The following is a 58,890-nucleotide window of genomic DNA, read 5'->3' as shown; positions in this document are numbered from 1 at the left end:
GGGGGGGGGGGGGGGGGGGGGGGGGGGGGGGGGGGGGGGGGGGGGGGAGGCCCACCAGCGGGATAGTTAGCTCTGGACAATAAAAGCTGTCCCAGGTAGGAGCCGAGCTAGAGAGCGGTCCCCGGCTAGACTGTTAAGTGTTTGTACTTTACTTTGGCAATAAATCATCCATTTTAACTCTCCTTCCCGGATTCCTCTGTAAGGTTCACCTTTTCTATAAAGAACAGAAGAAAAATTTGAATTTCACCCGCCCCCCACCACCACACCATGCATCGCACAGTGGTTAGCACTGTTACTTCACAGGGTCCCAGGTTTGATTCCCTACTTCGATCACTGTCTGTGGGGAGTCTGCTCGTTCTCCCCGTGTCTGCATGGGTTTCCTCCGGGTGCTCCAGTTTCCTCCCACAAGACGTGCTGTTCGGTAATTTGAACATTCTGCATCCTCCCTCAGTAACTTCATTGCAGTGTTAATGTACGCCTACTTGTGACAATAAAGATTATTATATTATGCTACTTTTGCCACAACAGGAAGGATTTAGAATCCTTTGAGAATCCCCCTCCATCCCGCAAAGTGTGTTCCTGAAGCTTGGGGGAGAACCTGTTCAGCAGTACGGAACCATTTAACAGTTAAGTTTAGAAGCTTTTTCCAATGACTCCCATAACACCATGCCCTTCCCAGGCTTAACTTTAACAATTCAACAGGCTTCTCACAACTCCATCGGCTGATCAATCGAAAAGTGAAGTGAAAATCTCAACTACTTTGATTGAACCGAATAAACTAAATTCAATAAACTGAGGGACAAATTAAAATGACCAGCACTTAAAGAGATAGTGTCTTATACAAAAAAAAATCACAAATGAAATTTAAAACACTGAACTGAAATGCGATGAAAAGGATCAATAAGGCACCCCAGACCGTACGGTGCCCAGCGGGCATGAAAGGCCTTGATGGTGCCCGTGAATACCGCATGCTCCTCTCCAGGTACACCCGGCCGTGAATGTAGCAGAGAGGTCAGGCTGGATGACCCCCTGTCGCCTGCAGCAAGGACCTGTTCATGGTGAGTTTGGCCAGACCCAGGAGTAGGTCCTCCTCCCTCCCCACCCCTCTCCACACTGGGTGGCAGTACATCAGGAGCTGAATTGATAATCCCAAAATGGCAACAATTTTATACCTTAAAGATCTTGTAAGCTCACCTTAGCCAGGTTTTATTTTAAAGATGTTTATTGAAATGTTTTTCATTCTAAACAAAATAATATAAAACAATTCATTCAAGTTACAATGGAAAAGAACACAACAAACAATCAAAAGCACAAATTAACTTAACCCCCCCCCCCCCCCAACATTAAACTAAACCCCTTAACAACTGACAGTGACAAACACTTTAAAAAAGAAAATGAATTGCTGCCATCTTGGGTAGAATCTACTAACGGCCTAATGCTGTACTTCACAGGGCGTCATGGTGGCACAGTGGTTAGCACTGCTGCCTTACAGCACCAGGGACCCAGGTTCAATTCTGGCCTTGGTTGACTGGACTTTGTACGTTCTCCCCGTGTCTGCGTGGGTTTCCTCCGGGTGCTCCGATTTCCTACCACAGTCCAACGATGTATGGGTTAGGTGGATTGGCCATGAGAAATTCCCCCTCGGTGTGAAGGTTGGGTTATGGGATTACGGGGATAGGACGGGATGGATGGGTGAGTGGACACAGAGGGTTAACAGCTGGCTTGTAATGCAGAACAAGGCCAGCAGCGCGGGTTCAATTCCCGTACCGGCCTCCCCAAACAGGTGCAGGAATGTGGCGACTAGGGTCTTTTCATTGAAGCCTACTTGTGACAATAAGCGATTATTATATGGGTAGAGTGCTCTTTCAAATGGTCATGCAGATTCGATGGGATGAATAGCCTCCTTCCGCATTCTAAAAATTCTATATCTATTCCATATGTTTTTTTTGTATCTATTCCATATCTTATCGAATGTAAGAACGACATGAGATCACCCAACCAAGCCAAGGCAGTGGGTGGAATAGGAGGTCTCCACCCAAACAGAACTCGTCTCCGAACTATTAATGAGGCAAAGACGAGGACATCTGCCTTCACCCCCGTCTGCAGAACCGGCGAGTCTGACACCCCGAAAATGGCCACCAGTGGACATGGCTGCAGGTCAACATTGAGTATCTATTTTTTTATAAATTCAGAGTACCCAATTCATTATTTCCAATTCAGGGGCAATTTAGCGTGGCCAATCCACCTAGCCTGCATATCTTTGGGTTGTGGGGGTGAAACCCATGCAAACATGGGGAGAATGTGCAACCTCCACATGGACAGTGACCCAGAACCGGGATCCACATTGAGTATCTTTGACATGGTGCTAAACAAAGAAATCCAAAAGCTTACTAACTTGGGACAAGACCAGCACATATGAGTGTGGTTAGCCGGTCCCCGAAAACAACACTCACACCTGTCCTCCACCTCTGAGAAAAAAATGAAAGCTAGGTCTGACAAGGCGAAAATGTAGCATTCCCAGATCGGCTCCACTCCCCCCAGGAAGTTGGGGTGGGGGGGGGGGGGGGGGGGTGGGGGGGGGGGGGGGGGGGGCGGGGGAGAGGGGGATTAACTGGGAAGTATTCACTCTTATCCAGATTCAACCTATACCCAGTGAAGGAGCCAAAGCTCCCAAGAATCGTCATTATCGCACCCATAGTTGATACCGTGTCCGTAATATAAAGAGTAAGAAGTCTTACAACACCAGGTTAAAGTCCAACAGGTTTGTTTCAAACACGAGCTTTCGGAGCACAGCTCCTTCCTCAGGTGAATGGAGAGGTATGTTTCAGAAACATACCTCTCCATTCACCTGAGGAAGGAGCTGCTTCTTACTGTGCTCACCCCAGTCCAACGCTGGCATCTCCACATCGTAATATAAAGAAGCAGTAAGTCGTCTTACAACACCAGGTTATGATGTGGAGATGCCAGCGTTGGACTGGGGTGAGCACAGTAAGAAGTCTTACAACACCAGGTTAAAGTCCAACAGGTTTGATTCAAACACGAGCTTTCGGAGCGCAGCTCCTTCCTCAGGTGAATGGCGAGGTATGTTCCAGAAACATTTATATAGACAAAGTCAGAGATGCTGGACAATGCTTGGAATGCAGGCATTTGCAGGTAATCAAATCATTACAGGTCCAGGGAGAGGGATAATCGCAGGTTAAAGAGGTGTAAATTGTCTCAAGCCAGAACAGTTGGTGGGATTTTGCAAGTCCAGGCCTGATGGTGGGGGGTGGATGTAATGCGACATGAATCCAAGATCCCTGTTGAGGCCGCAGTCATGCGTGCGGAACTTAGCTATAGGTTTTTGCTTGGCAATTCTGCATTGTCGCGCGTCCTGAAGGCCGCCTTGGAGAACGCTTACCCAGAGATCAGAGGCTGAATGCCCTTGACTGCTGAAGTGTTCCCCGACTGGAAGGGAACATTGGTGCCAGATGAACCAGATGAAGGGAACACCAGGTTAAAGTACAAAAGGTTTGTTTTGAATCACTAGCTTTTGGGGCACTGCTCCTTCCTCAGGTGAATGAGGAAGGAGCAGCGCTCCGAAACCATAGTGATTTAAAACAAACCTGTTGGACTTTAACCTGGTGCTGTAAGACTTCTTACCGTGCTCACCCCAGTCCAACGCCGGCATCTCCACATCATAAAGAAGCAGGTCATCCGTGTACAAGGACACCCTTTGCTCCACCCCTCCCCGATTTATCACCCTTCACTTCCTGGAAGATCTAAGCCTGATGGCAAATAGTGGCATCGACAGCCTGCTTCATTACAACCTTACTTAAAACACTATACGTATTTATTCCATGTTATGAACAATATTGCGGCATCTGAACCCCTGAGAAATACAGGCACAATTTGTATACGCATCTGCTGTCTGTCCCCGAATGTAATGCATTAAAATAAGTTCTATCATTGTTCCAGTCACTGGCTGATGGGATGCATATCCCGTCAGTAAAATTATGTAAAGCCCCATAATTCTGTAGCTACGTTCATCCCGTGTTAGTTGTGAAATAAGTGTTGTTCCTGTGCTCTTATGTGCTTGTCGTTGTTCTGAGATCTCAGGAGCCATCACGAGTCCCCACAGCTAAAGTAGCCGCTGTCGTTCCATCCTTTTGAATGTTTAATCTGAAAATTTAAAGGAAAGGGTCCTGGTCGTCACCAGGTGTTCGGTGTTGTCCGTATAAAGCTTTTCCTGTCTGGGCCGAACACGTCTGTTATTCAGGGGTTAATAGTTCTCATATTTTACAATCTTTTCATACCTCTTTTCCTTGTGGCACCTGATTCTGTTGCGCTAGAACCCGATCCTGACGTGCTTGTGCCCATTTAGTTAGTCACCTTAATATAACCCGTATCCTCTCCCCAACTATCTCAAATTACTGAAGCTACTGCAAATCTCGTTCCACTTGCAGTTACTTGCAAAGCAAAAGACAATAGATCCATTCTGCTTAGGACAGAGTGAGTTAATTAATCTGAATATATCAAACAATTCAAAAGTTAAGGTTTGTCATTCCCAATTAAAAATACACCTTCAGCTGTTAACAAGCAAGGTTCAATTCTCTGCTGGTTTGAAAAGGGGTGAGAGTTCTCCACCAGACGTCATTTTGTCACCATCCTTCTTTTGTTTAAACAAGAAACATGATCATGGACCTACTTTATTTACCCATCTGTCCTTTACACTTCTTTCTGCAATCTCAGAATTATTCCTTCTGCATTGTGTCAGGGAAGTTTTAACCCTGGACTAATCCAACACTGGATTGGTAATCTGCATTTCAACTATCTCAACTTCCAATAAACCCTACCAAACTAATATTTTCTTATTCTTACATATGTGAATTTGTATCTTGATTAAAATGCCTCATGTGTATCAAAAATACCCTGGAATCGTCAGTAAACATAGATTTAGATTGATAACTTTTGAAAAGAATGATTTGTTAATTACATTTCAGTTTGTTATCGGTTTGACTCAAACTATTCAAACCATGATCTCAAAATCACAATGTCAGACGACACACAAATATCACCACTCATACTTCAGTGCTTTGACCAACATTAATTAGGTAAACGTCCTTGTGGTTCCTGTTCTAAACTTCCAAATTATAAACTCAAGGTTACTTCCCAGAAGATAAACCTTAGCAGAGATGTATGAACATCCACAAATCAAACACACACATTCTCGCAGCTCGCACATATCACAGTTAACTGTTAGCCTTCTCTCACGGCTACAGATTCTTAAGGAGACAGAAATTTCACAATCGCTTAATTAAAATACTAAACAAGAGCCTCCATTTGCCTTATCATAAAACTTTTATTTATTTTATTCCATTTCAGTCAATTTCCAATGATTGATTTTATAGGCATTAGCTCTGTTAAGAGATTTCTTTTGAACAATTTAGAACAGATCAACAGGCTGCGGAAATAGTTAATTTTCCTACAGAACCTAAAGGGGCGGAGAAACTTGGAATGCCATTGCATCCCTTCACATAACCTAAAAATTTATTTTGTTCTTTCCTTTAATTTTACTCAAATTTTTTTCTTGTTCTTTGAACTGATTTCAATTTCCAATGTTCGCTACTTAACCAGTGTTTGAAAGAAATCTTACTCGTTTTTTTTTAACTCAAATGAATTGAATTACTGCCGAGTTTATGAGTTTATCTCGGAGGCACTTGCCTGGACGACTTGAATGGCTTAATCTCAAACTCAAATCCGATCTTCCAAATTTGAAACACTCTGAATTTCATTTAGACAGGAAGCCATTTGTTACGTTTCTAACCTTAATCTTCCATTTACTTTACTCCCTTCTTTTTTGTTTTGGGAGGGGCTCAGCTGCGGTGTCCGGCAGGCGGCTAAGGGGGATCTGTCATCCCTTGATATTTCTGAAAAAAGCTTATTGAGCTTTCCAGCCCTTTTTACTGTGCAGTGTCCATTGAAATCCACCCGGCTTCCATATTTTATCGATTGGGTTACAATGCTTCTCGGTGAGGAAAAGGGGCTTTGCACCTTCCCCTCCTCATTCCATAATGAGTCTGAGGTCTGTATTTTGGATTTAGCTTTATTTGATTTTTCTTCTTTTTCTTTTTGACATGCTTTTTTAATCTAAATGGTGATTGAAGATCTAAACTTTGTGCAAATTCGGGGCATCCCCGTTGCCGGAAACCTCACCACTCAATAAAGTTCAAATTAGATTTAACCAACTTATTGGTAAACTTTTGTTCTAGCTGCCAAATGGCACATCGGGGACCACTTCTGTCCCCACTCGAGCTCTATCTTTTTACTTGTCATGACTGGGTGGGACTAGAACTGTCAGGAATCTACTCTCAGAGGTCTTCTTTTACTCCACGCAACTTGTCGTAGACATGTATCCTGGCTCCTTGTCGGATCACAAGTCAGTCACTTACTTACCACACACCTATAAGCACTTTCAGACAATACCCGACAACGCCTACGTTCCTTAACGAACTACCCACCCGACCGTTTGAGTGCTGGCCAGACTCTGTTCACAGGTTTAGAATTCGTCAGCCGCTGAATACCGTCCGGTCCCCCGGATATGTTTATACTTATAATGAGTAACTGTGCTCACCCAGGTCTCTGACGATATCGGGCGACTGAAGAATCCGTGTCACGGCACCAAACTGTTAGCGGGACAGGATTTCAAAGAAATCACTCAACGCCCAGGGCTACTGGTCCTCGCATCAAATGGTTTATTTCGCCGGTGGGGAGATGCCGTCTGTTAAAGTCCCTGACCGTCTCTCCACCGAACAAAGGAAAACATCCATTCTTATACATTTTCTAAACAAAGCCTATTTCAGCTGGACCTTGTCCAATAATACTGATTATAAATTAGTTATACCTCCAATTAAATTTGACATTACATAAAGTGGGTTGGTACCTGACCAGCCCCTGGCTTCATGAAGACGTCACTCATACTGTGGTGAATGGAACTTGGTAATTCACACTGTATCTTTGTAAGCGCAGTAGCGCTATCCGACCACTACGTGGAGTAGCTCTGGGAATGCTCAGGAGTTTGTACGGGTCTCCACCCTTAGCTCCGCCCACGACTCCTCCCCCTTGTGCTGCTGTATAAATACCCTTGTCCAGAGTCAGTCTGCAGTTCACCGAGAGTTCATCAACGGGTAACAGGCTGGCTCTGTAGTAAGTAGGTTAAAACCACTGTTCATATCGGAAAGCACGTGTCTGGTGAATTGATGGTTCCATCAATTTAATCTACGTAAGAACAGTCAAGATCGATCATGGAAGCGGCCCTCAAGCCTGGACGCCTGGAACTCGACCCACAGGATCCGGAGGCAAAATAAATCTTCTCCCACTGGCTGCGGTGCTTCAAGGCCTACCTGGCAGAAGCAGGCACAGCCGAAACAACAGAGGAACAGAAGTTAAGTCTACTGCACGCGAGGGTGAGCCACAGAATCTCTACGCAACTAAACTCGGCCGGTTCATATACTGCAGCGCTAGTGATACTCGATAAGATATATGTAAAGCCCATTAACGAAGGTCACGCACGCCATGTGTTCACGACTCGCCGCCAGCGGCCCACAGATTCACTCGCTGAATTTTTAAGGGAACTCAATAATTTGTTAAATGACTGTAACTATCAAGCGGTTACCGCGGCTGAACACAGAGAACTTGCTGTACGCGATGTTTTTGTAGCGGGCCTCAGGTCTAATTATGTGCGCCAACGACTGCTGGAAAAGGGGGCCCAAGACTTAGAAACAACTGTGGAAGCTGCTACCATGATGGAGCTCTCCTTCCGCAGCCTTAACTCGTTCCCCGCGGACCCCGCGACCCAATCATGGGCCCTCGACCAGCGACTCCCCCAGGCCTGTGCTACGCGGCCGCCCAGCCACTATGCTGCTCCAGCCAGCCACTACGCTGCTCCAGCCTGCCATTTCTGCGGCCAGAACCAGCACCCGCGGCAGCACTGCCCGGCCCGCAACGTGACCTGTAGCAGCTGTGGGCGGAAAGGCCACTTTGCAAGAGTGTGCCTCGCTAAAAGGGCCCCAGCTTCCAACTCCCCAGCGGCACGAAGTAATCGCTCCCCTCACCCTCCGGCCCGTGGGGCCCGAAACGCTGCGGCCTATGCCCCGACTCCGCCCCTCACGCCACGTGCGATCCATGGGGGCCACCATCTTGGCAAACCTCCACCACGCGGCCGGCCACGTGCGACTCATGGGGGCCGCCATCTTGGACGCCATTTTCCTCGCCGCCCGCCACGTGCGATCCACGGGCCCGACCTGCATCTTCACACTCAGACAACTCATCGGAAGATTACGACTACGAACTCAGAGGGCAGTCATCACGGGGCCACTCCAGCACAGCTGATCGAGCCGCCGACTACCCGCAACTCAGCGCAGTCACTCTGGACCAATCACGCCCGAAGCATCTAGGAAATTCGATGGCAGAGGTCCAAATCAACGGGTACAAAACGCCATGCCTCTTCGATTCCGGGAGCACTGAGGGCTTCATACATCCAGACCTGGTAAGACGCTGTTCGCTCCCCGTTTTCCCCGTGCAGCAAACTATCGCGCTCGCTTCAGGCTCCCATTCGGTCCAGATCCAGGGGCGCACCGCCGCGACACTCACAATCCGAGGCGCTAGCTACTCAAAATTCCAACTCTACGTTTTGCCCGAACTCTGCGCGCCTCTCTTATTAGGACAGACTTTCAATGTAACCCTCAGCTTCGGAGGGCCCCTGCCCCCACTCACGATCTGCAGCCTCACTACGCTGCGAATCCCCCCTCCTCCCTTCTCCAATCTCACAAAGGACTGTAAACCCGTAGCCACTCGTAGCAGGCGGTATAGCCTGCAGGATAGGGTATTTATCAGAACAGAGGTCCGAAGGCTTCTCAGTGAGGGGGTTATAGAGGCCAGCAATAGTCACTGGAGAGCTCAGGTGGTGGTCGTTAAGACCGGAGAAAAATTCTGCATGGTTGTCGACTATAGTCAGACCTTAAATAGATTTACGCTCCTTGACGCGTATCCCCTCCCCAGGATCGCAGACATGGTAAACCAGATCGCCCAGTATCGGCTCTTTTCCACAGTGGATCTGAAGTCTGCATACCACCAGCTCCCAATCCGCCCGGAGGACCGCCACTACACGGCATTCGAGGCCGATGGCCGCCTCTTCCATTTCCTCCGGGTCCCTTTCGGCGTCACTAATGGGGTCTCGGTGTTCCAACGAGCAATGGACCAGTACGGGCTGCAGGCCACATTTCCGTACTTGGACAATGTCACCATCTGCGGCTACGACCAGCAGGACCACGACGCCAACCTCCACCGTTTTCTCCAGACGGCACAGAAACTGAATCTCACGTATAACAAGGAGAAATGCGTTTTCCACACAACCAGACTAGCCATCCTCGGCTATGTCGTGGAAAATGGAGTCCTGGGCCCAGACACGGACCGTATGCGCCCCCTCTTAGAACTCCCTCTCCCCCATTGCCCCAAGGCCCTCAAACGGTGCTTGGGCTTCTTCTCCTACTACGCCCAGTGGGTCCCTCAATATGCGGACAAAGCCCGCCCACTCTTTAGGGCCACACGATTTCCCCTGTCAGCCGAGGCACGCCAGGCCTTCGACTGCATCAAGGAGGACATCGCCAAAGCGGCCATGCGGGCGGTGGATGAACCCACTCCATTCCAGGTTGAGAGCGACGCCTCTAGCAGCCACACTAAATCAGGCAGGAAGATCAGTCGCATTTTTCTCCCGTACCCTCTCCGCTTCAGAACTCTGACACTCCTCAGTCGAGAAGGAAGCACAAGCCATCGTGGAGGCTGTTCGTCACTGGAGGCACTACCTCACAGGTAGGAGGTTCACCCTCATCACCGACCAAAGATCGGTTGCCTTCATGTTTGACAACTCGCAAAGGGGCAAAATTAAAAATGACAAAATTCTGAGGTGGAGGATCGAACACCACCTACAATTACGATATTAAGTATCAGCCCGGGACGCTCAACGAGCCTCCGGATGCCCTATCCCGCAGGACATGCGCCAGCGCGCAGATTGACCGATTGAAAGTCATCCACAATAACCTCTGCCACCCGGGGGTCACCCGGCTCGCCCACTACATCAGAGCCCGAAACCTGCCTTTCTCCAACAAGGAGGTAAAAGCGGTCACCAGGGACTGCCCGATCTGTGCGGAGTGCAAACCGCACTTCTATCGACCAGACAGGGCCCACCTGGTCAAGGCTTCTAGGCCCTTTGAACGCCTCGCGATTGATTTCAAAGGGCCACTCCCCTCAACTAACAAGAACGTTTACTTTCTAAATGTCGTAGATGAGTTCTCCCGTTTCCCATTTGCTATCCCATGCCCCGACATGACCTCCCAAACAGTCATTAGGGCCCTGCATAGCATCTTCACGCTGTTTGGTTTCCCCAGCTACGTGCACAGCGACCGGGGTTCGTCCTTCATGAGCGACGAGCTGCGTCAGTACCTGTTCGACAAGGGCATTGCCTCGAGCAGGACTACCAGCTACAACCCCACGGGGAACGGGCAGGTGGAGAGGGAGAACGCGACAGTCTGGAAGACCGTCCTACTGACCCTCCAGTCTAGAAAGCTCCAAGTCTCCCAGTGGCAGGAAGTCCTCCCAGATGCGCTCCACGCTATTGGGTCCCTTTTGTGCACAGCGACCAATTAGACCCCTCACGAGAGGCTCTTCATTTTTTCCAGGTGCACTACCACGGGGGTCTCACTTCCGGCATGGCTGAGGACACCGGGCCCCGTACTCCTGAGGAAACACGTCAGGGAACACAAAACCAACCCCCTTGTTGAGAAGGTGCGCCTGCTCCACTCCAACCCCAGTACGCATTCGTCGAATTCCCTGACGGCCGTCAGGACACTGTATCCCTCCGGGATCTGGCACCCGCCGGATCCAGCGCCCCCTCTACCCCCACAGAAGGACCGCTCACCCTACACAGAAGGACCGCCCCCTCGCGCTCCCGAGCCCACAAGTTCGCTCCACCAGTTCCGCGCACCCGCGCCGGCCAGTCCCCAGCGCCCCCAGTCCCCGGTCGAACCAGGAGAGTATGAAGCTCAGATACAACGCTCCCTGGAGTCCGCCATCGTACCCCAGCACACAACACCCATCCAGCCACCGCAAGAGGCTGCAACCCCGGTGCTCTGCAGATCACAGCGGACAGTTCGACCACCGGACAGACTGACTTTGTAGACCACCACCCCCGCCGGACTTGATTTTTTTGCAGGGCGTGAATGTGGTGAATGTAACTTGGTAATTCACACTGTATCTTTGTAGCGCAGTAGCGCTATCCGACCACTAGGGGGAGTAGCCCTGGGAATGCTCAGGAGTTTGTACGCGGCTCCACCCTTGGCTCCGCCCACGACTCCTCCCCCTTGTGCTGCTGTATAAATACCCTTGTCCAGAGTCAGCCTGCAGTTCACTGAGAGTTCATCAACGGGTAACAGGCTGGCTCTGTAGTAAGTAGATTAAAACCACTGTTCATATCGGAAAGCACGTGTCTGGTGAATTGATGGTTCCATCACATACTAACTGTTAAAGTTATCTTTCTTGTCTGCATCGGCGACCTTGGGCTGGCGAGGATGAACAATGCCTTCTCCTGTGGATGTTGTTTATCACTTTTCTGTACATGCCTCGCTTAACTCCCTAGAATCTCCCCTCTCTGTTTCCCATTCAATGCCTTAATATCAATCATCCTTGTCTCCCTGACTATCTCTGCTGTCTGTAATTAACTGATGTTATTTATATCAGTTTGCAACTTAACCCAGCTAATGCTTGTTCAGGAATGTGGCTAACTCAGCTGAAAGCCATTTTGTGTAACTTCTTATTTTTATGTCAGTCCTTTCTGATATTAGTAATTCTTAGGTTCTAAAATCACAAGCATTGTTTCTACACTATCTATTCCTACAAATTTCCTCTTATACTAGCATCTCAGCCAGTGGGTACCTTTTGTCTAAAAACCGTCTTTCTAAATCTGACTTCAACAGAGCCTGAATTCAAAGCATTTGTGCAAACACTAGCAGTGGAGACTCTATACAATACACAAAGCCAGATATAAACTTTTGTCCATACCAAACCTCCCATGAATCGCAAAGAGATATCCCTACAACAAGACATATCCCTATCAAACGTCTTTTCAACATCTAAGGAAGCAATCACCTGTGGATCACGCACTGTAGAGGGGGAGAGGGCATTAAGATGACGTACATTGGCCGACAATTGCTGACCCTTGATGAAGCCGGCCTGATGTTCTGAGATCACCTCTGGGAGGCAGGACTTTAACTGCAGTGTCAACACCTTTCCAAGTCACTTAGCATTTAAAAGCGAAATAGGTCGGTATGACCCACATTCTGGAGAGTCTTTGGCTGGGATTTTCCGAGCCCACGCCCGGTTGGAGAATCGCCGGGGGGCGGGGACGCGTGAATCCTGCCACGCCGCTCCAACGCGGGGTGGGGATTCTCCGCGCTAGAGGGGCCGAGTGCCTGCCGAGTTCTGCCAAGTCCCGCCAGCGTGGTTCACTTATGGTCCCACCCGGCGGGACCTCGGCGTTCTGGCTGCGGTGGCCGTCCTGGTGGGGGGGTCCGACTCTGGGGGGCGGCCCTCCACGGTGGCCAGGCTCGCGATTGGAGGCTACAGATTGGCAGGCGTGCTCATTCTGCGGAGGGGGGCCTATGTTCCTCCGCGCCAGGCCCCTGTAGGGCTCTGCCATGTTGCGCGGGGGCAGGGGTGGAGATGGCAACACGCGCTGGTGCGGAGACGGCCATTGTGCGCATGCATGGACCTGCATCATCTGGATTTCAGTGCTGGAGCAGCACACTGCATTCCAGCGCCATTCTAGCCCCCTGAAATCTGGAGAATAACTGGGACAGGTTCACATATGATGTGAACGCCAGCGTACACCACTCTGGTGTTTACGCCAGTGTCAACACTTGCCTGGGATTTCGGAGAATCCTGGCCCTTGGCTTTCTTAAGGATCAGGGAAATAGAGGTCTACACGTGTAATGGGCAGCGAACTCCAGGACAAGGGGTAGCATATCTAATATTAGAATAATCTAAAATTGTCCCAATAAAATGTTTCAAAAGCCACATTGTCCTGAGTCAGGGCGGAAACCAGCCTGAAATTGAACATAGAACATACAGTGCAGAAGAAGGCCATTCGGCCCATCAAGTCTGCACCAACCCACTTAAGCCCTCACTTCCACCCCATCCCCGTAACACTGTGGAAGTGGATTTCATTTATCGTCTTGTTATAACCTTGCTGTCTGTATGTAATGTTAAGGGTCTGAAATATATCTGTGATCCTCAAGTAAAAATATGTTAAAGGGTTGAGGGAATGAAATGAGAACAGAACTCTGTATCTGTTAATACAGGGACAGCAAAGATGAGTGTGTAAAACCTTGTCGACTGAGACAAGGGACATTGGAATGTGAAAGAGCTGACTCAGGAGCATGAGAGGGAAGGAGATAAGGAAGTTGGACCTGATGGACGGATAGGATAAGAAAACCGTTAACAGCAGCAAGTTATGTCATAGTAACCACCCAACCTCAGGATAATAATTCCATATAAGTACATGTTCTGGATCCTTGCCAAATCATTGGTGTATCTAGGAATTTAAGGGGACCACCTCTAAGCTGTGATTGTATAAAGGGACAATCCATACTTTGGGACTTTGGCACTTCTCGAAGGTGGTTCCCCGACTACTTAGAGATTTGTCCCGGCCGTGAATAAACGAATACTCGTTACTGACGTGTTCGAGTGTTTTACTTCTGGACTGACGGACGGCTATGTGAAAGCGCTATTCACAACACAATAACCCCTCCTCACCTTTTTTGGACACTAAGGGCAATTTTGCATGGCCAATCCACCTAACCTCTACATCTTTGGACTACAATTGAGTCTACAATCTCCTGGGAAGCCACCTGCCTACTCAGCTGGTGCGTTAAACAGCGACTGGCCCTCTCCCTGTGTTCATAAAATTGCCCCTTCAAATGTCCCAGCCGGCCCACCGCCTTATCCGTTCAAATTCTGTCTGCTGCTTTTTCCTACTAGCCAGCAACTCCGGGATTGGGGCAAGTGAGTATTGATGGCCCACCTCATAGATGGAGTCCACCAGCCTCTGACGCTTCCCCCTCGCTGTCTTTGCCATGTGCACTTTGTTGGAAATCATCTCCCCTCCCCCCTGATTACCACCTTCAGGGCTTCCCAGAGCATAGAAGGTGAGATAGACTCACTTTTATTGGATTTTATATATTTCACAATGGCGTTCACAGAATCTATTGTCCACTAATAATGCGGTTCCAATCTCCATGCTGGGAGGGACCTGACTCCAGTGCTAAATCAACAAAATGTGGGTCATGGTCTGAAATCCAGGTGGGAGGAAACTGGAGCACGAGTCCTGAAAGACGCGCTTGTTAGGTGAATTGGACGTTCTGAATTCTCCCTAAGTGTCCCCGAACAGTCGGCGGAGTGTGGCGACGAGGGGATTTTCATAGTAACTTCATTGCAGTGTTAATGTAAGTCTACTTGTGACACGAATAAAAATTATTATTATTATTAAAACTGACCCCCAAACAGAACAAAAATACTAAGGTTATCAAAAATAGAACAAATATAATGGCTGCGGTTAACCCCTCAGCACCGCTCTCGTTAACTAACTCTTCAGTCAGCAGGGCGGCTCCCACCCAGAGTAAAGGAAAATGCTTACAGAAAAAAGACACCAAGTATAAAAAGCCCTAAAAACATAGTACTCCAAAAGGGAGCTATATACTTTCACAACGTAGAACAAATAGAGCAAAAACGCACATGGAATTAAACCCACTACCCAAGTTCAACTTGCAAAAAATGCAACCCAAACAAGAACAGAAAAATGCAAACATGAACAAGGATCCCAAACAATTCCGCATATCAACATGCCCACCCTGAACATCCAAAAACCTCAATCCACGACTTCGGTGACGGGATTGTGCTGAGCAGTCGCACATCAGGTGGCTCTCCTCCAAAGGACAAGATAATACACACTTTTAGCCATAATTTGCCAACAAAAACCGGACTAAAACATCCCCTCACCCTCAACAATACAAGGCTCAACAGAGATTCCAGGAAGCAGCAGCTCCAGAGATCACAAGACACCCTAAATGGCAGCAAAGGACAGGAGCGACGAGCGAGCAGGCCAGCGGACCCATGGCCACTCCCGAGAGCGGGAGACAGATGACCCGGAAAACAAGCTCTCCCCCACCCCGCCATAGGATGGATGGAAGATATTCCTCACGAGGAAACTGAAAGATATGAAGGAGGAGTTAAAGACGGAAATCAAAGCGGCGGTCAAGGTGGCAGTGATAGAAGCGCTGGTCACCATGGAGGTGGCCCTTGACAAAATGGGAAATAGGCTAGAGGCCCAGGGAACACATGAAAGGAGCTGGAGGAAGCTTCGATGGAGCAGAGTGACCAGATCATCGCCCTGGACACCAAAATAAAGAGGTTGGTAGCGACCCAGGGGGTCCTGAAGGGGAAGGTGGTGGACCAGGAAAATTGATCAAGACGTCAGACCATCAGGATAGTGTTCCTGCCAGAAGGAACCGAGGGCAGGGTGGCCCAGATGTTGGGGAACCTGGTGGGGCGAGGCAGCTTCCCCAATCCACCAGAGATTGACAGGGCCCATAGGTTACTCCGGCCGAAACCCAAGGCAGGTGAACAATCGAGAGCGATCATTGCCAGGCTTCACCTGTACCAAGACCGGGAGAGAATCCGACATTGGGTCAGGCAAACGAAGGCCTGTAGCTGGGCAGGAGACAGGATCAGGGTGTACCAGGATTTTGGGAATGTTCTGGCAAAGCAGGGGGCAGAATTTAACAGGGCACAGTTGGTTCACTGCAAAAACAACATCAGGTTTGGGATGCTGTACCAGCCAGAGTCTGGGTAACATGTCAGAACAGTGAACACGATTTTACCACTCCTTCAGATGTGGATGAGTTTGGCCAAAAGAACGGACTGGACAAACAACAAGGGAGGCAGCGATGAGGCGGACACAGAGGAGGCAGAGAAAACCAATGAACAATTTACACAGACTGAACCGCCTTGTTAAAACAGGGCAACCAGTTCACAGAATAGAGGAGGCGAGAGCAGCAGAGAGCAGGAGAGGGTGAGGAGGATACAGAGAGGGAACCAACTTAGCGGGCATAGGAGGGGGTCAGACCAAACCTAGGGGGGGGGGGGGGGGTCACCACACTAGCGGGAAAGCTAGCACCAAGAGGTATGAGTGAGGAGAGGGGCTGCATCTCCCACCAGGGAGAGAGTGCCTGGCAAGGGGCGGGGCGTGCACTTCCAAGTGGGGAGGGGAAACTATGAAGGAAGGCAGGGGTGGAGAATAGGGGGAGGGAAACAGTGGGATGGAGGGTTAGCAGAAGGAGGGTGGAAGCAAAGCCACAAGGGGAACAGAACAATATGGGAGGGGGGGGGGGGGGGGAAAGGATTGTAGACTGGCTTGAACAGACCACTTGTGGCAACAGGAAACAAGATGACACTGCAAACAGCCACTTTGAAGGGTCCCCAAACAGACGGAAGCCTCGGAGTGCAGGGGTTCACCCACATGGCATGCACACAGTTGGCCACCATGTTGGGTGGATCCTGAACAAAGGGAAACCCTGGAGCGCAGGAGCCCGGCCTCACGGTGGCCACGGCCATTTTGGATAGCCCCCTAATAAATGGAAACCCCGGAGTGCAGGGGCGCATCCACAAGATAAGTATGTTTGATCCCACAGGAGGGGGGGCAATAACCCTGAATCAGAATAGTCACCTGGAACGTCAGGGAATTTAACGGCCCAGTGGGATAATCCAGAGTCTTTGCCCACCTGAAAAGTATGAAAGCTGACATACTCTTCCCACAAGAGACACACCTGATGGAGAAGGACCGACTGCAGGTAAGAAAAAAAATAATTGGGTACTCTAAATGTATAAAAAAGATGGTTACAGACCCAGGGGGACGGTACGTCATGGTCAGCGGTGTACTGGATGGGGCACCGACTGTCCTGGTGAACGTGCCACTTCCAACTGGGATGACACTGAATTTGTAAAGAAGACCATGGCGGAAATCCCCAACTTGGATAGGCACTGATCAATCACGGGAGGGGGCTTTAACTGTGTACAGGGCCCGCTGACGGACAGGTCAATCCCCAAAACGGGGGAAATGGCAAACATAGCTGGAGAGCGAGGGCCATTTTTGGAGCAGATGGGGGTAGGGGACCCATGGAGTTACAGGGCCGAGGGCCCCACCAGGGCAAGCACAAGCAACTAAGGCAAAATAGACCAAGACACCAAGGGAATGCCAAAAACAAGGGTGGGGGGAGTACCACTATGGCTCAGTTCCAGGGAGCTGGGTTCAATTCTAGCCATGGCTGACTGTGTGGAGTTTTATTCAGTGTCGGCGTGGGTTTCCTCCGGGTGCTCCGGTTTCCTCCCACAGTCCAAAAATGTACAACTAGGTGGATTGGCCATGCTAAATTGCCCTTACTGTCCAAAACTGTTAGGTGTGGTTACTGGGATAGGTCAGGGGAATGGACCTAGGTAGGGCACTCTTTTGGAGGATCAGTGCAGAGTTGATGGGCTGAATGGCCTCTTTCTGCACTGTAGGGGTTCTATGACTACCAAAAAACAAATGCTAAAGGGCCATGGACAGATGAGTCTGCGGCAGGCAGGGTGGTGAGGATGGGGGGTCCAGAAGGTTACCCTCTGGTTGCCATGCCTTTTGAGATCCCTTCTGGTCTTTTGGCTGAGGTCAAGCCGAGGAGCGATGCCAGTTCTTGTCAGCTAGGATCTTGTGGAGACCATGAATTGGATTTAATTTTAATTTAATTTTTTTTAGAGGAAACAAAGGAGATAGATTAAGGGCTTGCCCTGTCCAATCTGGGCATTGGCTTTGTAACTTTTAAGAACGGAATAAAAATTTGAAGACTTTTTTTTAAAAAACCTTTTGAAGAATATGTGCTCTCAATGTCATAGCCGACCTGTGGAGATGTCCATTCTGTTACTGAGCTGTGTAACTGACAAAAAAGCAAATTAAATTGAATGGCGGTGGCCCAATCGGTTTACCTCTTTAAGAGGTCAATGAAGTGAAATAAACTGGAAGAAGTGAAACTGAAATTAAATTGAGCGGCAGCAACGGAGAGATGGCCGCCAGTAAACACATCTTAAGCCTGACTGAGGAGTTAACCTGCTCTGTCTGCCTGTCTCTGTTTGTGGAGCCGGTGCGACTGGACTGTGATCACAACTTTTGTAAATCCTGTATCCAGAAGTGTTGGGAAAACCAAGGGGAAGAGGTTTCCTGCCCGGAATGTCGGCAGGTTCTTCCCCAGAGAAACTGCACCAGTGCCAGGGTGTTGGCCAACCTGTGTGAGAAAGCCAGGCAGCTGGAGCTGACACTGGAGCCAGAGGCGGTGGTCTCTCAGTGTGAGGAACATGGGGAGAAGCTGAAACTGTTCTGTGAGGACGATCACGCACTGATCTGTGTGATTTGCAGAGATTCCCCCGCACATTCCCAGCACAGCTTCCTGCCCGTGGCGGATGCAGTGAGAAAGTACAAGGTAAGAGGGAGGTGATGTATATTTCCCAACTCTCATCCTGCTGCCTGTATGTACTGTGGGTGGTCCCTCTTCCACACATATTGAATCATATTTATGGACAGGTGCTTGTAACATATCCAGTATTCCCAGGAAAACCTCAGCCCATGGAAGTCACCTTGGAGCCTCTGGAATCACACGAGTTAATGCCCCCTTTCAGGCAGCGACTTCCAAACTTCCAACACCCTCAGGGTGTAAAAGCTTTCCCTCACATCCACCCTACATCTCCTGCCCTTGACCTGAAATCTGTGCCCCCCCCGGTCTGTAATCTCGGGCTATTTACCACCCCCTCCCCACCCATTTTCATATCACCCGCAAACTTCACCAACCCTCCTACATTCATATATAAATCACAAACAGCAAGGGCCCCAACACTGATCCCTGCCGGAACCCACCGGACACAGGCTTCCAGTCAGAAAAACACCCCTCGACCATCACCCTCTGCTTCCTGCCACTCTGCCAATTTTGGATCCAACTTTCCTTGGATTCCAGGGGTTTTTAACCTTTGCTACAGTCTCCCATGTGGAACCTTCTCAAAAGCCTTGCTGAAGTACAAGTCAACTACGTCAAATGCATTTCCCTCATCTACACACCGGGTCACCTCTTCTCAAACTTCAATCAAGTTGGTCAGACAGAATTTATCATAGAATTTACAGTGCAGAAGGAGGCCATTCGGCCCATCGAGTCTGCACTGGCTCTTGTAAAGAGCACCCTACCCCCTACCCAAGGTTAACACCTCCACCCTATCCCCATAACTCAGTAACCCCACCCAACACTAAGGGCAATTTTGGACACTAAGGGCAATTTATCATGGCCAATCCACCTAACTTGCACCTCCCCTTAACAAAACCATGCTGATGTTCTTGATTAATCCCTGCCTCTCCAAATGCAGATTCAAAGGTGGAAATCGCTGCTCTGGCATTTTGCAAATGATTCCATTTTGGCTTGTTTCCAAAATACGTTGGTCAACCGCTGTGGTACTTGAAGTTGGGTACAAATTTCCTATATAATCCACACATGCCCAGGAACCTCAATCTCCCACTTGGTTTTGGGAACGGGAAATTTAGTAACGTCTTTACCTTGCCGTTCTGTGTACCACTCTCTTTCCCTGTCCCACAACATGCTCACATTTGCTTTGCCGAACTTTCTTTTGGCCAAATTGATGTCTAAATCGACCAATTGCAGTTTTTGAATAACTTCCTCAATTGTTCCACGTGTTACTGCAAACCAGTACAGCGTCCAACTAGATCACACAGTTAGACATTACAGTACGGTAGCACAAGTGGATAGCACTGTGGCTTCACAGCGCCAGGGTCCCAGGTTCGATTCCGGCTTGGGTCACTGTCTGTGCGGAGTCTGCACATTCTCCCCGTGTCTGTGTGGGTTTCCTCCGGGTGCTCCGATTTCCTCCCACAGTCGAGGGAGGTTAGATGGATTGGCCATGATAAATTGCCCTTAGTGTCCAAAAAGATTAGGAGGGGTTATTGGGTTGCGGGGATAGGGTGGAAGTGAGGGCTTAAGTGGGTCGGTGCAGACTCCATGAGTCGAATGGCCTCCTTCTGCATTGTATGTTCCATGCTCAGCCACTACATGTTACCTAAGTCATTGGAGTGTTGCTGGTACATTTTTAAATCCAAATGGAATGACCGCACACTGATACAATTCCCTTGGAGTTGTGAATTGCGCTTTCACATAGCCGTCCGTCAGTCCAGAAGTAAAACACTCAAACACGTTGGTAACGAATATTCGTTTATTTTTTTTTGTAAATGTTTTTATTCAGTTTTCATATTTTATATTGAACAAATTACAAATTGTTAGGAGAGAAAAAAAAACAAAAAAAAACAAACAAACACGCAAAAATTAACATACATATTTACAGGTAAGCATCTTCGTAGTAGTAACTGCGCCCCCCCCCCCCCCCCCCCCCCTCAACATGTTTATTTAGTTTGGTTTTGGGCCTTAGCTAGCCATCGAACCCCCGTACCGAACCTGTAGCCCCCCCCCCCCCCCCCCCACCTTCCCCCGACTATTCTTCCTCTTGTACATTGGCCACAAATAGGTCCCGGAACAGTTGCATGAATGGCTCCCACGTTCTGTGGAAGCCGTCGTCCGACCCTCGGATGGCAAATTTGATTTTCTCCATTTGGAGAGATTCCGAGAGGTCGGACAGCCAGTCCGCAGCTCTGGGCGGTGCTGCTGACCGCCAGCCAAACAGGATTCTACGGCGGGCGATTAGGGAGGCAAAGGCAAGGGCGTCCGCCCTCCTCCCCAGGAATAGATCTGGCTGTTCTGAAACCCCGAAGACCGCCACTATCGGGCATGGCTCCACCCTCACTCCCACCACTTTGGACATAACCTCGAAGAAGGCTGTCCAGTACTCCACGAGTCTGGGGCAAGACCAGAACATGTGGGCGTGGTTGGCCGGGCCTCTTTGGCACCGTTCATATCTGTCTTCCACCTCCGGGAAGAACCTACTCATACGGGTTCTTGTTAAGTGGGCTCTATGTACCACTTTTAGTTGCGTCAGGCTGAGCCTTGCGCACGTGGAGGTGGAGTTGACCCTATGCAGTGCTTCGCTCCAGAGTCCCCACCCTATCTCCATCCCCAGGTCGTCCTCCCATTTCCTTCTTGTTGCGTCCAGTACGGTGTCGTCCCTATCTACCAGTCGGTCATACATGTCACTACAGTTCCCTTTCTCTAGGATACTTGCGTCCAGTAGGTCTTCCAGTAGTGTCTGTCGTGGCGGTTGTGGGTACGTCCTTGTCTCCTTTCGTAGGAAGTTTTTGAGCTGCAGGTACCGTAGCTCGTTCCCCCTAGCTAGCTGAAATTTCTCTGTCAGTTCGTCCAGTGTTGCGATCCTGTCGTCCGTGTATAGGTCCCTGACTGTCAGTGTCCCCCCGTCCTGCCTCCACCTTTTGAAGGTGGCGTCAGTCAGTGCTGGTGTGAACCTATGGTTGTTGCAGATGGGAGCCCTGTTCGACATTTTGGTCAAGCCAAGTTGCTGCCGCAGTTGGTTCCAGGATTGGAGGGTGGCTGTCACCACTGGGCTGCTGGAGTGTTTTTTGGGTGGGGATGGGAGTGCTGCCGTGGCGAGGGCCCGGAGGGAGGTTCCCATGCAGGAGGCCTCCTCCGCACGCACCCACTCAGCTTCTGGCTCCTGGATCCATCCCCTTACTCGCTCGGCTGTTGCTGCCCAGTGGTAGAATTGTAGATTCGGGAGGGCTAGCCCTCCCCTGGTTTTTGTTTTTTGTAAGACCTTCTTTGGGATCCTAGCATTTTTACCCCCCCATACGAACGCCATGATGAGTTTGTCCAGCGCTTTGAAAAAGGCCTTGGGGATGTAGATCGGAATGGATCTAAACAGGAAGAGGAACCTGGGCAGTACGTTCATTTTGATCGTCTGAACTCTCCCCGCAAGGGAGAGCGGGAGTGTGTTCCATCTTTGCAGGTCCTTTTTAACTTCCTCCGTCAGGCTGGTGAGGTTCCATTTGTGGATCCCTTTCCAGTCATGGGCTATTTGGATCCCCAGGTAGCGGAATTTATGTCGGGCTTGATTGAACGGCAGCCCCTTTAGTGCTGCCCCCCCCCCCCCCCTTGCGGGTGTACTGGGAAGATCTCACTTTTGCTCATGTTGAGTTTGTAGCCCGAGAAGGCTCCAAACTCTTTCAGGAGCGCGATGATTCCGTCCATGCTGCTTTGTGGGTCCGAGATATAGAGGAGCAGATCATCCGCATAGAGTGAGACTCTGTGCTCTCTACCTCCCCTTCGGATCCCCCTCCAATTTTTTGCTGCCCTGAGCGCGATTGCTAGCGGTTCAATTGCTAGTGCGAACAGCAGCGGGGACAGTGGGCATCCTTGTCTGGTGCCCCTGTGCAGCTGGAAGTATTGGGAGTTGGTATTGTTGGTCTGTACACTCGCCATGGGAGCGTTGTACAGGAGCTTTACCCAAGCGGTGAACCCTGTTCCAAGCCCGAACCGCTCCAGTACCTCTATGAGGTATTTCCACTCGACTCTGTCGAAGGCCTTTTCTGCGCCCAGGGAGACGATCACCTCTTGTGTTCTCTCCCCGGAGGGGGTCATTATCACGTTCAGCAGGCGCCTGATGTTCGCGGTAAGCTGTCTACCTTTGACAAAGCCCGTCTGGTCCTCTGTGACCACCTCAGGTACACAGTCTTCTAGCCTCTTGGCTAGGATTTTGGCCAGTATTTTGGCGTCTGCATTCAGCAGAGATATGGGTCTGTATGACCCACATTCCGTTGGGTCTTTGTCTTTCTTAGGTATCAGCGAGATTGAGGCCTGTGCTAACGTGGGTGGCAACGTGCCCCTAGCTAGCGAGTCTGTGAACATCTCCCGCAGGTGCGGGGCCAGCGCTGTCGCAAATTTTTTGTAGAAGTCCGCCGGGAATCCGTCCGGTCCCGGCGCCTTCCCCGCCTGCATGGAGCTAATGCTGTCCATGATCTCTCCCAGTGCTAGTGGTGCTTCCAGATCCCGTTTTCTGCCCTCTCCCACAACTGGTATGTCCAGTCCATCAAGAAACCGGTTCATCCCAGCCTTCCCCATTGGGGGCTCTGAGGTGTACAGCTCTTGGTAGAAGGCCTTGAAGGTTTTGTTAATCCTCTCTGGTTCTGTTTCCAACGTGCCTCTGGTATCTCTGATTTGCGCAATTTCTCTGCTGGCTGCCTGCTTTCTCAGCTGGTGGGCCAACAGGCGGCTGGCTTTGTCTCCGTGTTCGTATAGGGCCCCGCGTGCCTGGCGGAGTTGGTGTACTGCTTTCCTGGTGGAGAGCAGGTCAAAGTTCCTTTGTAATTCTTTCCTCTCCGCCAGGAGTTCTACGGTCGGGGCCTCGGAGTATTTATGGTCTACCTCCAGTATGGAGTCGACCAGCTTCTGCCTAGCCACCCTTTCCTCCCTATCTCTTTGCGCTTTGTAGGCTATGATTTCCCCTCTTAGTACGGCCTTAAGCGCTTCCCAGAACGTGGAGGGTGAGACCTCCCCGTTTTGGTTGATCTCAGTGTACTCCGCTATGGCCTGCGCTATCCTTTCGCTGAAGGCCTTGTCAGCTAGTAAGGTACCGTCCAACCTCCATTTGGGGCGCTGGGCCCTTCCCGTCTCTAGCCGCACATCCATGTAGTGTGGAGCGTGGTCTGATATCACAATTGCGGAGTATTCCACCTTGTCTATCTCTGGAAGCACCGTTTTCCCCACCACAAAGAAGTCAATTCTGGTGTACACGTTGTGTACTGGGGAGAAGAAAGAGAATTCTTTCTCCCCCGGGTGGGCGAATCTCCAGGGGTCTACTGCTCCAATCTGCTCCATATAGTGACTGAGTTCCCTTGCCATGTTTGAGGTTTTCCCCGTTCTGGGGTTTGATCTGTCCGTCGTTGGGTCCTGTACACAGTTGAAGTCCCCCCCCCATGATTAGTCGGTGCGTCGCTATGTCCGGGATTTCTGCCATGGTCTTTTGGATGAAGCTCGTGTCGTCCCAGTTGGGCGCGTACACGTTAACTAGAACTACCGGCGCCCCATCCAGGGCCCCGCTGACCATGACATACCGTCCCCCTGGGTCCGTAACCGTCTTTGTCGCCCTAAACATTGTCCTCTTGCCAATCAGGATCGCCACCCCCCTGGCCCTTGCCCCATAACAGGAATGATAGGTTTGTCCCACCCAGCCCTTTCTTACCCGCAGTTGGTCCTGCTCCCTCAAGTGCGTCTCTTGGAGGAAGACTATGTCGGCCCTCATGTTTCTAAGGTGGGTGAGGACTCTAGATCTCTTCACTGGGCCGTTAAGTCCCCTTACGTTCCAGGTGACTATTCTGGTGGGGGGCTTCTGCCCCCTTGCTCCTGTGGGGTTAACCATATTTGTCCGGTGGACGCGCCCCTGCCCTCTGGGGTTTCCCTTTGTTAGGGGGCCGTCCAGGATGTCCACTATCACTGCTCTCCCCATGCGGTCGGGTCCCTGCGCTCCGGGGTTCCCCCTTGTCCCGGGGACACCCGCCATGGCCGTCCACTGTGTGTCCGCCACGCGGGTAGTCCCCTGCACTCCGGGGGGCCCCTTCACCCACAGACCGTACTGGGTGGGTGCTTGCAGCAGTTCCCTGTTTCGAGCCCTTGTCTGTGGCACTTTGTGGCCCTATTCCCTTTCTGGCCTCTTTTGTCCCTTCGTCCCTGCATTTCCCCTCCCTGGTCTCTCGCCCCCCGAGTGCCCCCCCCCCCCGCTCTATCCCTTTCGGGGATACCCCTGTGTACCCCTCCATTGCCCCTCTCTCCCCCATTCCTGTCCCCATTTGCTCTCCCACCTTTGATGGGTGATCCCCCCCCTCCCCTGCCTGGCGCCTTCCCCCCTGTTGGGGGTGCGCTGCGGCCCTGCTCTGTTGCGCGCCCCCTTCGCTAGCTTTCCTGCTAGCACGGTGGCTCCCCTCTCGGAGGTTGCTGTCCCGCTTCCCCTCTCCCCTCTCCAGTACTCCCGTTCCCTCGTGCCGGGGCCTGGCCTCCCACCTGGAGCGGGCCCTTGGGCATTGGGTTGTTTTTCCTGGGTGTTCCTGCCAGGGGGGAGGGGGCTGGCTTTGCCTCGCCCCTCCCCACCCCCCCGTCGGCATGACGTATCTCCTTGCCATGGGCCCCTCGTCCCTACTTCCCATGGCGTTTTTCCAGCCCGTGCTCCTCGACGAATCTATTCGCCTCGGCAGGGGCTGTAAAGAAATATTCCTTGTGTTGGTATGTGACCCAGAGTTTTGCTGGGTACAGCATACCAAAACGTACTTTGTTCTTATAGAGAGCTGCTTTCGCTCTGTTGAACTCCGCCCGTCTCTTAGCTATGTCCGCTCCAAAATCCTCGTAGATTCGGATGGCGTGCCCGTCCCAATTGCAGGCTCTATTCTCCTTGGCCCAGCGCAGGATTGTCTCCCTATCCCGGTACCGGTGCAGTCTGGCTATAACTGCTCTCGGTTTTTCCCCTTCCTTGGGCTTCGGGCGCAGTGACCGATGAGCTCTGTCCATTTCCGGTGGGGTGGGAAAAGTTTCCCGCCCCACTAAGGAGCCCAGCATCGCAGCCACGAATGTTGTGGGATTTCTACCCTCTATCCCCTCTGGCAGGCCCACTATCTTAATATTTTGCCTTCTCGAGCTGATCTCCTGGTCGTCTACCCTGCCCTTCAGGCTCCCCTGTGTTGCACTCAGTTTCGCCATTTCCCTCTCCAGGGACATGACCCGGTCGCTCACGTCAGTCGCTGCCTTCTCCAGCTCTTTAATGGTTGCCCCTTGGGCTTCCAGTATCTTCCCTTGGGCATCCACTTTCTCCTCCATTCTGGTCAGAGCCTGCTGCACCCCTGACATGGCCCTGGTCACTGCCGCCTGTGCTGCGGCCTCTGTGTCTGCTTTTAACTCTGCCTTGATTGCCTGCAGCTGCTCCCTCACCACCTCGGCAATGGCTTCCTTCCAATTCACGCCCCCCTCTAACCCCAGGGGAGAGGTTGCCCGCCCGTCCAGCTCTTTTGGATGCGGCGATACATTCTTCCCGCTGCTTCGCGTGTTGACTCGTTCGCCCAAGCTGGTTTGCCCTTTGCCCCGTCTACCTCCGGTGCCCCCTTTCTCTTGGGTCCCTTCTGGCATTTTTTTCTCCCCCTTCCCCTTCATCGTTTCTTCTCTCCTTGTTCGAATATTCGTTTATTCACGGCCGGGACAAATCTCTAAGTAGTCGGGGAACCACCTTCGAGAAGTGCAAAAGTCCCAGAGTACGGACTGTCCCTTTATACAATCACAGCTCAGAGGTGGTCCCTTAAATTCCTAGATACACCAATGATTTGGCAAGGATCCAGAACATGTCCTTATATGGAATTATTATCCTCGAGGTAGGCTGGTTACTATGACATCACTAATACTGCTGCTGCTAACGGTTTTCTTATCCTATCCGTCCATCAGGTCCAACTTCCTTATCTCCTTCCCTCTCATGCTCCTGAGTCAGCTCTTTCACATTCCAACGCCCCAACTTCCTTATCTCCTTCCCTCTCGTGCTCCTGAGTCAGCTCATTCACATTCCAATGCCCATTATCTCAGTTGACAAGGTTTTACACACTCATCTTTGCTGTCTCTGCACTAACAAATACAGAGTTCTGTTCTCATTCCATTCCCTCAACCTTTTAACATCTTTTTCACAGATACATTTCAGAACCTTAATATTACATACAGACAGCAAGGTTAAAACAAGACAATAAATGTAATCCACTTCCACAGAGTCACAAAGGCAGATGTCTCCTTAGCCTGGGCATTAACAGAACCTGCCAATGCTTCTTTTTTTTCGGGTAAATGTTTGACAGGAATGAGGCACTGTCTATCCTATTGACACAATCCTCCAACCTTGGAATCAGATACAAATCTGTTTTGGTGATGGCATTGACTTTCCGATACAGTTCTATACAGAACTGTGTTGTCCCACCTGGCTTGGGCACTAACACATCCGCCAAACTCAAAATACTGCTGCTCGGCTCAATTAAATGAATTTCCAATATGTATTGAATTTCTGCTTCAAGCTGAGTTTGTTTTTGTGGGTGATTGTTTTATCGGGATCGAGTCCCCTATATATACATCATAGAATTGAATCAAGGGGCTGGTATAGCACAATGGGCTAAACAGCTGGCTTGTAATGCAGAACAATGACAACAGCGCGCATTCAATTCCCGTACCGGCCTCCCCAAGCAGGCACCGGAATGTGGCGACTAGGGGCTTTTCACAGTGACTTCATTGAAGCCTACTTGTGTCAATAAGCGATTATTATATTATTATCGCTACAGTGCAAAAGGAGGACATTCGGCCCATTGAGTCTGCACCGATCCTTTGAAAGACCATCCCGACTTGGCCCATTCCCCCAACTTATGCCCATAACCCTACCTAACCTGCACATCTTTGGACACTAGAGGAAATTTAGTATGGCCAATCCATCTAACCTGCACATCTTTGGACACTATGGGAAATTTAGCATGGCTTGCCCACCAAACCTGCACGTTTGGCCTTTGGGAGGAAACCGGAGCACCAGGAGGAAATCCACGCAAACACTGGGAGAAAGTGTAAACTCCACACTATTGCAACACTCTGGCCGAGTGAGTCAGTTCCAGCATACAGACCCCAGAGTCCCAATATAAGTGAATTAACCAATAAGTTGTTTATTTTCCTGAGGTATTTAACCCTTGACTGCTCCATGAGTTGCAGGCATTAGATTTAGAAGGAAAACATTAACCAACTGTTTATTTGTAACGAGAGTAAAAGATGAACATACAAAGGAAATAATTGAACAATGATCTACCAGTCTACTTATTCCCAAAACCCCGTCCCACCTTCCACCCAGGTACACATATGACAGATACATTATAAAGGGGTTGGGGAAGGATTACGATAATGGGAATTGAAGGTAAAGGTTTGAGATTAATCTTCACTGTTGTGGCCTCTATGGGCGCTGGTTTTCTCTGGACATGACCCTTTGGGAATCATACAAGAGATTCAGGTTGGTGCATTTTTGACCTTCGACCACCAGATGGAGCCTCTGCCTCCCTGAGATATTGAGGAATTGAACAAACGAATGTGATGCAAAATGGGATAATTAGTTAGAATAATGTAGAGGATAGAGCCGGTCTGATGGTAGTGAGTTAGCAGGTAATGAATAAAGGGATTCAGCAAAGCATGGCCAGAAAGGGGGGAGGGGAGCCTCGTGCAGAGGACGGTGAAAAGAATGCTGGGTAACAAGAGGCCCAGGGTTGAGGAATGCAAAGTGAGCCCATCAGGATAAATGGCCAGGTCAGGAGGTGTATAGGATGACCTATGGGAATCTTGTATGTGAAACTTGATGCCATTTGAATGATATGTATAGAGATCTCTTTGTCCACGGTCTCACTTGGTTCTGGGAGCTTCAGGAGACTGTATGTGTTCTGAATCTCTATAGAGCGGGTCAGCCTTGCAAGTTGTTTAAAAATAAATAATACCATACCTACAGATCCCTCTCGAGTTTTATTGAGACCAGACTGACGGGTAAAGAACTTAATTTGTCAATATTACTGGAGCTTTGAACCTGAGATATTAGACTTTTCCGTTTGCCTGAACTCAGAAATCTTGGCTGTATGATGAAGAGAGTTCTCAGTTTGGGCTTTTCCCAGCCACTCAGACGTAGTGAGAAACTGATTGCAGCTTTTCACTGCAGAAGATCCCTTCACAGATCTAACTGTTGTCTTCCAAATTAGAATGGCTTCACCGGTCTGAATGGGAGTGAGAGCAGTAAGAGTGCCTTCCAGCTGCTTCCTGCCTGTAGCTTATCACAGAACTCAGGACAAAATGGAGCTCTTCCCATTACCCGCCTTTCTTCCCAGAAGATTCTGAATGGCTCCACCTTCTGAATTGCAAGCACCAACAAGAGATGGCTTAGAATTCCAGACACACTGATTGTCTGCTGGCCAAGTCCATCAAACTGACATCATGGGCTCTGCCACAGAACTTAAAAAAGGAGAAATCCTGGTCAGTCCATTAGACCAGGAGTGTTTCAGTTTTGCCTGAGGCCTGTCGTTTTAAGCAAACGCTCGTGTGGCAGCAGCCAGCAAGAACAGTAGATGAAAGGCAGTCAGCAGGACAGGAAGTAAAAAGGAAACACAGAACTAAAGTTTTACAACAGTATCCTAACAAAGGTGGAAGTGAGGGCTTAAGTGGGTCGGTGCAGACTCGATGGGCCAAAAGGCCTCCTTCTGCACTGTATGTTGTAACACAGTCACCCAAGGCCAGAATTGAACCCAGGTCCCTGGTGCTGAGGTAGCAGTGCCAACCACTGTGTCACCATGATGCAATGCACCTACAATTCTACTTTTGCAATATCCTTAAAATATTTTTGCTACTCCTTTAGGAAAACTCAGTTTCTAACTGTTCCAGCCTTACTGTATTTGTTAGTCATACCACAGGAGGGTCACTGTGAACTGTCAGCGCCTTCTCCTCCCTCACTCTTACTATCTCTGTCCACTATTTCTACCACCTGACATACTGGTTCCTTCCTGTCTTCCTCCCTATGATATTTTTTCAACATATTTAGTGGCATAATCCTTGCTACAGTCTGGAGCATCTATTTGATAAGTCACCACGCTCCACCTCCTAAATACCTTTTATAGGGGCTACTTAATTTCACTTTCAGAGGTTTGCCCTGTAACAGCAATAATATTTGGAACTTGGACTTGGAACAGTACAGCACAGAACAGGCCCTTCGGCCCTCGATGTTGTGCCGAGCAATGATCACCCTACTCAGACCCACGTATCCACCCTATACCCGTAACCCAACAACCCCCTAACCTTACTTTTTAAGACACTACGGGCAATTTAGCATGGCCAAACTGTATTGGTACCTCATCTCCAGCTGGAATCTTCTGGACCTGGTATGTTTGTCTGCCCACTTTTTCATTCTTTCTCCAGATACCTTTAAATGCTCTCAGACTACCTGACCAGCTCCTGTGAGTGTTTCCAGAAACGTGGGCACATAGAAACTTCTCCTTTGTCAACTTTAATGAACCCCGTATTTCATGGCCATAAACTAATTTGAATGGGCTAAATCCAGCAGATTTGTTTGGAGAATCTCTGGTGGCAAATAGTAGAAGATCCAGGGCGGGATTCTCCGGAACGGCGGCTAAGTATTGACGCCAGAGTAATCACCGGAGCGGTTCATGCCGGCGTCAACAGGCCCCTTGGCCCAGCGATTCTGCGGCCCACTGGGGGCCGGCAGGGCGCCGGAGTGCTTTTCACGGCTCCGGCTGCCGATACGGGGCCCTGCACTTCCGGCCGCGGGTCCGCACATGCGCGCGGTCGATGCCTGTGGTGACGGCCCAGCGCAACATGGCGGGCCCACACAGCAGACAGGTCCTCACAATATACGACCCCGGAGATGGTGCGCACCGGCCAATCGGAGGCCCCCGATCGTGAGCCCTGGAGGCCCACCACCCCCCCGGTGATGGATCCCCCCCGCCAGGGCAGCCGCGGACTGAGTTCGCAGCTGCCACCCCGAGTGCCCGCCGTCTGGAACCATGAGAGAACCACGTCGGTCCCTGGAGAATCGCGGGAGCATCGTCGGACCTGATCGCAGCTCTGCCGCCCATTCTCTGACCCTGCGCCGAATGCGATTGCAGCGTGGAGGCTCGGAGAATCCTGCCGCTTATCTTTTGTTCCAATCTCGTGGACATTAACGGCAATAGGCCCTAATCATGATTTCGAGGGTCTGATGATATCTCTCCAAATCTCCCTGAGTTTGTGGATGATAAGCCGTTGATTTAAGTTGTTTGATACCAAAACCACATATTATGCCCTGGAAAATTTTTGACATAAAATTAGAATCCTGGTTATATTATACTTCTGAGGGTTGGCTATAGCTTGTGAAAAACTGCGTTAACGTTTCCACGACGACCTTAACTATAATGCTTCACAAAGGTAGAACATCCAGAAATTGGGTGGTCATATCCATTAATGTAAGACTGTATTGATGCCCTGCCTTTGTTTTAGGCAATAGTCCTGCACAGTCTACCAATACTTCACAAAATGGTTCTTCAAACACCGGTATTAAAGATGCTGATTTAATCTCATATTGCGGTTTCCCTCGTAGCTGACAGGTATAGAATCATTGAATTTACAGTGCAGAAGGAGGCCATTCGGCCTATCGAGTCTACGCCGGCCCTTGGAAAGAGCACCCACTTAATCCCTCACTTCCACCCTATCCCCGTACCCCAGTTACCCAACCTAATCATTTTGGACATTAAGTGCAATTTAGCATGGCCAATCCCCCTAAGCTGCATATTTTTGGATTGCGGGAGGCAACCGGAGCACCCGGACAAAACCTACGCAATAACAGGGAAAATGTGCAAACTCCGCACAGTCACCCAAGTGGGAATCGAACCCGGGACCCTGGGGCTGTGAATCAACAGTGCTAACCACTGTGCTACCACGCTGCCCCTACCGTGCGGATCTACAGAATCACACTACATCCTTATGCAGTCCTGGCTTGGAAAAATGTCTGTTTGCGAATTCCCACATGTCCTGCCTTGGTATCTCGTGCTACCTGCCGTACTTCCCAAGATATTTGGGCAGTACCACTATCTGATGAACAACCATCTATTCCTCATCCAAAAAGTCTGATGTCTCCACTTCCTCATCAAAACTCCGTCCTTAACATAATAGCACTCTGGAACCCCCTCAGCCCCAACTTGTGTGAGAGCTGACTGTGTTAATCTATGTGACTCTGGGCCTGCCTCCTGGGCCTCAGTTAATGAAGTCCTAACAAATACTTCATCCTCAAGGACTCATCCTCAAGGATTGTTTCAGCTGCTCTTAACATTTGATTGTGGCATGACTTTAATTTCTGGTGATGAATTTTGTTTAGCCATTGCTCTGGTCATCACACGGGACAGAAAAATATCTGGAAATTGTTCTGTCACCTTATCTTCCCTCGGACGCTCTGTAATTCCACAAAATTAAGTCTACTCTATCCACTGGTTACTTCTTAACTATCCCGACCACTATTGGACCTGACAATAAATCACACTCCAATTGTTCCTTATACAATGTAACTGGGATATAATCTCCACATCACATTCACTAACCCCTTAGCTTGCATTGAACTCTCCGGAGCGAATTTGAGTAGCACCTGTGTCACTTAAAATAGTTTTGGGTTCGGCCACATCATTTGAGGAAAATGGGGTGGCCTTCCCCTTAGACAAAAGCCCTGCACATCTCTCATCAACGCCAATCATCACACCTGCTCCCACAGCAATGTTTACCTCAGGTATCCTAGGTCTAGATATAGCTATAGTCTGCCCTGTTGTATTCTCCACTTTTGTTCCCTTTTCAGGATCTTCCTCCTGAATCCCACCAATTGTCATGGGCTTTCCTCAACTTCTAACCAGCTGAACGAACGTGTCTCACTTTATTGCAGTGGTAACACCTTGGCCTTCGAGTCTCACCTCTTATTTTACCCCATGTCACGTTTGCTGTGGGGCTACGAATAGAAGATTGGATCACGCCAAACTGAAGGGTTGGGGAAAATGCAGCACCGCTTATAAAGGGGTAAATCATAAAATAACAAACACCTTTTCTGTTTATGGATGGGCAGTGCTGTTTATAAAAGTCTGCCAAGGTTTCCAATTAACTGCATAGCTCACATAAGTAAGTCAACACAACATAACCAGAGTCCAGTAAAAGACTCCATCCTCAGTGTGTGATATAACAGCAGACATTACAATGAATCTTGCTGAGATCTGATTCCATTTTTAGGATCAGCTGAAATTATCCTTGGATTCCATGGAAAACAAAAAGAAAGATCAAAGTGAATTAAAACAGCAGCAGAAGATAAAGATTTCAGATCTGGAGGTGAGGATTACTTCAGTTCCCTTTAAACACTGAAACCCTTTAACAACCCGCTGTTGAAATAATCTCTCTCACTGTCATAGGAACTCACTGAATCTCTGGAGCAAGACCTCTCGGCACAATTTGCTAAAATCCATCGATATCTTGAAGACAAAGAGAAACATTTAATCGAAAAACTGAGGCGACAAAAGGAGGAAGATCTGCGGCCAATGGAGAAGAATCTGAGAAGAATTGACGAGGAACTGGCGTCGCTTGAGGAGAAGATATCGAATATTTCTGTAGACATCGAGCAGCAAGACAGTGTCGCCTTTCTTCAGGTGACCCTTTATAACCCAGTCCTCAAATTGTTGGCGGGATTGTAAATGACAATTTATGATCGAAAATACAATTGTTGAACTCGAGTGTTTTGTTCAGAAGAATGCCGAGAGGTAAGATGAGATGCTGTTCCTCGACCTTGCATTGAGCTTCATTGGAGCAGTTCAGCAGACATTGCAGAAAGATTGGAGTGGGAGGAAAGTGAAGAATTAAACTGACCAAAGGCGCAAGAGGTCAGGGTGGGAATAGGGTGGAGAATTAGCATGGTAATGACAATACGTTCAGGGTCATGCAAACTGGTTGTGCTGCACAACGGGGTCACCCGGTCTCCATTTGTAGTGGGGGAGACTATGTCGGGAACACATCTTAAATTGAAAAAGAATGCAAGGAAATCGCCTTGGTAGGAGTTTCTGAGGACATTGTTGGTGACTGGGGATGAGGTAAAAGATGTTTCAACTCCTACGCTTGCATGAAACGGTGTTGTAGGGAGGGAGAAATAAGGTGTTAAGGCTGACTGAGGAGTGACCTGTTGTTTGTCATTCCCATGGGTGCTGGTCCTGAGATCAGTGACCTATTGGGGTCAGTCCCATGGGGGCTGGTCCTGAGATCAATGACCTATTGGGGTCAGTCTCATGGGGGCTGGTCCTGAGATCAGTGACCTATTGGGGTCAGTCCCATGGGGGCTGGTCCTGAGATCAGTGACCTATTGGGGTCAGTCCCATGGGGGCTGGTCCAATGATCAGTGACCTTTTGGGGTCATTCCCATGGGGGCTGGTCCTATGATCAGTGACCTTTTGGGGTCATTCCCATGGGGGCTGGTCCTGAGATCAGTGACCTATTGGGGTCCGTCCCATGGGGGCTGGTCCTGAGATCAGTGACCTATTGGGGTCATTCCCATGGGGTCTGGTCCTGAGATCAGTGACCTATTGGGGTCATTCCCATGGGGTCTGGTCCTGAGATCAGTGACCTATTGGGGTCATTCCCATGGGGGCTGGTGCTGAGATCAGTGAGCTGTTAGGCCACTGAGCTTTCAAAGTTTTCAGCATCCACGGAAACCTTGTCGAGTCTAGATGGTGACGGGGTGGGAGGAGGGGAGGGTTGAGGTGAATGGAGATGTATGATTGCAATCGCATCAGTGGAACTAGTCAGTGAAAACTCCACCCAGATCCCTTCACATTTTACTCAAATCACTGATTCTACATAATTGAAAATTCCAATGTAAATAGCACCGTGTATATTTATTAAAATGTTTCTAATTGTCTCTCCTGCAGGAACTGAAAAGGTTGAAAGAACGGTGAGTGTCGAATCTAAACTCACACAAAGTTTTATACGATGCTCAGTCTATTTTATTATGATCCCATCCAGACCCCAACAGTGTCTAGAATACTCCGTCATCGGGAATGGCTGGAGCGGAGAACAGCTCCCCATGCCGAAATTGTGGCAGGTGCTGGTTTGACGGCGGGTCACGATGCTCCGCCCCCTCCAAAGCGGCGTCATTGCGCCATGCGCCACGTACAGTTGCGACCGCGTTCGCATCTCATTAGCAGGCCCACCCGCGATGCTCCGCCTCCGGTGGCCCGAGTTCTCGACAGCACGGGCCATGTGCGGCCTCAACAGTCGTGAGCCTGGCATGATGGCAGTGGGGAAGATAGGGCGTACGGACAGTGTCGAGCATCCCCATACGCTGCCGTCAGTCGTGCCGCTGGCCGGGGGAGGGCTTCTGCCAGGGCTGGGAGGAGTAGTGGGGGGTGGCCGGGAGGTGGACTGTGGGTCGGGGTGGACGGATATGAGGCAGCACAACCAGCTCCATCTTTTCAGGCGTGATCGGGGCGTGTGTGGGCGGATGTAAGTGTTAGCGCAGCTGCAGCTTGTCAGCCCTGTGCTTGTCTAGCGCGGACCTGACGATTCTCCCAACGTTTTTCACGTGTTCCGCTGGTGTTTCACATGGTGCCGGTGCTACCCCTCACCGGTCGTGGAATCGGTGCGGGTGTGGCACCGATTTTTCCGTCGTGGAACACCACGGATCCACTGTTGGCGTCGGCACTTAGCCGCAGGAACGAAGAATCAAGCACATGGTATTTTAAAACCATATTAAAACATTCTCAACATCACACCAGAAAACAGCACACAATTACCCCTCAAATAATACCACTCAATACAGTGAATACAACACCCTTAACTGCTATCTTTATTCCCACTAAAACAACAAGAAAAAACACATTGGCTCTCAATCCACCATCAAAATACCTTTCACATTCAGGAATACCTGCTTTACCGAGATGTCTGGATAATCCACTTTGAGAAAGAAAGATCTTTTGACAATGCTTTAATGAAAAGATCTGACTCCTATCAGAACCATGCAGAAATTCTGGCAGTATTTCTTCAGAAGCTGTTCACCTTTCCAACCACAGTGCTCTTCAGTCTGCAGACATATCTTTTAACTGAACTGCAGAAAGCAAACTGCTTTACTTCTGTTCACACCTTTATCTAGCCCACAACTGAACCTGCATTCTACAAACTGCCTGATACCTTCACTCCACCCTGTAATGACATCATCTTACCAAGCTCAAATCTAATTAACTCCCCAGGGAATCCCCTTAATCCAAACAAAACTGCATTAGCCCAAGCTTTTTACGATGCCTTAATTGCAACCTTGCCCCCCAAAATCTTTGTCTTTCAAACTAGGATTTACTTTAAAACATGACTGGAGCAGTCACACCCCAAAATTTTAACCCTTACTGTACCAAATGCCTGTATCACAATACATCTGAACTTCCTGCATTCAGCACCGTATGCAGCAGTGAGTGATTAATAAATCAATCCCATTTACACAGGTATCTGGATAACAAGGAGGATGGGGAAGGTGCAGGGAGACGTGAAGAGGACAAGAATGAAAAAGAAGATGCATGGGAGGATGAAATTGAACACGGTGAAGATCAAGAAATTGACTACTATGAAGATGAAGAAATTGAATACAATGAGGATCAAGAAATTGAATACAATGAAGATGAAGAAATTGAATACGGTGAAGATCAAGAAATTGAAAACTATCACGATGAAGAAATTGACTACTATGAAGATGAAGAAATTAAATACAATGAAGATCAAGAAATTGAATACAATGAAGATGAAGAAATTGAATACAATGAAGATCAAGACATTGACTACTATGAAGATCAAGAAATTGACTACTATGAAGATCAAGAAATTGACTACTATGAAGATCAAGAAATTGAATACAATGAAGATCAAGAAATTGAATACAATGAAGATCAAGAAATTGAATACAATGAAGATCAAGAAATTGAATACAATGAAGATCAAGAAATTGAATACAATGAAGGTGAAGGTATCCTGGTGTCTGCAGGACAGAGATTCGCAGGATTTCGAGGCCCGTTACTCTACACCGTGTGGAAGGAAATGAAACAGATCATCTCTCCAGGTAAGAAATCCCACAGCTTGGACTTCACGTTCTGTAGAGTTTCCTGGTCTCTCACCTCCACACTCTCCAGTAGGTGCTGCCAGTTAGTGGGTACAGATCACTGGGCAGCAGCATGAGGTACCTCACCCCAGGGACTGTTCTTTCTGTGAAATCTGAGATGTAGTCACTTAAACATTAAAAAAAATATATTTATTTAAATTTTGAACAAGTTTTAACCAACAAAAACAGAATAAAAATAACAGTAGCCCCCCCCCCCCCCCCCCCCCAATACAGAAACAATGAATTAACTAGAATAATTAACGTAAGAACAAATACACATGCCCAGTAAAGGAAAAAACAAACCCGCCCATTCTCTCCCCCCCCCTCCCCACCCGGCCGGGTTGTTGCTGAAACTGACCATCCTCTAACGCTCTGCCAGAAAGTCTAGAAACGGCTGCCACCGCCGGAAGAACCCTTGCACTGACCCCCTTAGGGCAAACTTGACCCTCTCCAGTTTGATAAACCCAGCCATATCGTTGACCCAGGATTCCACGCACGGGGGCCTCGCACTGTAAAAGAATCCTGCGCCGGGCTACCAGGGACACAAAGGCCAGAATTCCGGCCTCTTTCGCCTCCTGCACTCCCGGCTCCGCTGCTCCCCCAAATATTGCGAGCCCCCAGCCCGGCTCAACCCTGGAACCAACCACCCTTGATAGCGTCTCCGCGACGCCCCTCCAAAAGCCCTCCAGTGCAGCGCACGCCCAAAACATGTGGGTGTGGTTTCCTGAACACCTGACACATCTGTCCTCTCTCCTTAGTCACTCAAACATGAGGGGCTCAGAACTTCATTTTGTTTGATATCCAAATTCTCCGATTTCCAGTGAGACTCAGGGATGGATTCTCCGGTCCCCCAAGCGAGTGCTTCTCGGAGGCATGCTGTTCGCTTGAACAGGATTCTCCTCAATGAGATTGCCCATTGAAGCCACCCCATGCTGCCAGGAAACCCGGGTCTGGGGTGCACTGCCAGAGGGAAAAAAGAATCCACAAAACCGGATTCTCACCACCGTCTGATCATCGTCCCAGTGAGAGTCCTGTGTTCCCCGCTCACCCAGGATTCATTGGGCGACAGTTATCAGATTGCATCTCTGTAATATCCTTTTTAAAATAAATTTAGAGTACCCAATTCATTTTTTTCCAATTAAGGGGCAATTTAGCTTGGCCAATCCACCTACCCTGCACATCTTTGGGTTGTGGGGGCGAAACCCACGCAAACACGGGGAGAATGTGCAAACTCCACACAGACAGTGACCCAGAGCCAGGATCGAACCTGGTACCTCGGCGCTGTGAGGCAGCAGTGCTAACCAATGTGCCAACGTGCTGCCCACATTTCTGTAATATCTGTTCACTGTACATACTGGGGTCTGGGAATATATCTAACTGTACACCGTACCCAGTCTGTAATATCTGTTCACTGTACACACTGGGGTCTGGGAATATATCTAACTGTACACCGTACCCAGTCTGTAATATCTGTTCACTGTACACACTGGGGTCTGGGAATATATCTAACTGTACACCGTACCCAGTCTGTAATATCTGTTCACTACATACTGGAGGCTATACACTGTAAACACTGCAGTATTTACTGATATAGAAATTATGGGCTGGTGGCAGAGTCCATTTGCAAACATCAGGTCTTAACCTGTATTGATCGACCTTCCTCAGTCTAAAATATTTAACAAGATGTCTCTTTAATTTTCCCCAGTTGCAGCCTCACTGACCCTGGACCCAAACACAGCGCATCGTAACCTCGTCGTTTCTGAGGACCGGACACATGTGAGTCATGGTGACGCGGAATTACAGATTCCTGATAACCCGGAGAGATTTGACACGTGTCACTGTGTCTTGGGATCACAAGGATTCACATCAGGGAAACATTACTGGGAGGTGGAGGTCGGGGACAAGACTGACTGGGATGTGGGTGTGGCCAGAGAGTCAGCCAATAGGAAGGGAGTGGTAACACTGTGTCCTGACCAGGGTTACTGGGCTGTGTGGCTGAGGAATGGGAAGGAGGGCACAGCTATCAAAAGCCCATCAGTCCCCCTGACCCTGACTGGAAACCCAAAGACCATCGGAGTTTTCCTGGACTATGAGGTAGGACAGGTGACCTTTTACAATGCTGATGGCATGTCCGTTCTCCACACTTTCACTGACACCTTCACTGAGAAACTCTTCCCTTATTTTGGATTGTGTGAAGGAGATGAGAATTCTGCTCCTCTCAAACTGCGTCATTTTGAAACATAGATTCCTAAACCCGTGTCACAGTCTGATGGGAAATGGGGTTACGGTGTTAGTCTGAGATGGGCCTTTGTTTCCAGGTGAGGTGGAAATTTTGGGAGGCAGAATATTTTTATATTTATGCTCAAACAATTCTATATCCAGGATCTGTAATAAACAGTTGACCGGGTCTTCTGATGCCAACAGCGGTGAACATTGAGATGTCCGCCATTATTTCAAGTCAGTCCCCAGTGGAAGTCCAGACCCCCGCACTGGGGAGTAATGGGTTAATGAAACCATGATTTTAATGAGGTAACTGTGATATTTGTAGTCACAGGCTCAGAAAGAACCAGCAACAGAATGGTCTGTGACCTGAACACCATGTTTACACCTGAAGCCTTTGCAAATATTTCTGAATATAAGGTTTGAAGACAAATTAAACAGACTATCTCAAATCTGTTAGAAGGACACAAAGACTCATCAAGATTAGATAAAGCATGGGTGGTGAAGGAAAGTTCATTAAAGCGAGGCCCCGGCACCAACAGCCACTAAAACAAGCACGATAATCTCCCGGGATGTTTACATTATGGTGGGATGATTTGCATTGCCTGGAACACTGAGAATGTCTCTCTGTTTACCTGGATACTTATCCCAGTATTGTTCTGCTCGTTAATTTCCAGGGCAGGTCGATGGTTAACGGTGAGACTGAATTCCCAACTGACACTCCAATAACACCCCACCCCCGCCTTTCCCCCTCACCCCAGCACCCAATACCCCCGTCCTCTTCAGGAGATGCTGGGACGTTATCACTGATTCCCACTGTCCTCCCGCGAGTCTCTTATTTCCATTGAGTCTGAATAGCACAGTTCCTTCTGGAATCTGCTGTCCGGTATGAGAATGAAATGTCCCACAGGGCCCAGCTAGTTGAGAGTGATTCGAGACTGGAAGCTGGGCAAGTTAGCTTGGGAGACCAGGTTGCTGTTAGGGCCGCTTTTCCAGCCCCTAGATTTGGAAACTCTGACAAAAGCATCACTGATGGGGCTTCTCCTGTGTTTTACATAGAATTTACAGTGCAGAAGGAGGCCATTCGGCCCATCGAGTCTGCACCGGCTCCTGGAAAGAGCACCCTACCCAAGGTCAACACCTCCACCCTATCCCCATAACCCAGCAACCCCACCAAACACTAAGGGCAATTTTGGACACTAAGGGGAATTTATCATGGCCAATCCACCTAACTTGCACATCTTTGGACTGTGGGAGGAAACCGGAGCACCCGGAGGAAACCCACGCACACACGGGGAGGATGTGCAGACTCCGCACAGACAGTGACCCAAGCCGGAATCGAACCTGGGACCCTGGAGCTGTGAAGCGATTGTGCTATCCACAATGCTCAGTAAACCATGATTTTTGATGTTTTCAAATACATCCCCCCCCCCCCCCCCCCCCCCCCCCCGGGCTGAGAGCAGATTGGAGAGAATGATGGAATTCATCATCTCAAGATATGGAAACGGATCCACATTTTCCCAGATCTCTCCACTGATCTGAGTCGTCCGGATGGGGCGAAGTGGTGGAGCATGGGGTGTGATGGGGTGGGGGGGCGGGGTGCTGGAGGGGTGGCAGGGGATGGGGTGAGCAGCAGGGGACACGCCAATGGGGTGGTGGGGTGCAGGGTTGGGGGTGAGTGGCGGGGTGCGAGGGTGTATTGGGGCCATGGGGGTTTGGGAAGGGGGACAGTTGTTCTGCTCGGAGCTGAGTGGATGTGGACCTTTTTAGGTGTTTAGCCAAAGACCTGTTTTCTCATTCACTTCAGAGAAGGAATTGACAGCTCGGTTTCTGAGCGAGTGCACAGACACCAACATCACCTGTTCATCCACTCACTCAGTAACTAACTCCAACTGAGAACCACTCTGAGCCCTTTAAACACTCCATTGAACATGGTGCTGTAAAAAAAGATCTCCCTTTTGAGTTGGGGACGAGGTCTGCAAAGAGGGTCAGTGGTCTGTGGAATTTTCATTCCCCCAGAAAACAGTGGAGGCCCAGGGCAGTGAATTTATTTAAGATGGAGAAACACAGGTCTTTGAGAGACAAGGGAATCAAGGGTGATGGGGGACAGCAGGGGGAATAGGCAGGAAAGTGGAATTGAGACAATAATCAGGGCCGGGATTCTCCCCTACCCGGTGAGGCGGGGGGTCCCGGCGTGTTGGAGTGGCGTGAGCCACTCCGGCGTGGGGCAGCCCCAACAGTGCGGACGTCTCCGCACCTTTAGGGGCCACGTCCTCACATTGAGGGGCTAGGCCCGCACCAGAGTGGTTCCCGCTCCGCCGGCTGGCGTGAACGGCCTTTGTGCCACGCCAGCCGGGGCCGAAAGGACTTCGCCAGCCGGAGTAAGTCCGTGCATGCGCCGGAGCGTCAGTGGCTGCTGACGTCATCCCGGCGCATGTGCAGGGGAGGGGGTATCTTCCGCCTCCACCATGGTGAAGACCATGGCGAAGGCGGAAGAAAAGTGTCCCCACGGCACAGGCCCTCCCGCCGATCGGTGGGCCCCGCGCCCCCCCCCCCCCACCCAGGACCCCGGCGCCCGCCCGCGCCGCCAATCCCGCCGGTCAGGTAGGTGTTTTGATTCCCGCCGATGGCAGAGGCTTGTCAGCGGCGGGGATTTCGGCCCATCGCGGGCCGGAGAATTGCCGCGGGGGGCCCGCCGACCGGTGCGGCGCGATTCCCGCTCCCGCCGAATCTCGGGTGGCGGAGAACTCGGGACACAGCGGGGCGGGATTGACGCCGGCCCCGGGCGATTTTCCGACCCGGCCGGGGGTCGGAGAATCCTGCCCCAGACCAGTCATGATCTTACAGAATGATGTAGCAGCCCCAAAGGGCCTAATGGCCTCCTCCTGCCCCTGTCCTATTCACTCTGACGGGAAGATCTGACCTAAGCTTTCATTCCAACTCAGCAGATTTCTGCTACTTAATTGGTGACATTTTTCTTTATAAACCTGGTGCCGACCAGGAATTTACTAGCAGAAACAAAACAGCCACGAGGATAAATATACACTGGTAGGCTGGTCTAATCTGTGCAGTTTGGATGAAATGTGTGAAATCCAGTTCACCCCTTGGTGTAACTTTCACCCTGGTGTGAAAGTCATTTCACTCGATACTGGCCCCAGCTCTGGGTGGAACAATGAAGCTGCCAAGTTCCTGCCCCTAGAGGAGAGATGCTGAATTGAGCATCTGGTGACACTCACACAGGGAAACACTCTTTGTTATAATGCTCCCCATACTTATTTTAATGAAAAGGATTTAATTTGAGAAGAAACCGACTGGTACACACAAGGAAGGGAGCGAATGGTTGAGTTAAAATTATTTTCAATCAGAGATGGGGGAGACTCACTAACAAATGAAACTCTGTTCTCAGCACCATTCTTCATTTCAAGGGTAGCCTGGACCCCCCCCCCCCCCCCCCCCCCCCATCCTCCCCACCTTGGAAGCAATGTTTGAGCAAGCAGAACCATCACCTTGCATGGTTCCTGTTTCATGTGGATTAGAGTCGGGGAGAAGGGCGGGAAGGGGGGATCTGGAATTGGGAGCTCTAATTCCAATGCTCTTCCCGTACCTAGTGGTGCATTGGACGTTCGTCTGTTTCCACAGTTAGTTATTCTCGGAACAGGTTGTTCATTTAGAACATAGAACATAGAACAGTACAGCACAGAACAGGCCCTCAGCCCTCAATGTTGTGCCGAGCCACCCTACTCAAACCCACGTATCCACCCTATACCCGTAACCCAACAACCCCCCCTTAACCTTACTTTTTATTAGGACACTACGGGCAATTTAGCATGGCCAATCCACCTAACCCGCACATCTTTGGACTGTGGGAGGAAACCGGAGCACCCGGAGGAAACCCACACACACACGGGGAGGACGTGCAGACTCCACACAGACAGTGACCCAGCCGGGAATCGAACCTGGGACCCTGGAGCTGTGAAGCATCTGTCGGCAGGAATTGGGAGTGGCTCCCATCCTAAATTCAGTCGCAGGGTCCTCAAGTGTGTGACATTAATGCAGAGATGCATGGTCATTGTGGACGTCCAGAAATGTGTGAGGTGACGCACTTGAGCAGGACAAACAAGGCAAGGGACTATGTGATAAATGGCAGGACGCGCTGAGGATCAGAGGGATCTTGGTGTGCGTGTATACTGGTCCCTTAAGGTAGCAGAGCAGCTGGATACAGTGGTAAAGAAGGTGTATGGTGAGTTTGGTGTCTTCTCAGGCTACAAACTCAACATGAACAAAAGCGAGATCTTCCCGGTACACCCACAAGGGGGAGGGGGGCAGCACTAATGGGACTGCTGTTTAACAAGCCCAACATAAATTCCACTACCTGGGGATCCAAATCGCTCCTGACATGGAAAGGGATCCAGAAATGGAACCTGACCAGTCTGACAGAGGAAGTCAAAAAGGACCGGCAAAGATGGAACACACTCCCAATCTCCCTCGCAGGGAGAGTGCAGACGATCAAAATGAACGTGTTGCCCAGGTACCTCTTCCTACATAGATCTATCCCGATTCAATATCCCCAATGCCTTTTTCAAATCACTAGATAAACTAATCATGGCATTCGTATGGGGAGCAAGAATGCTATGATCCCAAAGAAGGTCTTACAATGAACAAAGTCCAGGGAAGGGCTAACCCTCCTAAATCTACAGTTCTACCACTGGGCAGCGACAGCCGAATGAGTAAGGGGATGGATCAAGGAGCCAGAAGCCGAGTGTGTGCGCGCGGAGGAGGCCTCCTGCAAGGGGACCTCTCTCCAGCCCCTCGCCACGGCGGCAACTTAAAAACTTCCTACGGAAGGAGACAAGGAGGTACCCACGACAGACACGATTAGAGGAGTTATTTGACACAAACACCTTAGGTAAAGGAAACTGTAGCGACTTGTATGAACGACTGGCTTGACAACGTACTGGACGCAACAAGAAAGAAATGGGAGGAAGACCTGAGGATCGAAATAGGGTGGGGACTCCATGTGTGCAAGGTTCAACCTGGCGCAACTAAAGGTGGCACATAAAGCCTTAACAAGAACCCGAATGAGTAGGTTTGTCCCGGAGATGGAGGACAGATATGAACGGTGCCAAGTAGGCCCGGCCAACTGCGCCCACATGTTCTGGTCTTGCCCCAGACTTGTTGGGTACTGAACAGCCTTCTTTGAGGCAATATCCAAAGAGGTGGTGATGAGGGTGGAGCCATGCCTGAAAGTGGTGGTCTTCGGGGTATCAGACCAGCCAGATCTCTTCATGGGGAGGAGGGCGGACTCCCTTGCCTTTGTCTCCTTGATCGCCCATCATAGAGTCCTGTTTGGCTGGCGGTCAGCAGCACCGCCCAGAGCTGCAGACTGGCTGTCCGACCTCTCGGAATCTCTCCAAATGGAGAAAATCAAATTCGCCATCCGAGGGTCAGACGACGGATTTTACAGAATGTGGGAGCCATTCAGCCAACTGTTCCAGGACCTGTTTGTGGCCAACGAACAAGCTGAAGAATAATCAAGTCGCCAAGAGCCAGGGGAAAGTAGCCAAGGCAAGAGGAGGAGGGAAAGACACGGGGCGGGACAGTGGGGGGGGAGGTGGCCAGAGCAGTGCAGGGCGATAGCAAACTCAAGAGAAAGGAAAGGTGAACTGCAGGGAAGGAGAGGGGGAGGGGCAAAGGGGGGGGGAGGTGGGAAGAAGGAAAGAGAGGAGGCACAGAACAATAGAGGGGAACCAGAGGGTGGAGGTGGAGACGAGGGAACACAATGTGGAAGGACAACACAGGAAACGGCAATGACCATGGCAAACACAGTAACAGAGTAAGAAAGTACAGGAGGAAGAAACGCTGAACGGCCAAAGCAGAGGCGAAGGCGCAACAACAATGGCAGCGAAGGCCGACCAGGAGAAGCAAACAACAACATCAGTGCAACCACCCAGGCCCCCCACTCCCCAGATCCATTTTTAACATTGGCGGGGGTGTGTTCATTCTCTCTGTACTGGACAAAAAAAACAATGTATAAAAAGAAAGAATGCACACGGTGGGCATACAGATGTAATTGTCTCTCCAGTACCTCGATATATATATACCTCCCCGGTCCCCCCCCCCCCCCCCCCCCCCCCCCGACAACATGTTTCTCTTTACTCTCTTTACAATCACGTGATTTTGCTAACTATAGTGTTGTTGTTGTTACCTTGTGTATAATATCTTCTCAGTTTTTTCTTTCTCTTTTGTGTACATCTGTGAATATACCATGTTCAAAAACCCAATAAAAAACATTTATTTTAAAAAAGGCATTTGTATACTTGCCTTTATTAGCCGTGTCATATGGTGTTTTTCTATTTATTCCTTTTTATAAATTTAGTGTACCCAATTAATTTTTTCCAATTAAGGGGCAATTTAGTGTGGCCAATCCGCCTACATTTCGAGGGCAACCTGGACCCCCCCACCTTGGAGGCAACCTTTGAGTGGCCTGAACTCACCTGGCATGGTGCTTATTTCATGAGGATTAGAGACGGGTGGGGGGGAGAAGGCGGGGGCTGGAATCGGGAGCTCCAATTCCAATCCTCTCCCCGCACCTGCATTGAGTCAGATGTCAGTCTGTTTCCATAGCCAGTTATTCCCGAAATAGGTTGTGCGCCTGTCGCCAGGAATTGGGAGTGGCCCCCATCCTAAAGTCAGTCACATGGTCGTCGAAGGTGTGACATTAATGCAGGGGCACACGGTCATTACAGATGGTTATATATTGAAGATGAGATCTGGTGAAAGATGATTGACCTGAAATACAAAATGTTTCCGATCTCCACTGTTGCTGCCAGACCTGCTGAGTATTTTCAGTTTCCTGCGTTTGTTTCAGTTCCAATTTTTCCAGCATCCGCAGTGTTCCGCTTTGGAATATCGAAGGAAGTAGAATTTGTGGGGGAGATTGATGGATGGAAAGTGGTGGGGGTCAGACTGAATAATGGGCCAGAGGAAGACATGAGGAACATTAAAGCTTAACTTGAGGTACAGGTAAAATAAGCCCATCGTTAGAGGCTGTGGGAAGTAGACAGTGGGAGAGGGGAGGTCGGAGGGGAAAGGGCAAAGTGTAGGAATGGTTAAGCCGGGATTGAGGGTCACAGGAAGGGAGTGCACCCTCAGAAAGATGTCCCCTCACAGTGATGGTGACAAAGGTAATGGATTCTAATCAGACAGAATAAATAATACATCAGTGAGAAGTATCCCTTTGAAAAGAATTTCCAGCCATCTCTACCCAGATTAAAGATGATCTGTCGCTGGAGCCTCCACTTACTGGAGATCAAACCCAAGGAGGTTCTGACTGTGTCACCACAAGTGAAAGGGAGTGAAACTGGGCAGGAATTCCGTCCCCCCCGCCGGGTCAGAGAATTGTTGCACGTTTTACTATGGGCGTAAAACGCGTTTATTGGAGTGTATTAACACGCCTCCGAGTTCGACGTGTGCTTAACACTGCTAGGCTCTGTTCTATGTAATTATTTAAGCTCTGGAGTCGCCAGCTGCCGTATAGGCAACGTCACAAGTATTCCAAGGTCAAATTCAAAGTAATAAAGACGATACACCGATTAGTCAAGTTCAAACGATCAATATTTATTATACAGTTAATAATAAATACTCATGCACACACACTAAGAGACTAAGCTACAACTAAACATAAGCAAACAGAATACTTATCTAACAGGAACAGGCAAGGTCAGAGAACGAGGCCTTCGTCCTGGTTTTGTCTGCAGCCTTCAGCAAGCGTTCTGGCACTTGGGAGTCTAGTGGGCTTGGATCGCGTAGCGAGCGTTGAACTTACGGTTTCGGCGGCTGGTGCTCAACGGCTGGAGTCAGGATACCAGGTGTCAGTCGAGGCCGGAGCACAGGTTTAACAGACCGGACAACACGAGGTCCCTATCTTTTATAGGGGTTCCGTTGTCCTTCCCTCTTCTCGGGCGGGCTCTACCTATTGGATCAATTTCTTATCGATACTGGATTAATTCCCCAATGCGAGGGGGTCTCCGTGATGGAGGGGGCGTTTCTTATGTCCTTTTGTTCGGAGGTTTCTGGTGCCTCGATGTCTGGGTCTTGATTGGAATGTGTCCATTCAGAACCAAATGTATCTATTGTGTGGGTGTTCAAGTCTGATGGCCTCATTAGCATGCAAAGCGTTTTGCCATTTGCACCTAGCTAAGGTCTTTCCACCTGAGCCCAAACTGGTTTCTGCTGCTGCAGAATGCAAACTGCTCTTTGCAGACTGCTGTTCTGGCTGAACTGTCTGTTTCTCAGCAGCCTTCCATTTTAGTTTGGCTCAGTGTCCATTTTGCGTGGCCAGCATGGCTACATTCCCTCCTTGTGATCCTCACAATCATACTATTGTGAAGGATCACCTATGTACTTTGCCTCCTTGTGTTCTGACCTCTTGCCAGTTCCTGTTCTACTCTGTTCTAAACTATGGGAAGAAGAGAAAAAAAAAATTTAACTAACATTTCTACTTGGCCCTATGTCAAAGGGACATGCATTACTACAATTGGGAACCTCTACCTATCACTATTAACCTTAACTTAACTTAAACATTTAATCACTCTAAACCTTAACCATTCACACCACAACATCACACTTCCCAACTCGGCAGTCGAGTATGGAACAATAGAATACATGGCTGAATTTTATTTACAGAGTGTTGTAATCAGTGAGGGGTTGAGGGGTTTGGTGGAATCCGAAGATGGGGGATTGCACTCTATAGATGGGTGAGGTGCTGGAACGAGAGGCTCTCCTCTTCCATTTCCTCAACCTGAGGGTCTGCACTAGGATGATGAGGATCGCAATCACCAACAGTGATTCGATTATGTAGGACATGGAGTACCACGTCATGAATTTAGTACACCAGGTCTGAACCTCGCTGATCAGAGCTGAGCACTGGGGGTTTGCTGTACTAACATTTACGGTGGGGGTTGTGGGGGAAACGTGTCTTGTTTCCACACATATACATATGACATTAAATAGTAATAAGTGGGCTTCCATCATTTTGCTGTTCTTCTTCTTTCTCTTCCTTCTTCCTCCGGTATTGACAATCCTGGCTTCGACCTCTGTCTCGTCCTTTGAAACCTTTGGGATCAAGCACAGTATCTGTCAATACACAGTTTAAGACCTTTACTTGTTAGTGCATCTGTCTTTCAAAACCCAATTGACCCTTTAAAATGACTGGCTAAGTCACACCCTGTGACTCCCCTCATTTTTTTTTTCAAAAAGCGAATTTAAAGACCAGCATACGCCTAACAATCCTTCCTTCTGCGAGCCGTCTCGCAGGCTTTGCTGATTTACCATCCGAATGTTTCCGGATGTAAATAGCATGTGGGATGGCGGCCGAAGGGCTACCTAACGTAAAATGAAAACAAATTTGGAAACAAACATCCGAATGAGTTGCGTATGGGCCGCTACGGGTACGAGTTGGCTGGGATCCCCGGGTAGGGCGTGCTGTGCCATACCGGAGCTTGGCTGACCAAGGGTTGGTTCTCAGACAGGGCGGGTCCTCAGTGCCGTTTGTCCACTGCCTGAGTAACCTGGAAAGAACGGGTACGAATGTGTTTACCATGACTTGCAGCCTCTATTTCGCCGAATAGAGGGGCACCTGAAAAAGAAACCAAGGGAGCCAAGATGCTCCAACTGAGGACATGAGCTGGTCTTCAGATATTTTAGACGATACGGTGAGCTGCTCACCAGGCTGCCACAAGTGTTACAACTTTGGAAAAGATCTCCAATCAAACCGAAGTTCTCAGAAGTATCTGCGGATAAACTAACGTGCATGTGAGGTGGTCACAATCTTTTCAGCTGAAAAGAAGATGTCCATCCTCCAACTGAAACATTTACATTCCTGGAAACAAACAAACATAAAACGAAGACAAACATACGTGCAGGTTCCATCAGAAAGGACATCGTTTCCCTCAAACGATTCCTATCTTACATCATCTGGACACCTCACTTTGATTCTACCTCTGTGAACAGGGTCACAAAGGGGTTGCCGTGTCGGGAGTCAGACACCGTGTCGTCCTGCTCTCCCGGATCCCACACCCTTGTGTGGATCAGGCATGCTATTTTGGAGTTGTGTGACCGGGGGTCACTCTCGTCATTGCGGACAAGTCTGTAGGAATTGTCCCTGTGCCATTGTGTAGCGTCGAGTGTGTTGTCGGGGTAGTCGGGGTCGGGTGGTGGTTCGGGGTTTTTGAGGTAAGTGACTTCCATGGGGTCACTGGAGTCGGGGTCGTAGTTGGTGCAGTGTGGGCTGTATGGCTGTGTGGTGTCGCTGTCTTCAGAGTCAGTGTCTGTCCTACTGTCTCTGCTGTGGCAGCTTGTGGGCGTGTCGGGGCGTGGTCTGTAGTGGTCTGTGGGCGGAGTCGTGGGCGAGTCCGTGGATGAACTGGTCTGTGAGGGGGATGGTGGAAAAGTGTCTCTGGTGGGCGGGGTGAAGTGTTCTGCCGCGTCCAGCAGGACATGGTGGGCATGGTTGGCCTGTGTTCCATATGCCTTTAACTGGTTTATATGGAACCACGCGGTCTTCCCATTAGGATACTTTATCCTGTAAACGGAGGGGCTAATTTTGTCCGAAATTGAGTAGGGGCCGGAATATTTTGGAGCCAAAAAACTGCTGGGGTTATAAACAGATAACATTACCTGTTGCCCAACCTGGAATTCTGTGGTGTGGACGGTCTTATTGAAACAGGCAGTCCGTTGCTGTCGGCGTTTCCCTAGCTGGACTGCGGCTGCGAGCTGTGCAGACCTCACAGTCTCAACTAGATCTTTAACTGCCTTTTCATGTGTGAGGGCCGTCACTTCGGGGCTTGTCATGTCCAGTCCTAAAAGGAATTCTGTACCTTTCATAGGGCGTCCGGTCATGAGTGTGTGTGGTGTGTATCCTGTCGATGTGGAGACAGTGTTCCTTATGAACATAAGTGCAAAGGGGAGCACTGAATCCCATGTGGAATTGTTCTCTTGAACCATTTTCCTAAGGGTAGTTTTTAGGGTCCGATTCATGCGCTCCACAATCCCGCTGGACTGTGGATGATACGCAATGTGGAAGTTCTGTTTGATTCCGAATATTGTCAGGACGTTCCTCATGACCCGTCCTGTAAAGTGAGATCCCTGGTCCGAATCGATACTTCGGGGTAAACCCCATCTCGTGAAGATGTGGTGGGTCAGGATCTTTGCAGCTGTCTTAGCTGTGTTTGTTCGTGAGGGAAATGCCTCTACCCATTTGGTAAAGGTATCTATCACCACCAGAACGTATTTATAGCCATTCCGACAAGGGGGCAATGGACCTATAAAATCGATCTGGAGGTTTGTCCAAGGGCCGTTAACTGGGCGAGTATGCCGAAGTTGTGCCTTCTTAGAATACCTGTCCGGGTTATTCTGAGCACAAATCAGGCAATTCTCTATGTAGTGCGTTACATCATTCCTGAGATCAGGCCACCAACAGAGTTGCCTGAGGTGCCTCGTTGTTGCATCAATTCCCTGATGCCCGTGTCCGTCATGGAACAAGGCAATCATCTGATTCCTGTCCTGCTGTGGGACCACATAAAGTCGGTCCTTAATGATCACACCCTCATGTGTGGTCAGTGCGTGTCTAAAGTGCTCGTAAGCAGGCACAAAGTTTCCCTTGAAAACCTCCCTGAGGTCTCCGTCCTGTTTTTGTGCTGCCACGAGATCTTTAATATCAGTCTGTGAGACTTGGACTGCGCTCACAGGGGCGCTAGCTGGTGCGCTAGCTGGGGGGGTCCATAAGTGTCCTCTCCTGGAACCTGCCTTAGCCAACGCGTCGGCTTTTACATTCCCAGGGGGTGATGACCGATGGTGACTTCTTACTTTTATTATGCCGAAGGTCCTGTCCTTCGCTTTCGCTAAAATATGCTGGAGTAGAGGGGCTGATGGAAGGGGTTTTCCGTCTGCGGAGACAAAACCTCGTGTCCTCCACAGGGGCAGAAAATCTGTCAGGCTATTGCAGACATATAAGCTGTCTGAATATATGTCTGCTGGGCTGGGGAAAGAATCGGGGTGGTCCACTATGTACGCTATGGCTGCTAGCTCTGCTGCCTGCGCGCCTAAGTGACCTGGTAACTTAAGAGCGATTTCTTCGAGAGCGCGCCCCTGCGCGTCCTCTACATAGATGCCGCATCCTGTGATACGCTCACCATTTAAAACTGTGGAGGAACCGTCTACATAAATCCTCAAGGGTCCACACGTGTCTGTGGGCTGGGGGCTTTGTTTCGGGTTCCCTATCTTCCTGGGGGGTGTTTTTGCTAAAAAGGGTCCTGTGTTATGCAGGGGAGCTACAATTTCACAGTCATGGGGCTGTCCGGGGTATTGGAGGTTGTCTGCTAAGTATGTGTGTGTGCGTGTCCGTTTCACTGTAATGTCCCGTCCTTGTAAAACTAGGGTCCACCTAGCTGCCCTAATCTGGCTAACTGAACCGTCCTTCAGTCGACCGTCTAGTAGTAGCTGTGTGGGTGTGTGTTCGGTTAGAATGGTGATGGGGTTGAGTCCGGTGATGTATGAGAAATACTGCACTGCCCAGAAGACAGCAAGGAGGTGCCTCTCACAGGCTGAAAATCCTTGTTCTACTGGGTCTAACAGTCGGGAGGCATAAGCCACTGGTCTTAGCTGCTCGTGCCGTTCTTGAAGCAACACGGCCGAGAGGGTTAGATCTGTGCTAGCTACCTCTATTGCGTACGGTGAAAGTTGGTCGGGGACTAGCAGCGCGGGTGCTGCACTAAGGGCTCGTTTCAACTCTTCCACAGCGCCTGTATGCTGCGGAAGCCATTCCCAGGGGGCTCCTTTCTTAAGGAGGTCTGAAAGTGGGGCGGCTTTTGTCGCGAATCCGTCGATGTGGTTCCGACAATAGCCAACCAGTCCTAAAAACGACCGGAGGGCTGATACATTCTGGGGAAGGGGCAATTTGACAATCGAATCAATTCTTTTGAATTCGATTTCGCGTTTGCCGTGCGTGATGATTGATCCCAAATACATCACTTTACTTTCCAATATTTGGGCCTTTTTCGGGTTAACTTTACAGCCAATTTCAGTTAAGAGTTCCAGGAGTTCGGCCAGAAGCGAAATGTGCTCTGCCTTTGTGTCTGTCTGCAGTAGTAGGTCGTCTACATACTGTACCAGACATTCGGGTCGGGAAAATTTTTCTAATCCACTTGCCAGCTGTCGGTGGAAAATGGAGGGGGAATTGTGGAATCCTTGTGGGAGGCATGTCCACGTGTACTGCTGCGTTTTAAAAGTGAATGCGAATTTGTATTGGCACGCTTTTGCCAATGGTATTGACCAGAATCCATTACTGATGTCCAATACCGTGAAGTACTTGGCGTTGAGACCCTGCTTGAGCATGGTCTCGGGACTAGTAGCTACCGTTGGGGCTACTGCGGGGGTTACTTTGTTGAGTTCCCGATAATCGATGGTCAGACGCCATGATCCATCGGGCTTCCTCACTGGCCAAATAGGGGCATTGTTGGTGGAGGCTACCGTTCTCAGTACACCTTGTTCCAACAAGCTGCCTATAACTTTTTCTATTTCCACCTCTGCCTCGAGGGGAAATCTATACTGCTTTTGCGGTCGGGGGTCCTGTCCGGTAACATGAACTTGTCCAGTCATTCTGCCACAGTCATGACGGTGACTTGCAAATGCTGTCCTGTGTTTGTTTAGTAGGGCCTTAATTTGTCGGTCGGTGTGGAGTGTAGTCAGGTCGAATGTGTACTCTCCCACTGCGCTAATCCGATTAGCGTAGTCTCCTACTGTGAGGGTGGCTGGGGCTCTGTCTGATCTCGCCATTCGCCAGACACACTGGTTCACTGGGTCGAACGACAAGCTGTGAGCGTTCATGAAATCTATCCCCAGGATGTGCTCTGCTGTCCGGGGAAGATTTACTAAAACTACGGGGTGTCTTGTGGAAATGTTCCCTAGCTGGATCGCTACGGGTGCTGTGATATGTCCCTGCTGCGAGTGTCCGGTGAACCCGCTAAGTGTGATGGTGGAGGTGGTCGGCCACGTGTCTGCGTGTGCCGTGGTTGTGGAGTTAATGGTGGTGCGGGATCCTCCTGTGTCCCACAGTAACTCTATGGGCTTCCCTTTGACTTTTGCCGTGACTACGGGCCTCCCTGATGAGTCCCATAGTGTGTCACAGACCCAAGTGGGGGAGCCCGAACACCGTCAGTTCGTCTCGTCCACATTGGTGGGTCCTGACTGTACTGCTACATTGTGGATGGGTTTTGCTTTGTTGCGGTTCAGAGTGCCTGTCTGCTGGCCTCTCTGAGATCGCTGGGGTGCATTACACTCTTTTGCCCAATGCCCTAACTGTCCACAGTTATAGCATTCCTGTCCTTTCTGTTGAGGGCTGCTCTTGCCTTCATTTACCCATGCGGGCTTCTGGTGCTCTCTGACTGCTTGGATATCTGCAGCAGCCTGAGCCTCTTCTGGGGATCTAACCTTTGCTTTTGCCTGAAGCGATTGCTCCCAAGCGCGGGACAATCTTTTGAGGACCCATTTTTCGTTATGGGCCTCTTCTGAGGGGTCGTAATTATTGCAAGCGCTCTGTCCTGCTTCTGTTGCGTGTGAGATAATTGTGCGCGTCCACTTAACCATGTTTTCGCGGGTTAAATGCGCTCTATCTAGCTGTCCGAAAACTGCGCTGAAGTGAATCCACAGCCTTCCTGCGAATGCTGTGGGGTGTTCGGATCTCTTCTGCCTGCACTTATTCAAGCCTTCTACGGGGTCACCTCTATTGTACCCGATGGCATCTAAAATAGCAGTGTGCATCTCCTCTAGGCTGCCTCCTGCCACGTTTTGTGGGTCGGGGAGGGCTGCCACTACACTCTGGTCTAAGCTCAACACGGTGAGCTTAACCTGCTCTCTCTCATCCAGGCCGTACATGGTAGCCTGCTGTTTTACTTTCGCAAAGAACTGGTGGGGGTCTGCGGTGGGGAGGAACGGAGTGATCTTTTCACAAGCGTCCCTTAGCTGGGTTACTGTTAAAGGGGTGGTGTAAGTTATGTCTGGGGCGCCTTCTGATTCGGCTTTCCTCTGTGTGGTTACGGGATTCATGGGTGCGGTTATGATCTGAGCTGTGGGGGGTTGGGGTGCCTGTCGTTTCTGCTGAGCTGCGGGCGCACATGTTCCCTGAACATAACGCTGCGCTGTCTCGCTTAATTCCTGCCAATCTGGGGCGTTTTCCCCATCTAACTGAGCTCCAAAGGTGCTTTGGAAGCCATTCTGCACCGAAAGCAGAGATTGCAGTTCCGCAATCTGTTTTCTGCATTTCGCGTGGTCAACTGTGCTTTGTCTTTGTTTGGTCGTTGCAGCGCGGAGTGCTCTCAAAGCTGCTTTGAGATCGGAACATTGCCTCTGCAACGCCTCCACCTGCTTTTCCGATTCCTGTCTTATCAGAACGGCACGTTGCACGTCCTGATAGGCTTTCTCATACTGGGTCTGGGAACTGTTCAGATGAGCTAGACAAGACTGGTGAGCCCTCTTGGCATCATCCACCTCTCTACCCTTCTCTGCCAACTTCCCTTTAAGATCCAGGTTTTCTTTCTCGATGTCCCTGACATCGACCTTACTCATTCGGTTCCTTTCCTCTAAATCTGCCCGGAGCGTCCTGATGACCTCCTCTGCGCCTCGCAACTGTGCCAAACAGGACACAATCGCCATCGGCTTGCGTGCTTTACTTAAACTCTTTTTGTGTATCTGAGAGAGGTTCTCCCACCAAGTATGACCTATACTTCCGGGACCTGTCTCCTCATTTGCACAAAACTCTTTCCAAAGGGGCCATCCCTTTCCTTGTAAATATTTGCGGAGTTCCAGCTCCCACGTGGGACACTGGCCTACTCTGCTACTGCTGCTGGTCGCTGCGACCACAAACCTTTCTGGGTCCATCAGACGTTCCATTGCCTGCATGGCCATTTCCTCTGACTCTCTTTTTATAATTTGGAACAGGGGGTTGTTGGGGTGGTGTTTCGTAAAAAGGGTACGGCTTACGCTATTTTCCGATCACAAAACTACCGAAAGTTTGTCGCAACAAAAAGCTTTCAGTTTTACCTTACAGCCCTGTTAGTACGCATGCACTAAAACACACTTCCGAATTTCGCTTATTATTTTGAACACCTTGAATACTTGTGATCTCTTTCTTTCTCTGCAATTTGGAGTTCTAATTCAAATTTCAGGGTCCTGGACACTGTGGTGTTTCCACTTGCAACAGGGTCCCGGCGGAGTCGCCACTAAATGTTGCACGTTTTACTATGGGCGTAAAACGCGTTTATTGGAGTGTATTAACACGCCTCCGAGTTCGACGTGTGCTTAACACTGCTAGGCTCTGTTCTATGTAATTATTTAAGCTCTGGAGTCGCCAGCTGCCGTATAGGCAACGTCACAAGTATTCCAAGGTCAAATTCAAAGTAATAAAGACGATACACCGATTAGTCAAGTTCAAACGATCAATATTTATTATACAGTTAATAATAAATACTCATGCACACACACTAAGAGACTAAGCTACAACTAAACATAAGCAAACAGAATACTTATCTAACAGGAACAGGCAAGGTCAGAGAACGAGGCCTTCGTCCTGGTTTTGTCTGCAGCCTTCAGCAAGCGTTCTGGCACTTGGGAGTCTAGTGGGCTTGGATCGCGTAGCGAGCGTTGAACTTACGGTTTCGGCGGCTGGTGCTCAACGGCTGGAGTCAGGATACCAGGTGTCAGTCGAGGCCGGAGCACAGGTTTAACAGACCGGACAACACGAGGTCCCTATCTTTTATAGGGGTTCCGTTGTCCTTCCCTCTTCTCGGGCGGGCTCTACCTATTGGATCAATTTCTTATCGATACTGGATTAATTCCCCAATGCGAGGGGGTCTCCGTGATGGAGGGGGCGTTTCTTATGTCCTTTTGTTCGGAGGTTTCTGGTGCCTCGATGTCTGGGTCTTGATTGGAATGTGTCCATTCAGAACCAAATGTATCTATTGTGTGGGTGTTCAAGTCTGATGGCCTCATTAGCATGCAAAGCGTTTTGCCATTTGCACCTAGCTAAGGTCTTTCCACCTGAGCCCAAACTGGTTTCTGCTGCTGCAGAATGCAAACTGCTCTTTGCAGACTGCTGTTCTGGCTGAACTGTCTGTTTCTCAGCAGCCTTCCATTTTAGTTTGGCTCAGTGTCCATTTTGCGTGGCCAGCATGGCTACAGAATCACCAGGGGGGCGACGTGAATCCCGCCCCGACGCCGGCTGCGAATTCTCCGGCGCCGGTGTTTTGGCGGGGGCGGGAATTGCGCCGGTCGGCGGGCAGCGGCCCCCCCCAGCTATTCTCCGCCCCGCGATGGGCCGAATGGCTGCCCGTTTTTGGCCAGTCCCGCTGGCATAAATGACGCAAGGTTCTTATCGGCGGGACCTGGCTCTGTGGGCGGGCGGCGGAGACCTTGGGGGGGGGGGGGGGGGGGAGGTGCAGGGGGATCTGGCCCCGGGGTGGGGCCCCATGGTGGCCTGGCCCGTGATCAGAGCCCACCAATCCACGGGCGGGCCTGTGCCGTGGGTGCACTTTTTCCCCTCGTGCCGGCCGCTGTGAACCTCCGTGACGGCCGGCGCGGAGAAGAAATCCTCTGCACATCCGCTGGGATCACGCCAGCGGTTCGGCGCATGCGTCAGAACGCGCTGGCCTCCCGTGCATGCACCAGCTCACACCGGCAGGCGGAGGCCATTCGGCGCCGGTTGCCGCGGTGCCAAACACGGAGGATTCCGCACCTTCGGGGTAGCCCGTCACCGGAATGGATCACGCCACTCCTTCGCGCCAGTACGGGCTGCCCCGCCAGTTAGCGGAGAATCCCGCCCACTGTCCTGGAAATCCAGACCATTTGCTGAACACAAACGTTGAAACCGAGGAGGACAATTTCTGAAGCTGCCACCAAAATATTTGAAGCAATTTCTCAGCTACTTCTCCCAGCTGGTGGGGTAATTGGGACTCCGGGGCGCGGTGGGGAGGGTGTGTGGTTGGGCTGCGGTGGTATGGGGGGGGGGAGGAGAGATTGTGGCTGGAGGGCAATTGGGACGAGGACAGGGAGGGACTTTGGGCCTGGGGGAAGAGAATGGGATGTGAGGATGATGGGACGGGTGGAGGGATGGTGTTTGGGCCTGGGGTAGATAATGGGATGTGAGGATGATGGGGCGGATGGAGGGATGGTGTTTGCGCCTGGGGGAGCTTTGGGCATGGGGGGGGGTGGAATAAGACTGAGGGGTGGAGATTAGAACTGCGGGGGGTGAAAATTGGGCCTGCGGTGGGTGGGGCGGGGGGGGGGAAGAGTGTAACATGTGACAAATGGAGGATTTTAGGAACATTGGATTCTAAGTATTGAGCAATTTAAGGGTTGGAAGCCTGGGGTTTGTGTGTTTGACTGCAGTGGGCATGTTTTTCCAAAAGGATCCTGATTTGCAGGGCATGGAAGCTTTTAGGAGCCAGAATGGGGAATTGTCTCAGAAACTGTGTTTTTCAGTCTGGCATAATGCACTGTGGTTTCACTTTGTTTTCCAGCTTGAGGAGACAATGTCATTGCTGGGTGGAGTTAAGAGATTTTGGAAAAAGCAGTTGAAGTGGTCTGATCTGGCTATCAGAGATTCCACAAGTATTGGCAGTTTTCTGTTCCTTTTAAAAACAGAGCAATAATATTATGAAGCAGAGGAGTCTTGACTGAAGACAAGGAAGAGGCTGAAACAACTCAGTTGAAGCAGCCATTTGAAGATATTTTGTTAGATTTCTAACTAGAGCCCAAATCTCTACTGTAAAGCAAGAAATTGGGCCTTGGTTGGGTTTGTCAGGGGAGCAGAGAGATTGGGTCAGGGGGGTGGGAGGGGAGGTTTGGGCCGGGGGATATATTGGAACTGGGGAAGGAAAGGGGGGGGCGAGATTGGGCCTGGGGGGAGGGAGGGGGGATGTGGGAAGGAGGGGAGAGATTGGGCCTGGCGTGGTGATGGGAAGGAGGGGAGAGATTGGGCCTGGGGGGAGGTGGGAAGGAGAGGAGTGGAGAGATTGGGCCTGGGGGGAGGTGGGAAGGAGGGGAATGGAGAGATTGTGCCTGAAGGTGGGAGAGGGGAAGGAGAGAAGTGGAGAGATTTGGCATGGAGCTGGTGGCTGGGGTGGGGGGGGGGGGGGAGCGGTTAGGCAGGGAATGGAGATATTGGGCCTGGTGGGTGGTGAGCGCAGAGATTGGTCTGGGAGTGGGTGAAGAGTGATGGGGCTTGGGAGTGTGGTGAGCGGAGCCATTTGGGCCGGGGGGGGAGGGGAGCAGAGAGATTGGGTCGGGGGTGTGGAGCTTGGGACTGGGATGGAGACGTTTGGGCCCGTGTGGGAATTTTGAAGGGGTGGCGGTGCGATGGAGATTGTGATCGGGAAGATTGGGACCGGGATTCAGAGATAAATTCGGCTGGGGGGTTTGAGATTGGGAATGGGGGGGGGGGGGGGGGGTGGAGGCATGCACTGAGGAGCTGGTGACAGGAGTGGGGGCAGATTGAGACTTGGGGGAATAGAGTTTGGGGGATTGGCACTGGGGGGAAATATTGGGGCTGGGGGGATCAAAGCAGGGCGGGATTGATTCGAACTCGGCGGGGGGGGGGATCTTTAAATTGGAATGGGGATGCCAATTGGTACGGGCTGTGACTGAGCCTGAGCGTAGGGAAGATCTGGAGGAGATTCCCTGATTGAACTGCAGGGGCTGGGGGGGGGGGGGGGGGGGGGAAGGGGGTGATTGGGACTAGGACTAGAAGGTGGAGGTCGTGTGGGGCAATTGCGATTTGGGGAGATTTGGACAGGAAGGTGGGAGATTGGGATTTGGGGAGATTGGGAT

At 50.1% G+C, this 58,890-nt stretch overlaps 1 protein-coding gene across 1 annotated transcript; it reads left to right on the top strand.

The window, feature by feature from the left end:
* Positions 1–18,182: 18,182 nt before the first annotated feature.
* Positions 18,183–39,445, top strand: LOC119975475 (nuclear factor 7, brain-like). The gene is made up of 6 exons (XM_038815178.1): positions 18,183–18,596; positions 32,904–32,999; positions 33,080–33,313; positions 34,583–34,605; positions 36,146–36,753; positions 38,498–39,445. The coding sequence occupies exons 1-6, from the start codon at positions 18,183–18,185 to the stop codon at positions 39,034–39,036; spliced, it is 1,914 nt and encodes a 637-aa protein (XP_038671106.1). The 3' UTR covers positions 39,037–39,445.
* The last annotated feature ends 19,445 nt before the right edge of the window (positions 39,446–58,890 follow it).

Source organism: Scyliorhinus canicula, chromosome 13 (assembly GCF_902713615.1).
Source record: "Scyliorhinus canicula chromosome 13, sScyCan1.1, whole genome shotgun sequence".
Taxonomy (NCBI): Eukaryota; Metazoa; Chordata; class Chondrichthyes; order Carcharhiniformes; family Scyliorhinidae; genus Scyliorhinus; species Scyliorhinus canicula.
Note: the sequence above shows the minus strand (reverse complement) of the source record. Positions and strands in the feature narration are given on the sequence as shown.

Excerpts from the sequence above, each read along its gene's own strand:
- LOC119975475 (XM_038815178.1), top strand. The coding sequence starts at position 18,183 with ATGGCCGCCAGTAAACACATCTTAAGCCTGACTGAGGAGTTAACCTGC. Across the intron at positions 33,000-33,079 it reads TAAAGATTTCAGATCTGGAG|GAACTCACTGAATCTCTGGA; the intron begins GTGAGGATTACT and ends TCACTGTCATAG. Across the intron at positions 36,754-38,497 it reads GAAACAGATCATCTCTCCAG|TTGCAGCCTCACTGACCCTG; the intron begins GTAAGAAATCCC and ends AATTTTCCCCAG.